Here is a 72089-nt window from a genome sequence, read left to right on the forward strand (position 1 = left end):
GCTAAAGAAAAACCTAGATGATCTATTAAGATCTGCCTTTGTAAGTCAATGTTTTCAAATCTACCTCTTTCACATTACCTTGGTTTCAAGATATACTGGTCATAATACAGCTTAACTCTTCAGAAATATCCTCATAAATAATCCTTGCTCAAGTATTCTCCAGCTAAAATTTTGTATTCAAATAGAAAGTGTGGAAGGCTGCTTTGCAACACACTTTCAATACACATGTAGGAAATCACAGAACACTTTAATGTTCTTACCGTCCTAAAAAGTCATACATTGATGTTTGTTCATTATAAATTCCTATAAAACTATGAGTATTCCTTAATTTTAACTTGGAAATCTAGTTTTTTAGTAACAGCTGAAGGTATGTGAGGAATGACTCATTGCTGTTAGCTATAGAATAAATGACATCTGCAAGCTTTTGATCCTTGCCTTCAGTGTCAACTTTTTCTACCAAGAAAGCAATAAACTACTGGGTATTTAATGATAAATTAAGTCTCATAGCTTAAGGAAAGTATTGCTTCATATAACTGATAGTATTCTCAGAATCAAAGAACTATTTTGGTTGGAAAAGACCTTTAAGATCATCTAGTACAATAGTGAAACTAGCACTGCCAACTCCAGCACTAAAACATGTACTTAAATATCATGTCTACACATCTGTTAAATACCTCCAGGGATGGTGAATCCACCACTTCCATGGGCAGCCTGTACTAGTGCTTCATAACACTTTCCATGAAGAAATGTTTCCTAATATAAAATCTGAACCTTCGCTGGCAAAATCTGAGGCCATTTCTTCTCATCCTGTCACTTGTGACTTTGGAAAAGAGACCAACACCTTTCATGCTGCAACCTCATTTCAGGTAATTGTAGGCAGAGATAAGGTCTTCCCTCAGCCTCCTCTTCTACAAGCTCAACAGCCCTAGTTCCCTCAGTGGCTCCTTGTAAGACTCATACTCTAGACCCTTCAGCAGCTTCATCACTGTTCTCTGTACTCACTCCAGCACCTCAATGTCTTTCTTGTAGTGAGGGGACCAAAACTGAACACAGAACTCAAGTTCCAGCCTCACCAGTTGTTGAGTACTGATAAGGATCATGGCTGAAAACATTGTGGTGAAACTCGTTCAGCCAGAAGACACATTCAGAGCAGGGGGAACTGTGATCTACACATCAAGGACAAGCTAAGGAGCCACAGATCAGGCCAGCTGACGGACAGGAGATGGAGGATGTGCTGGAAGGCACATAGCCCCACCTCCTGATATGCCCAGCTTGGCAAACAAAGGGGAAAAGTTGAGACCCTTTATCATGGCCCAGGGCTTGTTGGTCTTTCTTGTTGAAACTTGTTGATCTTTTGCAATCATCATTTCCCCCTGGATTTCTGCATGACACAAAGGAGCAAGGCAGAGACCCCTCAACGTGGCCCAGGACTTGTCCAGACTTGTCCCTCTTTCACAATCACCACTTTCTCCCCCCAGACTTTCCTCTACTCTGGGAGCTATAAAAAGCTCACCAAAACTAGCAGAGTTTGAGGGAATACCAGTCTCATCTAAGGGCCTGTCCAGTCTCATCAAGGGAATACCAGCTCGGCCTCACCAAGGGAATACCAGCTCGTCCTCACCGGAAGAGCCTACCAGTCTCACCAAAGGAAATAGCAGTTTGACCTCACCAAGAGAATACCAGCACCCTGAGGACCCTGACTCTGAGCCAGACATTGGAGGACATTGCGCTTCTAACCCCAGCACCCTCACCGTGGAGCACCGAGGCCATACATCATCGTACAAGTCCTGTCATCCACACTGTGGGGCCGTAAGAGACTGGATCCCTCACTCTTTTCTTTCTTCCTCTCTCTCTGCTCTTTCCTTCTCTCCTTTTTTCTATACCCCCATTTCTTTGCCTCTCCTTTCGTATATATATGTTACTCTCTTTCTCTCTCCCTTATACCTTAGTGTTCCTTCCTTCTCTACCACTCTCTTTCCCTTTTGAACATATAAGGAAAACACCATCTTTAAGCTCTGCTGTTGTTTTCTAGTTTAATTTCTTATTATAGCTACTGATGGTTGCCAATATATCGCTCGTAGTAGAATTTTTGCTGTTAATGTGTTGATAAGTTCTGTTATACTTTTGCCAAGTCACCATTCACTGTAACCAATATTACAACAAGCACTTTTAGTAAAACTCACAATTGAATTGGACCCCGGAGGTGATTGTCTGTCATTCACTTCATAAAACCACGCAGAATTAACCCAGAGTTAACTCACACCTAGTCTCATCTGTTGAGTCAGGGCGTGTGTCGCGTCTAGAGTTAACTCATTCTTCATCCCATCTGCTGGGATGGGACACCAGTGCCAAGTACAGGGGGATGATCACTTCCCTAGTCCTGCTGGCCACACTATTCCTGATACAAACCAGGATCCTGTTGGCTTTTTTGGCCACCTGGGCACACTGCTGGATTATGTTCAGCCAGCTGTCAATCAACACCCCCAGGTCCTTTTCTGCCAGGCACCTTTCCAACCACTCTTCACCAAGCCTGTAGCATTGCATGGGGTTGTTGTGACCCAAGGGCAGAACCCAGCTCTTGGCCTTGTTGAACCTCAAACGATTGGCCTCAGGCCATTGATCCAGCCTATTTAGATCCTTCTCTAAGAGCCTTTCTACCCACTAACAGGTCAATACTTCAACCCAAGTTGATGTCATCTGTGAACTTACTGAGGGTGCACTCAGTCCCGTTGTCCACATCGTTGATAAAGATATTAAAGAAAACTGGCCTTAGTGCTGAGCCCTGATGAACACCACTTGTGACTGGCCACCAACTGGACTTAAATCCTTCACCACAATCTTTGGGCCTGGCCACAAAGGTATAAAAAAGATATAATCTTCCAATTTGTGGGATAAGTAGGTATTTTTTGTCAAGACAAAACTTATTACTTGTATCTTTCTACCAAGAAAGTACTGAGTTTTGTCTCTCCTTCACTTTCTTTCCAAATGTTTTGGTTCAGGAGTTGCTATGTCATAATGTGTTTAGAAACTGTTCCCTTAAGTATGCTACCTACTTTAATTCTAAGTTATGTTAATTTAAACTTTTTATTTTTCTTCTTTAAAAATACAAATGCTCCCTTCCTCCCAACTTTTTCTAGATTTCTCAAGGAATACAAAGAAAATGCAGAGGAGGTCATGTGAGATTAAATCATATTTCTAGGATTCTGTGTCTTTTTTCCAGCTCTTCTATTGTTAGATATTTATTGATCAAAAGGCTATAAAAATTATCAGACATAAAACATATTCGCAGTACTTACTGCAAATATTTTCTTCTCTGTCTCCAAATCCAGACTTTTTCGCATTTTGTCCAAACTGTCTGAATTTTAAAATTTATGCTTAGTAACAAAAGTGCACACAAAGTCACATCCCCTTTTCCTACCAGATTCAGTTCTCTAACAAAGCACGTTACAATATAAGTATTTTTAAGTCCTTTAATAATTTGACTATTTCAGATATCTTTGAATGTGTGGCTTGACTTTCCCTTCACTGTAGACTTTGAATATATTCACTGTCTCTGAATATATTAACTGTCATTAGGTTTCTACTTGTTTTGCTTGGTGTTAAAAACTTATGTGATTTTTCTGTTTGTTATGAATTTGTTAAAGAGTTCATGTACTCTTATCTCAGAATTACTGTACTTCAGGCAGTACACTCTCGTTCAAGGGAAGAGTGTTTTAATAATTTTGGAATAATTAACTTCCTAGACATTTGCTCACTCAGTTGATAAAAGCATCACATAAATTGTAATACAAACTCTGCCTCTTTTTTAGTTAACTATTTCTTTTCACTTTTAGTTCATTTTTTTTGTAAATCTCCATTTTTCCAAATTCAGTGGTGTTTTCAAGCCTTCATCCCACCCCAGAAAAAAAGTTGAAATATCCAAGGGTCTCTCTGTGGAGCAAGACTGGAGGATACCTTTATGACTTTTGTAGAAGAATGAAGGACCCCTTCCTCAAACAGGACACATCAGTATATTTAGTAGTTTCAATCTAGAAAGAGCTCAGTGACAAAGCTGCTTATTGTTTCTTAAAGATGACTAATACTTTATGAAATTTAAAAAAAAAAAGGAACTTCAGAATGTGAAGAGAGAATTAGAGAGAATTAGAAAAGAGTAACAAATTTTAAGAGAATGCAGCACCAACAGTATGCCACTGTAAAAAGGAGGATAGATGTATCTTCTAGCATACAATGAGGTGAAACTGGATGTAAGGAGAAAATATTTACTTTCTCTCTTCCATATTCACACTCACAGCTTTGTCAGATATGTTATGCAAGTTAAAGCTGACATACTATGTAACAAAGCATGTGTTTTCTAAGATTTTATAATGAGTAAGAAGTTAAAACTAAGGTTTTCTTTTTCCTTTGAATGTTTTTGTGCAGTACTGGCAGTAATATCATTCCTTGCATGCCTCCAGGAAACCCTTCTACATTTACCACAAACAGTATGTGGTAAGCAAAGAGTGTGATGAGTTAGTCTGATTTACTTTTATGTATGCATGTTCACTTATGTGTGTCAATGATTATAATTTTCAGATGGGGAAAAGACTTATTCTTTAGGGAAATATATAAATGTATTTTTTTTTTAATGTGGATCTGGTTATTTGATCTGATGTGTTTTGGAAAAATATCCTATTTTTCCAGCATCGAGGAGCTTGTTCATCGTGTTTTTATAGGACGGTTTGCTGAAATTTCACTGTACATTTACAGATTTGAATTAGTTGTACCTGAAAGGCCAGTGATTTTTGACTACCTTATTTTAAGTATGCTCAAGAACCTTATGCTTTTATTTCTCAAAACAAACAAACAAACAAAACTGATCTGTAGTGGAAATTCTGGCCAGATATTTGAAATGAGTTCCCATAGCCTGACCAACCTTTTTAACTATTTTCTTCCTTTTTCTTTAAAGCATATTGTACTTTACTTTATACTTTACATCATAGCAATTTAGTAATATACAGAGTTCTACAGCAAATTCTTGTCAGAGATCTAATTTTTAACACATTAACTTCTTTCTCACGGTTTTTCCCACATGAGTGCTGCCGAGTATCTAATTTTTCTTTCTGTTTTTGAAATTTTTCATTCTTTGAATTCAAGCTTAAACTGTAGTAGCTTTATCTCTCCACAATACATTTTTTTTAAAAGCTCACTTGTTACAGTCTTCATGTGTTCTGATTTGTGATAAATAGTTTATCACTACTTAAACTGGCAACACCTCTGTCCATAGGGGTTTTTTTCTAATCACTAACATAAATTCTGAGGAAGACAGTTCAATTCAGAGCTCATCGGTTGCCTCATCAGTTATCAGAATCATTAATTAGCTGTCTTTTGGGGCCTATCTGTAAAAAATTTTAGTGTCAAAGCTTCTGTTCAGAAAATAAATCGTAGCTCTAGGTGTGAAGTCAAGCCTTATTTGATGATGACAAATTATCAGCAGAAATTAATTTAGTTTGCACAGTTGTCAAGACAAATTCATGAAATAGGTACCATTATGTTCATGTGACATGATTGTTTTAATGGTTTGGGTATTTGGGGAGTGGGGATGAGAGGAGAGCAAGGTGAAGGGAGAACTGGAGTTTTTTTGTGGTGGTTTGATTTGTGTGACTTTGGGGTTTTGTGGGTTTATTTGGTTTTTATTTGGGCTGTCTACATCAATAGCTTTGTACTGAGATATTTTTTCTACACTGTTTTAAGCAAATTTCTCATTGCCTGACTCAGTATTTGTTACAGATGAACTTTGCATTATGGCATGGTGATCACCAAATAGTGATTGCCGGACGCATAACAAACTTTATATTTTTACCTATCAGTCATGTCTTAGCATAGATGTGCTAAAGTATAGATTATTTGTGTATATTTTTTTTTCTCCATATTGAACTATGCATTCAAATGTTCACTAATCCATATGATCTATTCAAAATGTAATCTCCAAGTCAGTGAACTAATTTTCCTCTGACAAAATGGTTCTTTCCACATCTGTCTTTTTAATCAAGCCCAGGTCATAAGAAAAGGGAAAAGAGGTAAAGAGGGAAAAGAGAAGGATGTTAGGAAGAGTGTGGTTGGTTACCTTGGCTGGAAGCCAGTTGCCCTAAAAGCTGCTCTGTCACTCCCCACTTAAGTAGGACAGGGAGAGAAGAAAATAAAAGGGAAAAAACTCATGGGTCAAGATAAAGGAAACTTAATAAAGCAAAAGCAAAGGCTTTGCATGGAAGTGGAGAACAAAAGATTTATTCTCTACTTCCCACCAGCAGGTGATGTCCAGCACCTTCCTGGGAACCAGAGTTTTAGTACGTTTAGCAGTTGTTCCAGAGGACAAATGTTGTAATAATGAATGCCTCCCTCCCAATTTCTTTTAGCTTTTATTGTTGAGCAGACAATATAAGGTGTGGAATATCCCTTTGATCAGTTTGGGACAGCTGTCCTATGTCCTTTCCCAAGGTCTTGCACATCCCCAGCCTACTGGGTTGGAGAGACAGCTTCGATGCTGTGGGATCATGACTCAGCAGTAGTCAAAACACTGGTGTGTTATCAATGTCTTTTTAACTACAAGTACAAAGCACATCACTATGAGGGCTACTGTGGGAAAAATTAACTCCATCTCAGCTAGATCAAATGCAAAGAGGAATCCCACTTCATGTGGGAGAGAGCAAAGACAGAATTAATGCTTAGTAGACTATAGAAACCTAAAGAAGAATTTGCATGAAGGTATTACTTTTGTATAGATCTTATATTGTTACATTATAATGCAATTATACTTTTTTTTTTTTTTTTTTTTTTTTTTAGAATACCATTGCAACTCCTTTATTTTATTAATTGCCATTAAACACTGAAGAAACTTCAGCCTCAGGTGAAAAACTGTTAATACGAAAGTTCACAGACTCAAACCTTGGAACTTTCTTATGCTATTGTGGCAGATACTGCCACTGCACTAATATTAATTTCAGGTTCTAGACATTTTATTTCTGCCCAGGAACATTAGAAGAGTCCCATATCTCTCAAAGTAGTGTTAAACAAAATTTTTATACAGAAAAAATACTTATGACCTTGAAGGTTGTCCTGAATATGCAAGCTGACAAGGTCCATGATTAAAATTAAGTATGGCAGTCTAGTAGACCTATTCTGATTTTTAATGCAGTTCTTTAAATCTCTTCTTATTCATGCTAAATAAAGAGGGTTCTAGTGTCAAACACTCTGGGTGGTACAGACTGCATATTTTTGTATATAAATATTTTTGCCTTATATTCTGAATGTGAGATTGCAAACTTGAGTTGATAGCAATTACTGCAATGTTTTTACCCTTTATACATTGCTATCTCCAGTATTTTTACTGAGGCTCTGAGGTTGACAGCTTGAGGCAAGGTGAAAACTGACATGCATGTTTTGTTGCTACCATTCAGGGGATCATATGCAAATGGTAAACTGTCTGCAACCAGGTCTGTAACTCCAGGTCTGTAAGCTGGTGTGAAAGTAGTGAATGATGAGGAAAACAGGTACGGGGCAAGAAACTCACCTAGTAGTGAAGATCTCCATGGAAAAAAAATTTTCAGGGTTTCTGAAGAAGACCCATCCCCCCAAACAACAACAAAGACTAAAATGTATTTAGAGAATATCTTGTTGATGGTGGCAGCTTGCTGGAATGTGGCATGATATACGTGCAGCAAGAAGTGTATGAGAAGTAAACTGTTGTGTTATCTGTTGGGGGGGGGGACAAAACACAAATTATAAGTTTTGATTTATGTCAATTTTAACAGTAAATATGATTTTCATTTGCTTGAAAGAGGTCAGTTTCAATATAAATTTGAATACAAAGAGATTGTGTTCACAAGGATTTTAACTGTATTTTGTGGAGAAGGTGTTTGTGGATTGGAATTGATATTTAATTGTTGTATAGGGAACACATTTCCTGAAACAAACCTGAACTTTTTATGTTTGATGTCTCCTTATAATCTCACATTAAAATGCAAATTGTTGTGAGGATCAGACATGTAAATGATTTGGCCTCTGAAACAAACAAACAAAAAAACCCAAACAAAACAACAAACAAAAGCAAAAACGGAAGCAACAACATGAAGTCATGTGAGAGTACGGACTAATTTTGGGTTTGCTAAAAGCTAGAATCTTGAGGTTTGGGAAAGGAAGTGGTAGTTGAATTATTTTATTTTACTTTTTTCTTTTTTTTTTTTTTTCCCTAGGCTTTCTGATTAAAAAGGTGCTTCATCAGGATCAGATAAAAGTTGTGAAATTAGTTAAGATTAAAGTAAAGGATCTTGAGCTATATAGCCTTTAGGCACGAAGGAGACAGATTCAAATACTTGCTATGAATTGAGAAATGACAAGAATGGATCCTGGTATGTGTTTCAGGTAACCTCTCAAGGTCACAAAAGCTCACAGGGGACTGGGGACGGGAGGTCATCACAATATTTGCTCTGCCATCTCTTTTATAAAAGTCACACAGAAGGTATCAAACTTCTTTAAAGCAAACAAATATTAAGAAAACTTTTTCTTTTAGAGAAATATGGGAATTGGGGTGAGGGGATGGTTCACATTTGAAACATTTTTCTTTCTTTCAGTTTAGTCACAATTCACCGTGTTGACACAATTCATTAGATTGTCTGTTCCAACCACAGCTACAACATTCATGAAAAATAAGCTACTTCAAAAAAAAACATTGTCCAACTATATTCAGATTTTAATTAAAAAAATTAAGCAGGTAATCCCTGTGCAGAGGAACTCCATTCCTTTCAGCAATGCAATCAGCCCACAGCCTAATGTTATAGCAGCTTCTGTTTCTCAGTGTAAAATTTCTGTAGGACTCCATTAGATACCAACCTTGCCAAGGGTTTTATTTTTCTAGAGGAAAATGGAGCAAGTCAAATGATAGAAAAGAACAGTCTTAGCTTTCACAAAACAGAAGTGTTCATTTTGATATGGGGTGCAGGTGCCCAGGGTCTGCAGGGCACCTCTGTGAGGAGTGACCAGGGCTGTCCTCTGCCAGACACAGCTGGTTTGAGCTGCTCCAACCCACCCACCTCAGGGCACAGCTGAGCCCTGCAGCCACCGTGGTGGTGCCTTGGGGACAGTCTGTGTGAGGCAGGGAAAGATGTTGTCTGGCAGTGAGGGGAAAATGTGAGAAACAGCCCTGTGAGCCCTGAGGGGAGCCAAGGAAAGGAGGTGCTCCAGGCACCTGAGTGAAGATCCCCTGCAGCCACTGGAGAGACCACAATGGAGCACATGGATGTGCCCTGAGGGACTCCAGCCCATGGGAAGGACCTACACTAGAGCAGGGAAAAAGTATAAGAAATAAGGAGTAGCAGAGAGGAACCCTAATGTGCTGACCACATTCCCCATGCCCTTGGGGGTCTTGGAGGGGAGCAGGTGGAAGCACCAGGAATGAACAAGTGAAGTTGAGCCTGGGAAGAAGAAGTGTGCAGATCTTCCTTTCTCACCAGCCAACTCTACTTTTAATTTGCAACAAATTAAATTTCCCTAGGTCAAGTCTGTTTTGCCTATAGTGGTAATTATTCAGTCATCTTTCTGTTTTTACTTCAACCCACAATCTTATCTTCTCCCAGTGTCCTGTTTGAGGAGGGGGAGTGAGAGAGCAGCTGGGTGGGAGCCAGCCACCCAGTGTTATCCAACCACAGGGGCTGGCTGTTCTCTCAATTTGGGTGGTGGTTTCTCTGAGTATTCCTAGCATAGAAAAAAATAAACTACATTTATAAATAGATTACATAACAGTATGACATTATGATTGTCACTTTTGGCCTCATAAAATATAGAGATTTTTGGCCAAGTCATATAACCCATACTGCCCAATAATATTTACAACTAAAGAGTAGGCAAATGCTGGCAGTTTAAGACCCTGGTAGGAAGAAATCAGCATAAGCAAACATGTTAGCCCTGTAATGTCTGAAGTGTAATCTTTTTGATCTTTTGTAATCTTTCTGATTAACGGAAAACTAGAAAGACATGTCTTCATGAGAAAAATATCGTTGTGTTATAGTCAATAAAAACCATTTCCAAAAAATCCCCATGTAAAATTTGAAGGTAAACAGTGAAAAATTTTAGAAAAAAAAGTTTATGTTTTCAAATGCTAACCTACTTGCATTTAAATTCTCACAAAAATATGGCTTTGGGATAAATATTCAAAAATTAATAACTTCATATCTATGTGGAAATGAAATAAGCATTTCATATTTGGACTCAAATAGAGATAAAGTGAAAACACTTTTGGTTAAACCATTTCTTTCACCTTTTTTTTTGCTACTAGGTGTTCAAGAAGGAATTGAAATAACTGATTGGAAAACAATTTTATTGCATCTAGAACAAAGCTGCTTTTGTTCTGATTAATTCTGCAGGGAAGTTATGCTTCAAAACTTATTGGTAAAGGAAATTAATTCCCAGGTTTGACCTGCCTTTATAAGAATGCAACTCTTGTTTTCTTCTCCCTCCACTGCCCTTCTCATTCACAAAGCCTGGACCCATGTCTCTTTTCTGTTTTTCAGTATCTATTTAAAGAGATGCTACTTCTGTCTTAGTGTTCTTTAGAAGTTGTCTGATAAACCAAAGAGAATAAATGGAGTAAGCTGAGTGATTAGAAAGTGACTCTTCTTGAAGCTACTGCTTTCATGATGGATGTCACTCCATAAAATTGCTGCAATCATACAGAACACTCTTGACAAGGTAGTATGAAATGTTCTTCATGTTAGCAACTGGAGAGGAAGAAAACTCCAAAACCCCAAAGTCATCCAAAACCTACAAAGTTTAAAAAATACTGTGCAAAGAACTCAAAAGGTAAAGTTCAACAGTTTCATATTGACTTAATTTGATTTCCACTTTGACCTACAACATGAGTATAGTATCTCTAAGGACATAGATATTATTGCCTTTGCTTGCATTAGATGCTTTGAAAAATCATGACAAAAGGTCATAGCGGTCGTGGTCTAGATATAAGTAGCTTTCTGGGGAAGAAAAAAAAAAAAAGCAAGCAAATAAACAAACAAAAAGCTATATATTTGTTTAAAAAACAGTAGGAAAAAAAATCTCACATTTTTGTGAGACACTAAAATATTGAAAGAAACCCACTAAAATAAAAGCCTTAAATGCTTTTGCTCCTATCATGTCATGAACAAGGAGACAGGAAAGGCTTATCTATTGCTTTTTGAGACACAGTTTACTAAATCGGGTTATTTTAAAATGTCTTGTCTCTTATGTTATGCTTTTCTCTCTACAAAATGCAAGGTGTATCTGTGGGACAACGGAGTTCTTGCTAGATTCCCAAGGATCATCCAACAGGTCTGCTGGCTTTAAAGGTGTTTTTGCTACATGCCAGAGTTTATATCTGATTGCAGCTACCTTGGAGCTGTGGAAGTTTTTTGAGGAAAGAACTGACAAGGTGATTACATTTTGTATTTCTACAAGTTATGGGCCCTCAGTCTATTTTTTCCTGTCTTTTTTTTTCCACAGTACAAGTGATATATGAAATCATGAAGGTTTTTTCTGTGTGTTTCTGGCAGGGGAAATAGGGAGGGGTAAAAGAATATTAAAATATGCCCAAATAAGTTAAAAAAAGAACATAGAAAATTTTGATTGTCTAGACATTATGTCTGTAACCTTTCTTTACAGTGCATTTAACTACTCGTTCTAATATCTAGATATGCTAATAAACACAGATAGGGTTTGTATTCCCCTTCTCACAAAGTGACCGTGGGAAAAATCTGACTAGATTAAGACTTCCTAGGCTTGCAAAATGATACCTGAGAGAGTAGGTATTAAAAATCGTGAACTCATAGGATGAATAAGGAACAAACACTTTTTCTTCCCATGCAAGAAATGATAAAAAAGAAGCTAGCAACAGACATTGAGTTACTTTGCTATCTGTGTCGCAAAGATGAGCAGCTCAGAGACAGAGTACAGTGGGTGTAGACTGAAAAAAAGTTGGGTGGTCAAATTTGTAGAAGTCAAACAGGTCAACTAAACAGGAGTTGAGAAACATCTCTGATGTTTCTCTAAGCTTGCCCAGTTCTCCTTAAACCCTTGAGGCACCTGCTGTTAGTCTCTGTCTCTGTCCTAAAGACAAAGAGCCGTTACCTGACTCAGTTTGTCTGTTCATGCATCTGTAGCAAGAAACTGCTCCATGGTCCTGTAGTTTTGTCATTATTCCTAGGGAATGTTTATCCCTGCTTTTCTAGCTGCACAAGAACTTCAGTTTTACCTTTTATGTCTTTAAGCTTATTTTACGTATGTACGTAGGCCTCTTGTATAGCAGACCAAGACTTTCAGATGTGACACTAAAGCATCATGAAAGTTAAAAATACACAGAATATTAGAACAATAGAATGTCTGGAGGTTTTTGTTTGTTTGAAGATTTCAAGATTTTTCACTGGTCATTGGAAATATTCAGAAAGACTATTGTAGTCCTCAACATCAGCTGGGTACCTCCCAGGTTTTGGATTTGATTGGTATATCTGTACTCTTATGAAAACTAATGGTATAAATATCTGATGAAAAATGTCTACCTACAGTAGGTGATGTGAATTGCCCTTTAGAGAGCTCTGTACAGAGCCCCTACCAGTGTCTTAAAAGTATTAATAATCTGTTTTTTCTAAATGGGAGCTCAGGGTTGAGAGCTTCCTTTCCCCATGTTTGTGAGGGATCTTACAACTACCTATAAGACTGTTGCAGGGTGCAAGCTGGTGCCTTGTCTTTAGATTGATGCTGAAAATCAGATACAGAGCATGCCATTGGACTGTCCTGTTAGACTGTCCTGATTACCACAAAGGCAACAAGACTGTTGGAGCACAGACTGCATGAGGCCCATGCTCTTAGAGATCACAGCTACTTCAGAAAAAGCAATAACATCAGTAAGAGCAATGGGGTATTGCTCTTGAAAGACCATGATCATTATCCAGTGCAGACAAGTAGTCAGCAGGATGCCAATGATAAAAGGGCTCACAGTAGTGTTATGATAAAGACTTGTGGATGTCGTAGGGGTGGTCATACAAGTGCTAGCTGTGCTGCTAAGACTGTGGCTATTGTTCACAGGATACATAACAAAACACACACAAACAAGGCCATTAATTAGTACAGCTAAGGAAGATTTTTGGGGGGTGCAACATTAAGCAAATGGGTTTAGCATTCAAAGATCATGACTGGTTTTGAGGTGTAGCAGTTAGGATGGTGGTGATAAAAGGGCTTATATATTATATAAATTATACAGACTATATATCATTGTGCTGATTTGAAAATGATTTTCCTTCATGCAGTTATAAACCTCTCCTATTTGTAGCTAGCACAGTCATTATTTAGACTTTGAGAACAACAGATAACACCCTGGGACACAGTTAATGTTTTTTAATTGCTCTGGTCTGAGAGCCAAGGATGTTTCTGAGCTCTTTGCCCACAGGTGTGAGGCACTGGGAAAGGGGGCACAGATGGGGCAGAGCTTGACTAACATCCAGACTGATCAATAAGAATATTCCATGCTATTAGTGTCTCGTTTCATATTTAAGGTGATTCAGATTTTCTGGCAATGTTAGTTCTTTTTTTTGCTTCTGTGGAGCCAGGATGGGGACCTCTTGGTGTGAGTTCTGTTCAGGAGTTTCTTAATTTGGCCTTTTGCCATCCTGCTTTTCTTGCAGAGGCCTCTGGGATGTTCTACCCTTTTTCTCTCTTCTCTCTCTGGGATCGGCTGTTTGGGACTAGGGTGCTGCTGCCTGGGACTGGCTGCTCAATGCATATGTAGTTCGTGAGGAATTGCATTGAGTATATTTTATTTTATGTTTTATTTCCATTTTATATATATTATTAGTAGTAGCAGTATACTAGTGCTATTTTGTTATTATATTAAACTGTGTTTATCTCAATCCAAATTTCTACTTTCTCCTTTGATTCTCTTTCCTGTTTGGGGATGGGAGGTGGGGCGGAAATGAGTAAGCAGCTATCATGGTTATATTGCTAGCTCAGGTTAAACCACGACAATCATATAAACTACAAATTATATAAATTATATATTAATATATAAAATTATGTATCTCTGTATAGATGAAGAAAATATGTATTTATCCATATTTGTATACTTATTTATGTATATTTGTGTGTTCATATCTATTATATAAATGTATGTATTTTTATATCTGAGCACTTCCTGATACAAAGGAAGGGGCAGCCAACTGCAGGGCTGCCTGAGAACACATGGGTATGACAGTGTCAAGAAATGTCTGTCAGCCAAAGGAACATAGAGCAGTATGATATTTAACAAAATGGCAGCTCCCTGCCATAAAATGGTGGAGCCCTTTCATAACATGGCAGCCAAAACTAAATGGTGGCCCCTGTGAATGTTGGGAGGGGGTGAGAGTTTTGCCAGAAGCCAAGGAGCAGGGCACCTGTCAGTTCTTTCCTGGTAGATCAGTGGTAGCTGTACAACTGGTGCTTCCTGGGTAAGGGTGTGAAAGAGGTGGCAGTCCACCTGGAAGAGCTGCTACAGCTAAATCTTGCTGAGGGACAGAACTCAGATGGTTGAAGTTATAACAAATACCATCAAAAGCTGTCATCTGAATACCCTTGGGTGATCTGGCTTCTGTTAAAATACTTGGTTTTTATATTAATTGATATGTCACATCATTTTGTAACTGCCTGCTTTGCAGTTATTGGAGGGTGGTGGGCTAATGTTGCCATGACAGATGTACTCTGTATCTTGTTTGAACCTTAAAGCTAATAGTTCAATAGTCTTAATACATTACAGAGGGAATATCAACAAAGGTTTTTGCCACCTAAGGCATGTTTTATGAACACATATGTCATTATGTAGATGAGGAGAATTCACTTCTAGTGATCAGTAGAAGGACATTTACCATCTTGAACTTTGATTTTAACCACGCAGGCAAGCATTGCTTAGTGGTTTCAGTAACTGCTGCCCTGAAGCAGGAATAATGTGAGAAAGATAAAAAGAACAAAAGAACTTACATATTTCCTTCAGTAAGAATGTCTCGGCTCTTACCTTTTTCACCAGAAAGAGAACAAAAGAGGAATACTTCCATGTTCTTTGGAAATAAGAAATACATGAGGATGTAAGAAGAGGTAAAGAAGATACAAAAAGATCACAATTTAAAAGACTGCAGAACAGCAAAGGAGTAAGCCAAAAATGCCCTTCTGTAAACAGTATTTCAGTATGTCCAGACACTGATTTATATATCTATATATCTATATATCTATATATCTATATATCTATATATCTATATATCTATATATCTATATATCTATATATCTATATATCTATATATCTATATATCTATAGTTTGATTAAAATTATATTTTCTTCCTTTGTAAAATGTAAATGCATTCACCACCTGTTTGTCTGTCTTGCAGATACTTAGTGGGTTTGCCTGCTGCAGTAGATTTAGATTCTTGAGGATTAGGACCAAAATGTTGTCAAGACAAGATTTACTTCTGAATTTGATTGTACCACAGAAATGTGTAGCTTTCTAATAATATCCTGGTGCTACATTTTGTACAGGAAAAGAGGGGCTGAGGTTTTATTTCAGTTTAACTCTGCCAGAATTTTTGCATCTGAAATGTTAAAAGTAATCTGGGTTGTAAGTTGGGTCTACTGTTACTAAGGTTTACAACATGGAGAAAGACTGGGGTGTGTGTGTTTGAATAAGGATGACAAGTTTAAGTACTTGAAATAAAAGGTTGTTATTCAAGGTGCAATAAGGTAGCCTTTACCTCCATTTATTTTAACATTAAAGCCATTGAGTATGGTATTGAATCTCTAATATGCATAGCAGCAATGTTCTACGTCCATCATTGTATCATGCAAAATACAGATGATAGGATATTAAGAGCACTTTAAAGCTTGTTACATGTACTGTTCAAAACATCTTAGGGGACTTAGGAAAGCCAAGTGGTGAACAAGGGCTCTAATGAGAAATCTGTTGTCTTGTCACAATACCTGACTTGCAAATCCATATGTCTGCATGTCAAGACCTTTATGGAAGTGAAAGAAGAGAGCTCAAGATTGAGTCTCTTTTATTTCACTAGGTCATTTACACAAAGATACTTCTCTATAACATGCAGATTTTCTGTCAGGATGTTACTTCCAAGGGTCTTAAATATTCTCTCTTACTGCTAGGAATTCATTTAAAAGTTGAAATTTTTTTGAATGAATTACCACTTCCAGTTTGGCAGCTGATTTCCTGGGATTATTGATTTTTATGAGCAACTTCTACACTAAGGTTCTTACACAGCTTGTGTGGGCTTTGTTGCTGTTGTTTTTGTTTTTTGTTGTTTTTGTTTGTTTGTTTGTTTTGCTTGGATTTTTTAGGGTTTTTTTGTTTCGTTTTGGTTTTTTTTGTTTGTGGTTTATTTGTTTGTTTGTTTTTGGTAGTGATGTTAATGCTTAGCTTTGTGCTTTGTCTCCTGAAGACTTGGTCAGTATCTGAGGTGCTATTAACAGCCAGACAACCCTGAGGTTTTTTCTTCTGTTTAACAAAGTGTTTACAATCTATTGTCAGGAAAAAAAAAATAGTAAATAATAAAAAGATGGTTTCATAGAAGCCCAAGAAAACTCTGGCAATGTACTGACCATTAGATAAGGTCAAATAGGAGGTCAAATAGGTACTAAGGGGAAACTTTAATATTATGTTTTAACTTCTGTCAGAAAACATCCTTACAAACAGAAAAAAAAATGCAGGAAAACTAAAGGGACATGGAGCTAGTCTAGAAGAAGCGAAATCTTAGAAAAACTCTTAGTGCCCTGTGGAAGAGGGTGCAGTCCTCATATGTATTCACACCAAAACCCAACTTCCTGTTAATAATTTATTATTGATGAGACTCTATCTTCCCGCTGTGCAGCTATTCCTTCTCTTAGTACATAGTGTTATGCTCCTACAGTCCTTCATAAACTTTGTAGGGGAATATAAGTTTTCAGATACAGCCTTGTGATCAGCACTTCCCATTAATAGCCTAAACAGCTTCATGCAGCTTGTGAGGGTATTTTGGATTACCTTCTGAGGCAACTAGTTCTCTGTATATGTACTATTAGGAGGAATCTTTGTGCTTAAAATGAGGCTTTGGTAGTTGTCTCCACAGGCTGAAACCAAAATGCTACCAATAACTGAGATGTTAATAATGTGATTAATATTATGAGGCTGCCGATGTCCTTTATGGAATTTTGCTGGTAATCATGACTTAAAACACAGCAAGAAAAGTCAAAGAGAGAGAGAGAAAGATATGCAATCTTAAAAAGCAGAATTAGAAGTCCCAATATATTACGATAGTTATCTTTTTTTTTTTATTTTAAGCCAATACATTAATAATTATCAGGATGTTTTTCATTGTTAAGGAAAAATAGGATTAGAACAATATATCTTCTTTCACAGGTATAGAAAAATATCTGCAATGTAGAAAAATAAGTTCAGTTTCTAATGGCATCAAAGGAAACAATGCTGAATTTAGATACCAGTGCTCTTGTGCTCCAGAACAGCTTAAACATGTTTTCTCTGTGGATGTCATGAAATTATACTGACATGTTGTGAAAGCATACTAATGTAAAGCAAGACAAATAGTGGTAAGTGTAGCTGATGATAAAATACATACAAAAATCCTGCATTTTATCCTAATAGACATATTTCTTTGTAAAGCAGATGCATTCTGTGCTCATGCAAACAGTGGTCTGTGACTGAATAAACCCCTAAGGGTGGAAGGTGACTCACTGAATAAACACCTATGATGAAAGAAGGCTCAGAGGAGATAGGCAAAGACATTGTACCCACGAAGCTCAGAGAATAATGTAGGGTATGACTGATCACAGCTGATGCAAAGAAGCTGACTTTATCTTACTACAAAGGGATCAGAGGGTGGCCTTTGTACAAGAAAAATGGTTATTAATAGTTGAGTTGATCTGCCTTTGGTCTACATGTTTCTCCCTGAGTTCAGTAAAGGAGTATGAATATCTTCCTGAGTTAGCCCGACGAGCATGGGATGGGAGCAAATATGTGGCTCAGCCCAACAAACTAGACAACTAGCAAATTAAGTCTGAAGACTGCAACAGGCTTGAGCTGGTTTCAATGGCCATATTCTTCCTGGAGACTGGAGACATCCAGTGTCATGACAGTGAGCATATTATTGGGAATCACACTGGTATTGTGTACTGGAATTGTTATATTTTACTATGAGTAACTTTACAGTATTATTGTGTTTTCACTCTTTTTTTACCTTTCTACTGAATCAGAAGTCCCATTTAACATCAAATATTTTCAAATAAGTACATTTGATATTAAATATTACACACTCCATGCATGGAATATCTCAAATAACTTTGTCAGAGAGAATTGAACTTTGACATAGTGTGATGAAGGAGTGAAAATACAAGATTTTCTCTCACTTTTACTACCATGTTAAAAACACTTGCATTAATTGCAATCAAATATTTAAATGCATCTTGGTCCAAGCACACAACATGAGAGTGTAGTGCTGCTCAGCCTTAGCCCCCTTTCCTGATAGGAATACCTCTGAAACAACCATATTGGCAAGCAGTTGGTTTGTCTAGTTTACATAACATTTCTCAGGTATGTGTGTGTGCATGTGGCTCTTTGATTTTTCTGAAAGATGAAGTAAGGGTGAGGGACCTGTGAGAGAGAGGAAGATGCATCCAGTACAAAATAGCAAGAGTAATACATATTTTTTACTTGTTTTAAAAAATTATCTTTTAAAATGTCTTTGGCTCATCTTATATTTAGTTATTTCTTGAAGCAAGACAACTGCCTGAGCTTTTAGTAATAAAAGAATAATGATTTATGGCTGTCATTTTTTATTGAAGCAAACCCATATGTTTCCTGTAGTAATGTTGTAAGAGGGACAACTGACAAAGTACTATTTTACAAGACCTGTCTCATGTTCTTACCTGCAGTATGGTTTATGTGAATTAAGTCACATCCTTGCCTTTGAGTTATTGATATGCCTAACATTTTGAAATTTATTACATGATTTGCATTCAAGTTTTACAACTCAAGATCACTTTAAAAATGAAGAATTATAGTCTATACTTGAAAGTTGTAGGGTTTTTTTCTGCATGTATACTTATAAACAATGTTTTACACAACAATGCTGAGCAAAATGCTTTTGGACCTTCCTGTTGCTACAGGGTCCACTGTAAGAATATTCCCACCTGAAGATACTGAATTTGTCTAGTAGTCTTATGTCAATAGCACTTTTATGAGCAACTGCACACAAACATATGCATTTTCAATGCCTATTGTCACGGAGAAGTACCCTGAGGTTAATTTAAGGGACAACAGGGTCCAAAACAACTTTTATTAAACCGGTGAGAAACAGGGTTTTAGCACTCCAAAAGTGACTTAAATAAAGGTTCGGATATCAGTTGAGGAAAATTATTTAGGGGCAGCAACCAATACAACAGGCGGTCCACAGTGTGCATGCACGTGGCTTCACTCAAAACAATGCCGGGGTTGGCCCTGAGTCCCGGAGAAGTACACACTTGCCCAAATGCGGTGCGGGATTATTTTTAAAGAGATACACGTACTCGTAGTGAGTACGGAAAGTGTACACTCGCGATTCCGCGAGAGTAAATTTATAATACACTCACAATCTTGCGAGGGTTAATTTACTTACATGTGCAAATGTGCACGGAATATTACACGTGCTTACGTGGAAGCACGGGAGGAAAATACACTCGCGATTGTGCGAGGAAATAATTTGAAGTACATGTGCAAATGTGCACAGAAAGTATACGTGCTTGTATTAAGCACGGAAGGTACGCCTGCTTATATGAAGCACAGAAAGTACGTGTGCAAATGTGCACGGAAAGTTATGCGTGCATATGTGCATGGAAGGAAAATACACCCGCGATTCTGTGAGGATTAATTTTACACGCGCTCATATGGAGCACGGAGAGTTACACGTGCGTAAGTGCACGGAAAGTATAAATATACTCACAATTCTGTGAGAAGTTTTACTCACAGCTGTGGCTGCAAGGCAAGCGCAGTCTCTATCCCGGGGAGGGGGGCTCTCGGCGACAGCATCTTGCTCGTGCTCCGAGAGACCCGTGACAATGGGCGGAGTCTCGACGAGAATCCCGTTTTTGTAATTTGATCAGACCTGACTGTAGGCATTGTTAAAGCTCCTCTGCACCCCCCACACTGGCTGTGGGTGCCCCCGAAGCCTCCCAAAAACATCCCCCACCCTGGGCGTGGGCACCCAGCGGCTCTAATGGCCCTGGCCAGGGTGCTCTGGGGCCAAACAAAAGAAGCTGTTAGCCTCAAGTAGCCGGGAGAGAGGGAGATGTGCCCACTCCTCCATACTGAAGGAGGGAGGGGGAGAGAGGGGGCAGAGAGGGGGAGAGAGGGGGGGTTGCATTCTGCCACATCTATCAAAAGGAAAATAACTGTGTGTGCATTTATGTATCTCATATACATATTTTTCATCCATGTGAATATGTATTCCTGAAAATTCATATAGAGCTCCATCTTATGATTTCTACATTTCTGTGGTCTCACCTAAAAGAAAAGAAATATGATATAGCTAAGAGAAATGATTCAATTAGTACTAGAAAATTTACTACGAATGCCTTGTAAAATATTTCATGTTAGCTGTATGAGATTTTCCTTGTTGAAGGAGTAATGGGAGGTGGTCATACAGGGATGATGGGAAGAAATTGTACAGTTTTATCTGTTACATGTTGTTCCTATATAATAAGTGGAATTATGCTCAATTTAGAAGAGCTGTGGTTTTAAGTGTTTCTAGTCTGAATGAAGTTCCTTTATATAGATCTTCCTATAAAAAGAGCTGGACTTGCTATTTTATTGCATAGTCGTTCATTTTGAAGTTTATCTAGTTTTCACAAAATAGGCAATAGTAGTAAAAACAAGCAAATAACACTCCCTGCCATTTCTTGTTAGAAAATTAAGCAGCTGTAATTCTGAACATGAAGTAGGAATAATGTGACTGTTTTGCAGATGTTTCATGATCCTAATCACATTAACTGTGTCAGTTCTTTTTCCCTAGTATGAGCTGATGGTAATGGATGGCTTTATAAAATTTTCAGGGACAGGTATGAAAAGGTGATTTTGGGCAGGAAAAATATTTTCTGTCATCTTAGTAATGTCAAAAGCAAGACATGAGTAGCAGAGAAGTTGAGGATAATGTGTAACTATTTTACTGGTCCATAGAATCTTGGTTTCTGTGGCATTTGAAGGATGCTAGAAACTACAGGGGTTTAATGACCTTATGGAACTTTCCATGGCCATTAAATCAGAGAAATCACATGGGGAGGGAATGACTTCAGTGCTGATGATGGAAATTTTTATAGGCACCTTGCTGTTTCCCATGATGGGGGAATATGGTATAAACTAATGACAGGCAAAAGGTCAAATGCTTCAGGGTGCATAGTCACCCAACTGATAAGATATTGATCTGAAGATTACCCAAGCTTTTTTGGAATGTTTTTGGGTTTACAAAATTGTTTCACTATCATAAACACTACCTTTCTTTTTGGCACCTCCCCCCCCCTTTTTTTTTTTTTTTTGGAGGGAGGTTGTTATTTGAAGATATGCCCATTATTTACCTATCAAAAGTATAGTATTTAGTGCTGTTGGAGGATTTTCAATTTAAATTTCATCATGAGTTCAGAAATACAAAATTTAGTAGAAATAACAAATTATTTTTTCACCATGATTATGTTTTTCTGGAATTTTTCTTAGCATTCTGCTCGTGCACTCCAGGATAATAGAAGTTTTAATACCTGCAAACTATGTTCACTGTTCTTAGAACATCTGAAATCACTGAAGTTTAAACAGAGAGTTTGTTTCCTTTGAATTTCATACTTAGCCTGCATGAGGTGAATTATCTGATGTAAAATCGAGACAAGCTGACAGTATTTCACCAGAATCAATTTCTAGCTTGAATAATTGAATAGGTTATAGTATATCCTTGCTTAATGGCCTGATCTTTGGAACTATTTTGTCCATGCATAAATCCACTGTAATAAATAAAGCCCATGCAGTCAATGTATGAAATCTTGGATTCACTGAGGAAAAAAATTGCTTAACTTTAATAAGATCTGAATTTCATCCAGAAGGATAATTTGCAAGACCTTAGTGTACTTATATTTAATGAACTTATGGCATAGAAACATTGGATTTGCTGTAGTTCTTCTATACCAAGGTGAGCGTATTGTTTCCTTGTTGAAAAATATATTTTAAAACTCTTCCTATAAGGTGGTGTGGTTTTTGCATATATGCATTATTTATACTTAAGTTATAGAACTTAAAAAAAAGTGGAGTATTTGTGGCCACAATTATTACAAATAATATTTGTAAATGATACCCTTCTTTTAAGTTGAGAGACATCTACAGTGAGAAATCAGGATTACTGGAGAAATGTTTAGCAGTCTAGCATTAATACCTTGGAAGAGTTACCATTCAAGAGTGGATAAAATCACAAAAGTAGACATGTAAGCAAGCTAAAAACTATGCTTCTTTTGTTTGTTTCTTTGGGGAACAGCCCCCAGCCGTAGCATATGCTTCATTTGTCTTAAAAATAAATCTTGTTTTCATTAAGCAACTGTGTATGTTCCAGAAGGTCATGGTGATGGGGAAGATGAAGGAAGCTGAAAGTGGATAAATGTGAAACTCCAGAGGAAAGAAAATTACCGTTTCAAATAATTAATGCTATTGAAAAACAACACCCAGAACCTCTTCTCTAGTGACAAGAGTGGAATAATAGGCATTAATTTTAGAAACTCTAACAGGATTTTGAAACTCTAATACACATCAACCCCCAAAATGTCCAACACAATGAAGCTATTAAGTTGTATTTCCCAGAGAAAATTACACTTTGGATCTCATGGAGATGTGATTATTATGAGGTTTTCTACTTCTGGCTGTGAAGGTTTGCTTGTCTTTGCATCAGGTAGATACTACCAATAGTTTTATTTATACTATTCAGAAAAATTCTGTTTCATTTAAAAGAGAGAACTTACCTGGTTTAAGATCAGATCTTTAAGAAATTCAGACCACTACTTTCGTGTATGAGAAGAGTCTTAAAATGTTTATTTTACAAGAAAGAACTATCCCATGCACCACTGACTGAAAAGGAGTATCCATGCTTTTCACTGACTGAAAAGCAGTTTTGCAGACAAGGAGATGGAATTCCAGGTTGAAAATGAGCCAGAACTGTGTGCCCTTGCTGCAAAGAAGGCAAATGCTATCTTGGGCTGCATTAGGAGGAGTGTTGCCAGCAGGTGAAGGGAGGTGATTCTTCCCCTCTACTCAACACTGGTAAGATCACACCTGGAGTGCTGTGTCCAGTTTTGGGATCCCCAGTACAAGGCAGACATGGACATACTGAAAATAAGCCAGTGACGGGCCACTGAGATGATTAAGGGACTGGAGCGCATCTCACTTATGAAGGAGAGCTGGGAGGTTGTGGAGTCTGCATCCTTAGATGTATTCAGAAGGCATCTGGACATGGTCTTGGGCAACTCTAGGCACTAGGTGACCCTGTTGAGCAGGGTTCTGAGGCCAGAGGACTTCCAGACATCTTTGCCAACCTCAACCATTCTATGCCTATACAATGTCTTACCAGAAAGAAAATGGACATCGCTGTAGGTTTTATGCTGAACTGTCTAACAGCCTTTAAGAAGTGGGTAATGGAGTGGTGTGTAATAATGGACATGCAGCCTTATTTAAGTTCATTTATTTCTGCTGTACTTTTGGTGTTAGTACCATGGTAGCATTTAGAAAAGAGAATAGTAAAAGCAGAGAAATTTTGAAAAAAAAAACAAACCAACATTTAAATACTCAAATACAGAAAAATTTTATTATTTTTTTTTTTTTATTACATCATATGAGACAAGATAGACATCTATTGAGTTTTACTCATCATTCATGGAAATTAAAGTGACCCCTGAAGATAAAATGAAATATTTAAACTTTAGGAAAACTATATTCAAACTCTAGTTGTGAAGTAAGTGATGAATTCTGACAGAAGAACCGAAGACATTAGGATTACTCTACAGATTCTCAAAGGAGTAGCAGCTTGCTTCCATATGCAGCGTTTGTATGCTGAAGTGTTTCTGTATGTTATTTTATTGGTCACTTTTAATTCTCTGCCTCTTCCCTCTTCACAGAACTTGGTTCACCCAAGTAAGGGGTCAGAATATTAGACTAGCACAGAGCAAAACTGAGCTGGCAGATATTGCCAAGTTATCTAGAAATTGCCTATTTGAGTGCTATTTCTGTATGACTCTTCTTAGCACATTTAAAATACTCTATTCCTAAGATGACATTTATAAGAGTATTAGAAATGTATCCTTTAGCATTTAAAAAGACAGTCACTTAAATAGGCCTCCAACTTATTCTGCAATTAAAAAAAAAATCTATATATTTAATAAACAGTGTCAAAGACCTACCTGTTTGACTTGCAGTTAATGATTTATGGCATCACTCCAGAAAGAATATATATGTAAAATTTGTTCTGTTAGCAGTTTAAAATTGAAATTGCCAGAAAATTGATTTTGTATACCTGGAATGTGTTCATTTTTATCCTTTCTGTGCTTGTTTCATTTAACACTGCCATTTGATTTGTTCAGATAAGCTCATCTTTGTTTTTTGTTACCAGTTGAGCAGAAATAGCCATTGTCTTTGGTAGGAACAGATATTCTAGATAAGACTGCAGCATTGAATGAATTGATAACAGTTCAGTACACTGATAAAATAAAATCAAAATAGAATATCTGTTTTTAATAAATGCATTTATGCAGTTTCATGGGTTCTCTTGGCTACTCTATTTCATAGTGTGCTTTCATACTTGCTGTTAGACAGTTAGACTTGAAAGTATGTAGAGAATTATTTACATGCTTTCTGCTTAAAGCAAATTTAACCTGAGGGACTTCTCTGCATTCATTTACATTCAACCTATATTATATGGCATTGTGCATGCTAATTTTAACTGTGGATATGTGAGAGAAGTGACTTGCCTATATATAAAAATTTGCAGCCTCTCACTGTCAATATATTTATGTCATATGGGCCAACATCTCTCCTTGGATACCCTTGCAGAGGTATCAGTGTGTGCACGCAAAGGAATAATTGGGTCCTGCCTATCAGTTCTGGTGTCAATTTTTACTATGAGCGGTACAGGGTTGTTATGGCAGGATCCCCAATTTACTTTCTAACTCATGCATGATTAGCAGTGGTAGACTGCATGTCAAGTGTGCTGAAAGTGCAGACATTATTTGTATTGATCATGTTTTAGACAGAAGGAATCTAATTTGATTTTCAGATCCCAGTTTGACTTTTCAAGGCTGATGGCTGAGACAGGAGGAAGAGGGAATGTTTGGTTTGTTAGCTTAGAAAATAAACTTAAAAGAGGAAGGGATAGACATCACACTTCTTTATAGGATTTTTTTTTTTTTTTTTTTTAATAACATGATAATAAGACTCTGTTTTCAAATGAATTTGCAGATGGGTTTAACTTTGCCTATAAAATGCCTGATCTGAATCTCATTATGTAATAAAACCTAATAATCCTTTGGGTCTGATTCTGTCCTTAGTAATTGTGAAACTCTGTATGGGCTCTTGGATGGCTTTGCTTTTTTCTATGAGCTGCTTAGTTTCATGAATTACAACAGCAGCATATTACAGCAGGTCCTACTGTGCTAAATACCATACAGACACAAAACAAGGGACAATGCCCTTCCTGAGACCTTACAATTTAAATAGATTAAAAGATCAATAGGAGAACACAGATAAGTGTCTTGCTCAAGGTTACTCATCAGACCAATAGCAGAAGCAGAATTAAACTGATCCCTGTGTCCCGATCTAGCACCCTGTTGATTGCACCATGGTGCCTCTGGAAGTTAATTTGAAGTAATATTTTCAACTTATGCATACAAATTGCTTTAAAACCTAATTGTGATAGTCTAAAAGGCAGCTTGGTGAGAATAAAACTCCCTTGACAAGAGAAATGCACGGCACATAGTCACACCTATGGCAAGGCTTACTTTTTTACCATCATTCATCATCCTCTGACAAGAGAATGGTTTGAGTACAATACACAGCCTTTACAGTCAACCCTTCACAGCAGAAGAGGAGGAAAGAAGCTCTTTCTATTCCCAAGGTGCCTGTTTAGTTATGAAACTGTAGTCCGGGAAGTTTTCTTGCTGCTTGAGTAACACAGTTTCACTGGGTCACCACAAAAAGCCCAATTCCAGATGCTGCTGTGGTCCTATACCTATGGGGAGCTGTGCAAGTCTTCTCAGGAGGAAAGACCAAATCACCAAGACAGGGGAAGTCCTATTAAGAAGTTATCTTGTAGAATGTATTTCAGAAATGTTGAATCTGATTGGTCATGATTGTTCGGATGACCTCTTGGTCGGGAACATTTCAAATTAAATTTAGGCCTTACTCAAGTAAGTCTCAGCACAGGCAATGTTCTAATCTCATACAGCACTGAACATATGTTATTCTAAGATTTGAGTAATATTTGAGTAATAAACAAAGCAGATCCGAAACCCTACATTTTATCTTTGTGGAACCTTTTTTTGTTTCACTCTTTGGAAACGTTACAAGAACACATAGTAAACAAGAAAACATTGCATGAATCCTGCAGAGTGTGGTTTGCTACTGTTTGACTGTGCATTGTAAGGTGTATTCAGATTTCCTCTGCTTCTGTAAGCCATACAAATTATTTTAATCTATGAAGAATCAATACAGAAAATTATAATGACTTATTTCAAGCATTCTTATCAAGAACATGCTATCTTTCTACCTTTCTGTCTCAAGAGGAGTTTGAAGTTTAGATTTGGATTTTGAAAATTTTAGCCATTGTCTGTGAGTGATAGCTTCATTTTGTTTGTTGGTTTGTTTTTTGTTTTTTGTTTTTGTTTTTTTTTTTTTTTAAAAAAAAACAACACGAACACCTCAGTAATTTTGCATATGTGTTTGCACTGCATGCAGTATATATCTTTTGGCAATTATTCTAGTTAATTGTTTCATCACTTTTCCCTGAGGGTAAGGATTGCGTACCACAACCTTGCAACAAACTGTGAGGAAAACAAGAATTACTTTTATCTTGTCTGAGCACAGAATGAGACAAGACACAAGACACATGTTGCATTCTCTTTAGCTATGTTGTTACTGCAAAATTGATTTTGAAAGACACAGTGAGTGGAAGAGAGGGTGATGAAGTAAGACAGCAAAACCAAAGGAAATACCCTAAAAGAAAAACACGTTATTTGAAAAGATTCAGTATTGAATGCCCAATACTGTATAAATAACTTGAATGGAATATGCAAGCTATTTAATGATGAAAATTTTTATCATATCTGAGGTGTTCCATAGAGAGGCTTTCCATTATCTGATTTTTTCCTGAGAAAATACTGATAATTTATGCTTCGAAGAGTTATAACTGGAAAATCAAATAGAAGGAACACCTTTAACCATTTGAACAACAGAAATAAACATTGATCAAATCAAGACAAATAGACATTTTAAAATTATTAAATACTGTGTGCAACATTCAGACCAAGAACTATTCTCATAAGTTATTCAATACATTTTTGGTTAAGAAATGGCTCACTGTATTCTAGCTACTCTCAGTGGTTAGGAGCCTTCCTCTGTAAAATGGTGTACACATCTGCCAAAATGTAGATCTGGATTAGAAATTCTGATATTCTAATAATGTGTGGTCTACAAAGAGTGGTGTAATTGAATTACTTCCACAATTACGAAATTATCTTAAATCAAGTTCATAAGAAAACTTGCATTAATAGTTCATTTAGCTTCGTAAGCTAATATTTAGTGGGCACCAAAGGGCTGATCTTTATGCTACAGCAGTTTTATGAGACCTGTTAAAAACAGAGGCTTGACATTTGCGTGATGCCATTGTGTTGTATGGCATACTATGCAAAGGCACGTTATTTATGAGAAAGGGCTGCAATTGCAAATTCTCCCTATTTACATTGTCTGTTTAACTGTATACCTTGCAGTTGCCCTGTTTGTTAAAAATTACCCTCTCTGTTAACTTAGTCTGACTTTTAGGAGCAGGGAAACAACAAAAAGTTCAATAATGTCTTAAACCTTATCATAGTGGAGACAACTTTACTGAAACTTGTAGTGGGCGTTATGTTAAATCTGACAAGGGCATGATCTCTTGTATTGTTGTTTTTATTGTTACCTACTTTTTATGCACTTTTTTTTTTTTTTTTTTTTTTTTTTTTTTTCCCTGTTGGCCTTTCCCGCAATGGATAGAATTTGGTTAAATGATGGGAGTTGGACACATCCCGGTTTGCTTGCTTTCTTAACCTGAAAGCTTTACACACTTTTTTTTTTTTTTTTTTTTTTTTTTTAACATAACTGTGGACAGTCTTTGTGCTCTCTAGCCTCTCAAAAGAATAAAAAAAAAAATTCAGCTTGGCATTTGGGGTCTTTCTGAATTTAAATGCAGCTGTCTCTTTTCTCTCACTGTTTCAATATTGGTTTACCCTGTTTCTCTGACCATGTACTTATTTCTTCTGGCTGTTTCAAATCCATTTCTTCTATTATTTAGTATCAGCATATATTACAATTCAATGATCCCTATCCATAAAAATTTGCCTAAAAAAATTACATCAACAAAATACATATATTTTCATTTCCCTATTATTCTTTCTGAGTTCTTGTTTGGTTTGGTTTGGTTTGGTTTTTCTCCTTTGGTTCTTCTGGATTCCCATATATTCTTCAAGCAATATATTGTAAAAATAGCTTTTCATAAAATAAACATTCTAGAATGCTTTACAGCTTATAAATGCTGAAGTGCACTATGTGAAAGATGGTACTTCTTCTCCAGGAATTTTGATTGGAATACTCATAGTTTTCTACTTCAGAAACCTTGAATCATTGCATGCAATTATTTTCAGCATTAAAATCATCTTCAAACTAGCTGCTTCTCTTTACAAGTATTAGACCATTTTGTAGAAGAGTTGAAGGTCTCTTGGCAAGTTTTCAGTCCAACCTTGCTAGTTTGCTTTGAACTATACCTCTGGTGAGGGATAAAGGAGGGAGGAGCACTAGATGTAAAACTGTAGAAACCAGTGACGTGGAAATGGTAGCCAGTCTCTTGCCATATTCGAGTGATTCATCAGTGTGTTTAAGGTTAAACCTAAGTCTGTGGTTCTGCTTTTGTTTTACTTGCACCTTTCAGACATAATTTTAAACAAGCAACCGCTATTGTACCCAGTGTGGAAGGTATAGTTATGGATGATTACTGTGTTGTTTTTATCCTCATTAAGGTGTCAGTCATAATTTGTTCACTGGCTGCTAACAGGAAATGTCCTGCTAGAGGAGGTTAATGAAGCTTTTATGTTAATGGACATGATTAATGGGAGACAAATTTTAGAAACGCTAATATGATATCGTGCCCAGAATTAGTTTCCATGGCCTCATATAGCCCTGTAACATTATAGTTCTAAGATGCAGTGGGAGGAAAGGGGTGTTTAGATCCAGCAATGAATGCCAGTATGAAACTATCAGAGGTAAAATACAGTCCCACTACCTGCTGAGTGAAAGACCAGAAAAATAAGACATCTTTTTTCCTGTATTTATTCTCTGTAGAGTTATCTGAAAGTCTATAATCTGTGATTCACAGGGGGCTTGTGAACAACCAAAACATACAACTCTGTACAATTATATGGAGAAAAAAATCTAGGAGAAAAGTTCTGTGTCTTTATTCTTATAGGTATATTCTTATAGGTAGGTTAAAAACTTCTGGAAATAACCCCCATACTAAAAGCCAAACACATTTGAAATATTTTTTTCCTAGTTGATATTAGACCAGCCTGAAAAAATCTGCTTAAATTGATACTCAGTTAATCTCATTTGCTTATCTTTGTTTGAAAAAGTATTCATATTCATGATTGCAACATGAATATTGACCGTTACTGAAAATTTGATTGAACGTGTTTATTTATATTGTGAAATTATAGTTACAATGTCTTTATATAACTTTTAAAAGTGTTTTAGTACAGAGCTTTGTGTTTGTGGCAATCTTCTGTTTAAAATTCAAAAATCTGATCCTGAAGTTGGGAAGTAATACTTGTGCACATCTGCAAAAAGATACAGGTTATGAAACAACTCTTTTGGAGAAAGTAAGACACTTTGTTAGAATATCTTGAACCAAATAGGCATGTTTCAAAGATTTTAGTAAGTTAAATTAAATTCGAAGTCTTTGAAGAGAGGGGATACAAACTGCAGCAAAAATATCTTAATGCAATAATGTGGGGAAATGCCTTATGGAAAATTATGAAGTTATATATCAAAATACCCTGAAATAGATTTAGCACTTAGTTTATAAATGCTTGTGAAACCTCATTATATTTTTCCTTATTGTCTTGGCTTTCCCATAATTTTTAAGAGGCATCTAAGGTACAGATTTTTTAGGTGTAAAGCTACTTCTTGTTTATTTTCCTCAGCAAAAGTAGTGAGGATATTTTTTCCACTTGTGTTGACCACTGTGGTGATAACTCTGTTACTGAAATGCACTAATAGGCCCACAGTGTTAACAGGTTTTTTTTGTTTTTGTTTGTTTGTTTGTTTGTTTCATAATAGAGGAAAAAAAAACAAAAAACAAAACAGACCAAAAATACCCTGAACACTCAGGAAGTTTATTAACAGTATTTTTGGTTTCTTCTCTCAGAGAACAGACCAGAGTAATAAAGAGCTGCTGTCTTTTTTATGAGTATGTAAGGCAATTCCACTAGTCAGGAAAGATTAGTATGGTAAGTTTCAAAGAGTGAGACTGTCCAATTACTTTAGCTGTATATATCTTTCTCATGGCATGTGGTGCTGCATACATTTCTGTGGAACTTGGTCTCCATTTTAAAAGAGGATATTATCACTATCTGAACAGATCAATTGGTCTTAAATATATTCACCTAATGATATTAGTGGTACAATTCAGGCAGTGGATATTCAAGGCATGATGGATGAAAGACGATGATGCATGTTTTGGAAGTGAAAGGTTGCCTGTTGTTGAAAAACAGATATTATTCCATTTTTGAATGTTGATGAAGCTATCAGGTTTTCACAAGATTTTAAGTGCTCCTCTTCCCCTGCCCTGAGAAAACAAAATACTACAAAATGTAGGGAAAGGTTTATAAGTGCCAAAAAATCCCACATCCATATTAATCAGATATTGCAACACATAAATCTTTCAAGAAGGCAAAATTAGAGTTTAGATTTGTGAAATTGCTGCCATGTGTAAAGCTACTCATACCAGAAAGTAACTGAAGAATTTGATGTGCTTGTTTATTAAATAAAACTATTGCAATTCTTCTCCATGTTTGTAAGTGCTCTGAAATGTCTCCTTGAACTGTGGAAAAGAGAAATTCTACTGATTGATTAGAAAGAACAAAATGATAACGCTGTTTGAACATAGCACATAGTCTTTTATTTGTACATAAAATAGTTTTATCTGTTCTAATTCAGTTTGGTTTTCCAAAATGAAGCCTGTCCCTACAGAGATAAATCCTGTTTTGCCAGAAGAGGGCAGTGTTTCTTTACAATTGTGAATGGAAACTCTGCATGTTATTCTAAAGATCAGTCCCTAGAGAGTATTTTGAGCCAATGAATTTAAATGTAATAAATGCCCTCTGAATATGCTACTTAGTAAAAATAACAGGCAATGAAAAAGTAGACATTATGGTTAATTAATTGTTGTGAGCACTGAATTGTACTGACCCAAGGAACAACATGCAACCTTTAACATATTACATAGATGATTGATTTTTGTATAATGCTCAAAGATTATGAAACAGTATCTTAGGGTGAAAATGGTAAAATAGTCAAAATTAAGCCTAATACTTTGTGGAATGTATTAAGCATATTAGTATCAATGAAACAGCTTTGCAGGAGTTCAATATATGAATGAGCACTCACCTGAAGCACTCACACTTCAGGATTTGTCCATGCTGCTGTAGTGTCACCCTTTATAGAGCAGGCAAACTAAAAGAAAAAAATACAATCACAGTTCATCAAATAATAAGGAAATTAAGTACACCTTTTACTTTAAATGCTCTAAGTCACAGCTGACTACAAGTGAAATATTTGTCCTTGTTTCATCTGGGATAGATTTAATTTTCTTCCTAGTGGCTGGTATAGTGCTGCATTTTGGATTTAGAATAAGAATAATGTTGATTGTACACTGATATTTTAGCTGTTGCAAAGCAGTCAAGGACTTTTCATCTTCTAACACCATGCCAGGTGCACAAGAAGTTTGGAGGGAACACAACCAGGACTGCTGACCCAAACTGACCAAAAGGATATCCCGCACCATATGTCTCATGCTCAGTATAAAAGCTGGAGGAAGAAGAATGAATGGGGAGATGTTTGGAGTGATGGCGTTTGTCTTCCCAAGTAACCATGACACACGATGGAGCCCTGGAGATGGCTGAACACCTGTCTGCCCAGGAGAAGTGATGAATGAATGCCTTGTTTTGCTTTGTTTGTGTGTGTGGCTTTTGCTTTACTTATTAAACTGTCTTTATCTCAACCCACAAGTTTTCTGACTTTTACTTTTCAGAATCTCTCCCCATCCCACCAATATGGGAATGTGCAAGGAGCTCTGTAGTGCTTGGTTACTGGCTGGGGTTAAACCATTACAGAACTTGTTTTATTGACTTTTTAAGATAGACATGTTTGCTAAGTCTGAGCCTATATGATTGACATATTTCTAAATCCAAAATGTTTTTCTCTATTTCTGCCTGAAATAATATAAGATGGGGACAGGTTTCTCCCTTTCCCCCTCCTTCCTACCAAAATCCTGTCCTAAAGTTCTTCCTTCCCTGTATTAATACTTTGTCCCTGTTCTCTGAGCATTTTAATTCAACAGGGGATAGATGAACCTGACAGCTTCTCTTCAGGGAGTACTGAGTTACTCCACATCCAAGATGAGGTTTCTTCCTATGCACATAGGGAGCAAAGTTTCTCTGGTGTTTAATGTAAGTTATTGGGTAAACAAATATTGAAATTTGATCAGGGTAAATAGTGGAAGTGATGTATTCTCTTATTTCCATGAATACTCATAATATTGTTGCCAGCCTCATTAGTCTCTTGTCTGAAGTAAATCTTATTCAAAGGAGAGTCCTAGAGTCCTAGGAAGAAAATGGCTGTTCAGAGACAAAGAACAAGTTTAATTAAGTAACTAATTAATGAAGAACAAAGAAAATTAACTAATCATAGGAAAAGTGTATTTAGAAGATTGTTTGTTTGTTTGTTTGTTTTTCTTGCTTCCATTTTATAAGTCTATTTCTTTTCCTTCTGTGCCTGTTTCTCCAAATAATTTTGATTTAATTTGGTGCTTGGGCATAGTGGTTCCTCAGTCCCAACACATGTTCATGGAAAAGCAGTAGTACAGGAAGTGATGGCCAAGAGTCTGTCAGTCTGCTCCAACTGCAGGAAAAAATCATGCCATAGTCTTCAACTTTTCCTTCCTTACCTGTTCACAGACATACCAGGTATAACTCACTTGAAACAGGAGACAGTCCATTAAGCCTGTTCATGTGAGCTACCAGAAAAGTCCTCACATTTAGTAGGACATGAATTTTATGTAGCAATAATGTGAATGCATTGGGAAGCAATGAGCTGAAGTGAGAAACTCCATATCTTATTGACAAATGCTTGAACAAGCCTTTTGTAAATCTTGGCATGGTTGTCAGGGTTGTGGCAGCAGCCTGTCAAAAGCAGTAATGAGAGAGATTGGCCTTGATGTTCTTTAAATGGTTGAATATCTTCAGTTTTAGATGTTCAAAGGTGTAAAATGACTCTTCATAGTAAGACTACACAGAAAAATCTTTTTCATAAAACCTATGTATCCTAAAATAAATTTTCTGAGAGACCTAGATTGCTCCAAGTTTTTTTGATTGATACTTATCCTGCAAATGTCAACATTCTTAGTTACCATAGTGCTCATGAAAGAAGTCAGGAAATAAGATAATGCTTTCAGATAGAGGGAAACTTTAAAAAATATAATTAATCATCTTTTTGAATAAAATTCTAAAGCACTGACATTTGATATGTCCCAATGTTAAGGATATATGAGATCAAGTACAAGATGAGATATGTTGTTCTTGCGGGTGATCAGTTCTGAATACTTTTGGAAATAAAAATAAAGTGTTCTTTTTCTTAGTCATAAGGTCTTTGGTGATGGTAATTTACTTCTTTGATTTCACTTACTTTATGCTTGCTGTTTTTTTATAGTTTCTGTTCATATTACTTGGTTTATTTGCACTTGGTTTCTTTTATTTTTTATACCAAGTGCCAACTAAAATGGAAAAGTACTGTTTTAGCAGTCTTCTGCATTTGTTGTTTTGAAATGAAGCTAGAAAATTATTACTGATTTTTTTCTGCATAAATTCCTTAAGAAAACTCCTTGGGTTTTTTTAGGACTGATACACAAGCTGGTCTTAACTTTGCTTCTGTATATAAGCCTAACTTGAAGAATTTCAGAATTTTTGTGTTTGCAAGTAAAACTGTAAAATAATCAGTCCACAGTGGCAAAAAGAGTGAAATAAGCCTAAAATTTTGAAGGTGACTGAATACTGAGGAATTAAAAATGTGTTATCAACTAGTTAACACATTTGACATTTGTCCTTGCACAAGATAAATTCGGATTTTAAACACTGGTTGAATGCCAAAACATCAAGGATACATCTACCAAGTTTAAGAGTAGAATTAAAAGATTAAGAATTCTACCTTTTCTATTCACCTCTTATGCACAAAATGATCATTAAATGAACATAGAAGAAACTGCTATGGAGAGACTTGAAGTAAAGACTGAGGCAAAAAATACATTATTTATACAAATATGTATATAGAACTAGATAAACCCTGTCGTCAATAGACAGCAACTGGAAAAATATGTTCCTTTTGTGTTCTATTGTGATGTTGTGCAGTTGCTGTATGGCCACCTGATACTCACAATCCTGAAAACCTTTATGTCTGAAAACCATGATGAAGGGCAAACAAAAATGCATTTCTAAATATTTCTGCTTGAGGTGAGAAGAGAGATAAATCTGATGTGTTTCACTTGATTGCATTACTCAAAAAAATCACACTTCTCATGAAAAATCACACTTCTCATGTAAAAATCACAAAGCAATTTGAAAATATTTAATGAAGTAACCAGCAGGCACTCCTTGTAAAGTAGAAAATGCTGCTTAATTACAGACAATAAAGGTAAATTGTTAACCAAAACACAACAGAAATGTTAACGCTTCTTTACTGTGGGTGAAACATTAAAAATCTTCCCAGTACTCAGATAAGTATTTGTAGGTGTGTGGGTTTTTTTGGTTTTGGTTTGTTTCTTTTTTTTGCCTATGACATAAGGTATGCTTATATATCACAGCATTGACTTCAGGTTTCTCAAGTACATGAGAAAAGTCTTGAATTCCCTGTAGTTTTAACAGCAAATTAAAAGTACGTCACCTCAATCCTACAAGTCACTGAAGCTGGGTATTTTAGTGAGCCATAGGTTGCCCTCAGTTGCCAATTTTTATTGCACTTTTTGAAAGCAATCTCTGGCAGGATATTATGTCCATGAAAACATAATTAGCCTCATTGAGAATAAGATTTCAGAGAGATTTGTGTGTCATGATTTCAAGAGAAAGAGGTCATATCTTACCAGGAATGGGGTGGAGGGGTGGTGGTTTATTTTTTTCACAGAGAAGATATGTCTATTATAGATAAATACATTGCTCTGTTCTTCTTGAACCATTTACAAAATACCATATTTTTATTTTTAAATTCTTGACTTCTTGCAAATTAAGAAATTCAAAATTAATTAAAATAATTACAAAGCTATGCCTTTTCTTTTGACTACAACATTTTGTGAAGATTTTTAGACAAGTTTGAAAGCTTGGATGTTGTGCACTTTTGACCACTTTAACTTCTTTTTTATCTGTCTTCTAATTTCACTATTTTAGAGCAACTTGCTCAAAAAGAAAGGATGTGTAAAAATTAATGTTTCTTCCTTGTCCTATAGTTAAGTTGGAAATGTTACATGGTCCTCAAGTCCTTGTTGTAACTGAAGCCCAAAAGTGCTGTAGTGATACTAAACTATCTTAACAAAAAATACAAGGTGGAAGGTCAGACATTTACTTCTTTCTTTAAAAGTTTATATCATTTCAATTAAATTAATTGTATTTTTTAAAATTCAGATACACTTGTATCCATGGTCTTTTTACTTTCCATAGTTTAAAGGAAATAACTAGTACACTGACAAGTAGAACTTGAAATAAATTATTTAATTTGGCTCAGATATTAATTTTTAAAATATTAATAAAATAGCTACTTGGATGACTAAAGATTTCCTAATGTTCTTAGAATTCTGGAGTTGATTTTAATATGGGGGACATTTTAAACAAGTTTTTCATTCTCTTGTCAAGATTTATATAATTGTTTTTGTGGGGTTTTGTTTTTGCTTTTGTTTGTTTGTTTGTTTTATCTGTTTTTTTTTTTCTCCATAGTTTCTGCTGACAGCCTCATCCGGACATTAAATGTGAAGCAGACACATGCAACTGAAGCTGTAGTAGACAGAAAGTAATTTGTAGAAATTTAGATGACAGAGATCAGTGTGAATATGCCATTTGCAAAACATTTATTTTCTCATTGACCTTTGTCCAGGAATATTAGGGATTCTGTTTGACATACCAAAGGCTAGGTCTGCAACAAAATGACAGATACAGAATGAGAATGATTGGGGGGGGGGGGGGGGAACAAACAAACAAACGTAAAAGGTGGTGTCTTTTACTACTTTAAAATAGCTTTTTTGTGATTCTTGCTAATTATTTCCAAACTAAGTATTGTTTTGTCATTGTTATTGTATACAATTAATTGTTATGGAGGTGAAGTTGACTGTGAAAAATAAGAAAGTCTGCAGGAAAAGGTGGTCCCAAGTGTATATATATTCAACATTAATTTGAAAAGGATGGATACAATCATAATGACTTTAGCTCATTCATCCATTTAACGGAATAAATTAAATGTTCAGGTGATCTGCTGTGAGTTCCAAAATGAAATCTGGATCCACATAAGTCAGTTCTAATTTGTTACAAACTGGGTCTAGCCTTATAAAAACCATTGCAGAACTACTGTTCTTCCACTTCTAAAAAATGTGCATAACTTATGAAGGATTCATTAATTAAAACTTTCAAACAGACTTCAAGGTGTTGAATTCTATACACATCGTCTTGAAGAGTATGTAGCTGAAGAAACTGAAATGCAAAAGACTGGAATATATGACCGATGTTGTTGGCTGTAGATTCTATTATCCTTTGCTTGATGACAAATAAAATAATCTTTTATGCTATCAGTATTGTATGTCAAACTGCAAACAACATGAAACATCCATCTTTTAACTGCAGCTGTTTACATCTGGATTTATTTATCTACAATATTTCAGGGTATTTGACAATTAAAATGGAAAGAATATAATCACACAGTATCACAGTATGTTTGGGATTGGAAGGGACATCAGAAGATTATCTAGTCCAATCCCCCTGCCGGAGCAGGAACACCTAGATGAGGTCACACAGGAACATGTCCAGGTGGGTTTTGAATGTCTCCAGGGAAGGAGACTCCACAACCCCCCTGGGCAGCCTGTTCCAGTGTTCTGTCACCCTCACTGAGAAGAAGTTTCTTCTCAAATTTAAGTGGCTGATGCATGACTGCAGAGAGTAACCAATCGTAGCCTGTGCTTGTCATGTGACCACTAAGTAAAGAGTATATATGTGTTGTTGATATGTACATAGGGGGACATTGATATTCAATGTGTTGTTAAAATGTTCATTAAAGGGCATTGAAGTTAAACTCATATTGAGCCTGACTCTCTGTTCTCGCCGGTCCACCCGTCGCACTCAAAGAGACTTCTCAAATTTAAGTGGAACCTCTTGTGTTCCAGCTTGATCCCATTATCGCTTGTCCTATCATTGTTTGCCACTGAGAAGAGCCTGGCTCCATCCTCACGGCACTCACCTTTTATATATTTATAGACATTAATAAGGTCCCCCCTTAGCCTCCTCTTCTCCAGACTAAAGAGACCTATCTCCCTCAGCTTTTCTTCATAAGGGAGATGCTCTATTCCATTAATCGTCTTTGTTGCCCTACGCTGGACTCTCTCCAGCAGTTCTCTGTCTTTCTTGAACTGAGGGGCCCAGAACTGGACACAATACTCCAGATCGCTACGGAAATGGCAACATCCTTACTTCTCCTTTTGACTCTAGGGTATTAAACCCTGAAGCCTGCTGCCATGAACCTGCTGCTTGAAGTAAAATCTCAATTGGGACATTTCTAAAGTCAACTGTGACCATCCTAGACTGTTTCCTCTCTGCTGTATTGTATTTCCAGAACATATCTGGTAAGTTGAAGTCCCCCACAAAAACAAGGGCTAGTGATTGTGAGACTTCTCCCAGCTGCTTATAGAATGTTTTGTCTGCCTCTTTGTCCTGGTTGGGTGGTCTGTAAGTCTTGCACCATGATACCTACCTTGGCTTTTCTCTTGATCATTACTCATAAATGCTCAACCCTGTCATCACCATAGTCAATCAAAACACTTCCTAACATACAGGGCTACCCTGCTGCCTCTCTTTCCTTGCCTGTCTTGCCTGTCCCTTCTGAAGAGCTGGCATCCATCCAATGCAGCACTCCACCAGTCATCCCACCACATTTCCATTATTGCAGCTATACCATAGTTTTCCAGATGCATAATGGCTTCCAAGTCTTCCTGTTTGTTGCCCATGTTGCATGCATTGGTGTATATGTGTGGAGAGTTTTTGGAAGAAAGAGGACATGGGCTGTGTGCTGTGAACAAGCCAGAGCTTGATGTGGCTGAGGTGTAGGCCAGGACCTGCACGGAGGATTGTCTGGAGACACCAAAGACAGAACAGAAATCGCTTAAGTAAACAGAAGCTGGTCTATCCTCAACCCAGGCTGCAGGAGGGGCGCTGTCGTCACTGCACGTGAACAGTTCGTGGACAGTGCCCTGCAGCCAATCACCATGGGTGCTGATGCATGACTGCAGAGAGTAACCAATCATAGCCTGTGCTTGTCGTGTGACCACTAAGTAAAGAGTATATATGTGTTGTTGATATGTACATAGGGGGACATTGATATTCAATGTGTTGTTAAAATGTTCATTAAAGGGCATTGATGTTAAACTCATATTGAGCCCGACTCTCTGTCCTCGCCGGTCCACCCATCGCACTCAAAGAGACTTATCATGCAAATTCTTCATTGTCCACACATATGCACTTCAGTTGGACTGTTGATCATGCCACATTTTTGGGGGGAGGAGAAATCCTAATTCCTATGTGACTGTTCTCCAGTGTTTCTGTAGTTTCTAATGCATTGCCAACACTGACAGCTTTGCTGCCCATTGGTGCCCAAATAACATTCAGATTTTTCAGATATGCTTAAAATACTTTTTTTTCATCTTGTACACTGTATTGTTTTTACATTTAGTCCATTTTTCCATTAGCTTTCATTTGGTGGCTATGCATGAGAGAGTTTTTATATTTCAAGGACAAAATATCAAATTATATTCCAAGACACTTTAGAGAAATTATTTACTAAAATAAGTAGTTAGTTTGTTTTATGTTTGATTGTTTGTTTGTTTGTTGGTTTTTTGGTTTTTTGTTTGTTTGTTTGGTTGGGTTTTTTTTTTTTTTGTAATAAGCAGAATAACAACCTGAGCAACTTAGAGATTTATTTAAAGTTGGTCCTTGTTTCATCAAATTTTATATTTTTTAAAAACTATTTTAAAATTCATTGTTGTAACTCCTAAGATCTTCCATTTTGCAAATCTTGTTTATAACAAAGCCTCAGAACTGCTCAGTGTCCTCAAGAGCCATTGTGGCATGACCAGTAATTAAATCCATAGTACTCTCTTGCTCACAATAGGCATTTCTGACATCTTACTGATATTTGAATACTGTTTATTATTCCAAATGCTGATAGTTCTGCTATGAAAGAGGGAAATACCTGCTTTACAAAACTATTCTAAGTGAAATATCAGTGTTTAAACAATTTTTTAAACCAATTTAAACCATTTTTTTCCACCTTATTGTGGTGATTTTCCTGTCCTTAATCATTTCAATTTTCTTTTCAAAATAAAATAAAATAATAAGATAAATTTGGTTTGTAACCACTCCTAACTTTAATTATTACCTTTCTGATCTCTTTGGTGCACATTCACTGTGTCTATATGTACCTTTCCTTCTTTGGCATTCTGTCTAATGCTGATAGCTATTTTTCTTGTAAGAATAACAGTGAATTTCAAATAATTATAAGATTCTGATTTAGTATTAGAGAAAATTTGAAAAATTATTTTTGTTTGTTAAACTGTGGAATAAATACTTTGCTCTTGAAATGCAGGGGAATTTTAATGAAAAACCTGTATAATCATTCTCTAATCTAAAGAATCATAGTGGGGTTTTTTTTGCAAAGGACCTTCTGGTCTTAACTTTTTATTTTAAGCATGAAAAAGGTAATATTTTTATATAATAATATAAGCATCCATCATGCTTTCCATGAAGACAAATGCTATTGGAATATAAGCATATAAAACATGTTATCAGAGAAAAAAAATTACAAAATATCCACAGGGTATGAAAATGCATAAAATATGTCCATCAAAAATAATATCTACCTCTTCTGGGTGCCTGAGATTCTGTTTACTAAGACCTACAATGGTAACATTTTTTGTTCAGTAGCAGTAAAAAAACCTTTGACAGTGTACTGTAGTGATTGTCTTTCTGTCTCTCATGTATCTTTTCTTCACAATAATATTGTTTCTTTTTCTGAAAAAGTAAAAGAACAACCCTGTATTCCATTGAATATATAGTGAAATAATGAAAGGAGAATGCGTTGTGTATAGGTCTTACTCAAAGCTATTGAAGCTGATGGATACCATTCATTTGATTTCAGGATCTTCTGATGTAAGTATATATTTTATTAAGGGAAAATGCACAAAGGAGATTCAGCTTTAACAATCAGTAAATGGACTGAATTTGAATGGCAAAATATACTTGGAGTGAAGCTGTGTTTTTTTCTCTTTTGTTTTCCCCAGGAATGATCTGTAACCTGTGCTGGGGTTTAGAACTTGCACCATGTAATTACCCTTGCCATAGACAGGAATTCTGTTAGATTAATTTAAGGGAGACCAGATTAATCTTAATTTGTAGGTTTTGGGGGTTTTTTTTGTTTTTTTTTTTTTTTTGTTTTTGTTTTTGTTTTTGTTGTTGTTGTTGTTGTTGTTGTTGTTGAGGTTTTTTTTTTTTGTTTTTAATTATTAAGTCTTAAGGCTTCCTACTCTAGAAACGTATCATCTCCTCTGGCTAGTTCTTTACACTGATTACCACTCAGAACTGGGTCTTGGCGAAAACTGTTAATGGTATCAGTGTTACTATGTTACTAATTCAGAACAGGAGGGTCATCTGGCTGAGATGCTGAGGTTCCTTTGACTTTTTGTATCCACGATATAGTGCATTGTATCCTGCTATCTGAAACAAATTTAAAATTCCCAGAAAATACCCTTCAGTCATACCAACTGAACTGATTCAAGATAACTTCCTTTCGGTTCCTGAGTTTCATATGTGAATGCACAATTATCTTCAATTGCATGAGATAATTAAAATTATATATACAGTTTGTAGTGTTTAATTTGATGTTGGCCTATTCTTGTAATCTAAGTGTCATTGTGATACTTTCAGATATTTATTATTTTGAATACATAGAAATATAGTGATTATTTGTACAGAAAACGGTTTATACTCTGGAAGCACATTCTCATGTTTCTTTCTGGGAAAAACAAACAAACAAACAAACAAACAAACAAAAACTAGGATATTCTTTCTACATAATTACAGTGGTCATCACCAACCTTTCAATGCAGGGTATCAATAGTTTAATATGAAGTGCAGAGATTACTGTTAATGATTTCCAGGAAAGCTGATAAGGAATTAATAGTTCTTAGCATAATTTTCTTTTTCATGGGAACTCTTCACAGAGAAGAATCAATTTCAGCTAATTTCCTATCTCAAAAATGGTAAAAGAAGTTCCAAAACTATCATTACCCAAATGAATTTTTTTTCTTTAATGACTAAGAAAAGTAATTATATATGAGAATGAATTGGGGAAAAAAAAAAAAAAAATCTGAAGTGTTCTATGTGAAAATATCAGTGTTGTTGTGGTTCTTTTGTTTGTTTTTGTTGTTTTTTTTTTTTTAATAACTGCTTCTGGGGGCTTGGGGGGGGGGGTTTGTATCTTTTACTGAAAGACTAATGTATATTAAATAATTATGTATACCTGTAGACTGCAGGAAAACAATGAAATGTGTGTTTCAGACTTATGTAATAAATAAATTTCTCAATATATGTGGTGTTTGTGCTTACTCAAACTGTAATGCTTGAGCATAATCTTTAGTGGATTTCTGCATAGGCACACACTTGCTGCCTATGGATATTATTATCCTTCAATGCATTTTGCACTGCTGAAGTGGAAGCTTCGCACTGTACTTTTCTTCAGACTGGAACACTGACACTTGAAAAGATCAGAAATGCCTTTAAGCATTCACTCAAAAATGTGGATAAGCATTAATATCTTGGAAAATTCCTGAATTCTACAGAAAGTGAAATGGGAAACTCTTTCATACTTTTTTTTTTTTATTATTTTTTTTTTTTTTAGCATCAGTTGGATGATGGTGTAGAAACAGCATATTCAAGAAATACTCATAATCAATTTTATTGGCATTCTGTACTTAGGGTCTGTATTTTCAGAAGATGAATCTGTAAATCACCTTTGTCTAAATCTGCAAGTATTTAGTATTAGGAATGTTAGGAGTAGGCAAACACAGTAATGAATAGCCTCTGCCCAATATCATTGCAACATAGGGAAAAACAACAGCAACAACAACAACAAAACAAAACATTGAGTAATGGACATACTGTGAGCAATGCAATGGCAATAACTTTATTTGTTGTCTGATGTCCTGTCTATGATGCAAGGCTTATCTGAGGGTTTAGCTAAGTTGAAAACAAAGGATGTGTGGGTATATAAGAAAGGAATGCAGGTATATAAGAACATAAACCACAAATTAAAGATGAGAGGACATAGTCTTGTCTCCTCTGGCCAATGCAGAAACATAAGAGCTAGACTTGAGAGAGCCTCTAAGGCCACAGAATGCCATGTACAGGAAAATCATTTGGTCTTTTTGAACATTACATTATTATGTTCTGTTAGCATCAATTTTATTATTTTCATTTTTTTCCTGACACGGATATAGAGTTTCTTGTTTGGTAGCTGGATCCTTGCAAGAATAGCTCAGCATACTGCATGCTGAGTGAAGGTGTTGTCAACATAGAAAGAAATGGTGAAAAAAGTAATTTGGCATAGAACAAAGAAAATACAAATAATTTTTTTTTTTTTTTTAAATAATAATAATAATTGGTAGATCACTAGGTTTACCGCTTCAGTTTCTGAAACCTGAATGTCTAAGTGTTGGGTCTTCTTTCCCCTCAGCTAAGACAGTAGTGGTTGTAACTGCATGTATTTATGGGTATATATGTGTGTATAAACTCATGTACATTTGTGTTCTATAAACTTTGAGCTACGCTTGTCAAGGCATAAACAGTGATTGACATTATACTTCCAAGTATATACAAATTACTCTTAAACTGAGAAAGAAGATAAATGGCCCAAAACTTATGTAAATCAAACAGCCTTATTGACTGCGATGACATTATGCCAGCTTAAGTCATGATAGGATCAGTATTTAAGTTTCAAAAGTGCATCTGAAAAAAATAATTATTTTTTAAATATTGGACAAAAACCTCTGTAATCAAGTTGGTTTCAAGGGAAGATATTGTGCTTCTGGAAGAAAACTAGAATCAGATTGGTTTTATGGTAGTAACTAAAGCCTCTTTGATAAGTAATACAGACATCCTGGGCATGTGTTTTACTTGTAGTGAAGTTGCTTGAACATCAACTTCTTACAAGCTACAAAGAAAGCTGCTGTGGCATTGGCCTTTGGGATTCAGGAACCCATGAGTCAGACAGAGGCTTCTGGACCCTGCTTTCTTCTCTTTCCTCTACCCTTTACAGACAATGCCATGGCAAACAAAAAGAACATTTTCTGCAACATGCAAGTGAAGGAATAGTGCTGCAGGTAAAGCTTCACTGCTCAGTCTTAAAGTGCATATCACATTCTTGAGGACACTCAAATGAGGAAATATAGAACCAGATGAGCAAGGTCAAAAAATGCTTGCTCTGAAAAATTTAAAAGGTGCAACTGATGAGATGTTTTGAATATATCATCCCATTTATGAAGAGAGAATTTGTCTAGTTGAGAAATTGTGTGAAACCTTTTTTTCTGTGGGATGGACAATAACAGTAGAATTTTAATAGTGAACGTCCTAAGTGTTGTGTTTAAACAAATGTCAATGAGAGAAAAAAATATTATTTTCTATCATGTGTCTATCAGTGAACCATCATTTTGATACTTTCTATTATGAACAGTCATTTAAATACCGGGGTCCTAAGTGTTCTTGGTCCGGCAGGGGGATTGGACTAGGTGATCTTTTGAGGTCCCTTCCAATCCCTAACATTCTGTGGTTCTGTGATTAATTTTGAGTATTTGAATGAGTTAGAGGGTGTGCTGTGGCCACTCAGGTTATCAAAAGAATGGATGCAAGAAGTCAGGGCTAAACATTCCTACCCAACTCTACGTCATCTCTAGTTACATCAGTCCCATGCTCTATAAATTTTCTTTTTTTCACTTCTCTGTACCAAAATGAACTTAAATGAAACCTGTGAATCCTTTGAGTAACTGATAAATACTCTATATGTTTTAACTTCAGTTATATCAGCAAAACAATTGGCTTAGCACATTTTTCCCCTTATTCCTCTTCTAACCCTGTTAAGGACTCCAATATTACTTAGAAATGAAATTTATTAAAATGTTGTGGAGGAAAACATAGAAGAATGTGCTGGTTTTGTCTAGGATAGAGTTAAGTTTCTTCATGGTAGCTAGTATGGGGTTATGTTTTGGATTTGTGCCGATAATATAGGGATGTTTTTTGTTGTTGCCGAGCCATGCTCACACAGAGTCAAGACCTTTTCTGCTTCTCACACCACTCCATCAGTGAGCAGGCTGGGGATGCACAAGAAGTTGGGAGGGGAGACAGTTGCAACAGCTAACCAAAGGGATATTCCATACCAGATGGCATCATACTCAGCAATAAACTGGGGAAAAAGAGAGAAGGAGTTATGTTCAGAATGATAGAATTTGTCTTTCCAATTAACTGTTACATGTGATAGAGCCCCGCTTTCCTGGAAATCGCTGAACATCTGCCTGCCATTGGGAAGTGAATTCCTTGTTTTACTTTGCTTGGGTGTGTCGCTTTTGCTTTACCTATTAAACTGTCTCTATCCACAACTTTGACTTTTCCAGTTCTCTCCCTCTCTCCCCTATCCCATCAGGAGAGAGTCAGTAAGCAGATATAAGGTGCTTAGTTTCCTGCTGGGGTTAAACCATGACTAATACATTGCATATGTACATTGCACATTGCATGGTGGTTGGTTTTGTTTTGTTTTTGTTTTTGTTTTTGTTTTTGTTTTGTTTTGTTTTGTTTTGTTTTTTAAAAATTTTTGTGTGTGTGTTTTTAATTGAAATTATACAAAGGAATTAATATATTTCAAAAATTTTATAATTACACATTATGACATTATGTTTATTCTGTTCCAATATACATTCACTACATTCTCCTAGGTGCTTTAAATGTAACATCTCATTATCCATTGATCTCTATCTGGAATGTGTCCCTATAACCATGACACTGCCTTTTCCTAGTAATTACACTGTCACAAGCTGTTATCTTCCACTCTTTTTCAATAACTCTTTGCAGGAGGAGGCTCGTCAGAAGAGCAACAAGCAGGTGACTGATACAGAACACATTGCAATCATAGCTGAAAGTTAAGAGTGGCATTGGACAGTCCTAATAAAATCATTAATTAGGTTATGAGTGCAGTTCCCTACTAAGTAATATAGTGTAAATTGAAACTGAAATTGAAAACCTGAAAATTCATTTTAGTTTCTTAATGATTCCAAGAAGTGAATATGATTCCATAAGGTAGCTCTATAGTGAGTCATCATCCAGTGGCTGTAGGATACTCCCATACAGGTCTACACCACTGACGGGACATGGCTTGCTGAGGGCACAGAATTTGGCCCCAGGCTTAGTTCTCAAGGGTGTGCACTCCAGCAAATGCAGATTCTGCCTCTTTCTCCTAGTGTTTATGCTCTCTTTGCCATTGTCGTTTGGTTAGACCCAGCTTTTCTTCTTTGTCAGCTCCTTGTCTCAGTACCTCCTAATCACACTTTCTGGTTACACCTCTGTTTAACTCTTCTTCTGTTTCATATTCTGTTTCTGCTCTTGATGACATCAGCTCAGTCACATCTGCTTGTTTCTCTTCCATACTTCAGTGTAATTGTACTCTCTGCTCGCCCCTTCTTACCCAAGTCTTTTTGTCAAGCCCATTGTAGTCCACTCAACACAGTCCAACCTCTTATCTACATGTCTGACAGCTCTACCATCGTCTTCAATAGTCTCTGTCTCCCTATGCTGTTTTACTCTCTCCTGATTTCTAGTGTTTGGTCTTAGCTTCTGTTTTTTCAGCAGCCTCTGGTAATCTCATATAGATCCTTCATCTCAGTCTAATCTCTGCAATAGCCCTCTTCATCATCCTTCACAGATATCTGTGGTGCTAGCTTTTTGTCTCTGTATTTGAGTTGCTTCTTCCATGCATGTCTAGTGGTTTATTTCTAGTGGTTGAGTTTAAACAACTGTAGTGGGTTAACCCAGGCTGGATGCCAGATGCCCACAAAAGCTGCCGTATTAGTCCTGCTCCTCAGCAGAGGAGATAAAATGTAATGAAAGGCTTATGAGTTGAGTTAAGGACAGGGAGATGACTCACCCATTACTGTCATGGGGAAAAGACACTTGACTTGAATAAAATTAATTTAGTTTATTACTAATCAAATCAGAGTAGGATAATCAGAAATCAACACTAAATCTTGAAACACCTTCCTTCCACCTCTGCCTTCTTCCTGGGCTTAACTTTACTCAGGAATTCTCTGTCTCCCCGCCTCTAGCAGTGCAGGGGGACAGGGAATGGGAGTTGAAGTCAGTTCATCACACATCTCTGCTGCTCCTTCCTCGTGATTGAGAGGACTCCTCATATTCTTCTCCTGCTCCAATGTGGGATTCTTCCCACAGTAGACAGTCCTCCATGAACTTCTCCAACGTGAGTTCTTCCCATGAGCTGAAGTTCTTAATGAACTGTTCCAGCATGGATCTCTTCTGCAGAGTGGAGTCCTTCAGCTTCAACATGGGTCCCCCACAGGGTCACAAGTCCTACCAGCAAACCTGATCCAGTGTGGGCTTCCCACAGTGTCACAGCCTCCTTTAGGCGCATTGACCTGCTCTGGCATGGGGTCTTTCATGGGCTGCAGGTGGATATCTGTTTCACTATGGACCTCCATGGGCTGCAGAGGGACAATCAGCCTCACTGTGGCCTGCACCATGGGCTGCACAGGAATGTCTGCTCTGGCACCTGGAGCACCTTCTGCCCCTTCTTCTTCATTGACCCTGATGTCTGCACACTTGTTTCCTTCACATATTTTTACTCATTTCACTTGACTGCTGCTGTTGCACAGAACTTTGTGGGAGTTTTTGTTTGGCTGGTTGGTTGTGTAAGGTTTTTTATTGCCTTCGTAAATATGTTATCCCAGAGGCACTACCACCATCACTGAGGGGCTTGGCCTTTGCCAGTGACAGATCCTTCTTGGAGACAGCTGGCACTGGCTCTATTGGACATGGGGGAGGCTTCTAGCAGCTTCTTATAGAAGCCACCCCTGTATCACCCTGCTGCCAAAACTTTGCCATGCAAATCCATTACAACTGAACACTAAATGTTGTTCCTCTCAGTTTCAGCAGGTGTATATCCAGTGCAGGCACTTTGAATGAATAATTATCGGTGAAATTTTGCACTGTCTACATCTACAAATGTGAATTAGATTTTTTTTTTATTTTAGAAATAATAAACATTTACAGTAAAATAATTTCAAACTCAGATGAATATTTATCATATGCAACTGTTAATATTTTAAGTTTGACACCATTATTAACAACTGTAACCAAGATATTCTAATAAATGTTAGTTAAGATTCATGGGTAGTTGTCTATTTATATTACGTTCTGCTTAGCCTCTTGGCTTTAGTGTGATTACAGGACACTAACAAGACTAAAACAGAGACAACTTTAGGGCTTATGGGTGGGGAGTTCTGAGAACAATGGCCAATCAGAATATAACAAATGGTATAATCAGTGTTTATAATAATAATGTAATATAATACTTATATAAATTCATGTATTCTGGCTGATAATAGCCTTCAGGTACAGTGCGTGGATTTGCATTCTGAACAGTTCCAGAGAAATTGTCTTATTGGCTGAGACAGTTCTATATGCATATAATGAAGAAGAATGCATTTTCTTGTAGACAAAATTGATTTATAAGGCAGAAGAATTTTTAAAATATGGGTATCTAAAAATAGTACATTTGACCTACAGCCAACATTCCTACTAATATATTTTGACTTAGTACAAACCTTGTTACTGAAGATTAGCTTCTGTCAGAATGAAGACTTGGAAGTCTTCTGAATGAAGACTTCCTGCTTATAAGGAACTTTGTAGAAACAAAACTTATTATAGAGGAGTGGGAGGTCTGGGAATAATTTGTGGATTGAAAACCAAAACAACATGAATAGTTAATTTAAATTTTCTATACATAATATGGAAGAGAAGACTGTTTTTTGTTTTTGTATTGTTTGGTTGTTTGTGTTTTTGTTTTTTTGTTTTTGGTTTTTTTTTGTTTTTTTTTTTTTGTTTGTTTGTGGTTTTTTTGTTTTTTGTTTTTTTTTTTTTTTTAAAATTTTGTTCACCTGGTGTTAGTGCTCCTCTTTGAAGTTCAGCTTCAGATCTCTGTTTTAGTTCACCTGAGATTTATCATTGAGAGGCTATTAGACCCGTGGAGGAAATGGAGAGCAACACTATCCCAGAAAGGATCTGATGAGCAAAGAGTTCAAGGGAAAGAATTATATACCTGACTTTTCCCAAATCACAGACATTTTCAGGCAGACCTAGACCAGAAAGTGGTAATTTCATCCAACAATCATGTTGTAACCTCATGTTCAAAATCACTATAGCTTGGGCAAAGAACACAGGATTTATTCTATTGTTTTTTATTTTCCTGTATTATCTATGTTTAAAAATATCTGCTCTTGTTCACTTGAACATTTTCTTACCCAAAAGAGAGATTTATTTTTCCTCTTACTAATTATTTTGTGTATTCTAAGAGAATTATGAAACTTTTAACTGCGTGAGTTGGAATTATTTTAATATTCTCCAGAGTGCCTTGTAAAGCACAATAATTTTAATGTATTTTTGGCTGTTTATTTACTAACTTTCAGTGAATCCTATAAGCTATGAGATGCTCCGAAAACTAGGAAAAGAGATAATTTAATTTAGGTTTAGCGATCATGTAATATGTAACACACTCTTGAATTAATTCAGTTAGAATGGTCTTCCCAGAACTCTTTGAAGAAATGCTGAAAGTAAGAACATAAAAACTTTCCATTATAAAAAAGGCTTTGGAAAGCATCAGTTAAGTGGTGAAGATAACTCTATGGTAACCAAAATTATTTAAAAAAATTATATGGAAAATAGAACAGCAATCTAGAAAAAAATGGTTGTTTAAGAGTTTATTTTCTTATGTTTTCATCCTCCTTCATATCTCTATATTCTTACTAGAATTTGAGAAATAACAATAGAAAACAGAAAAACAGTAATTACTAATAGATTTATTTTTTAATAAGCTTAAGTTGTCATACCATGGAAAGTACAATTTTTTAATCAAGATTTTATCTGACAGTGTAACGATTTCTGAACACATTTGCTTCAGAAAAATATTGTACAATCATTCAACCAATACACATCCTAATGGACACCAGGGGTTTCTTTGCTTGTAATTCACATATGATCCCTGCTTTTATCTGCATCAAGATATAGAGTACAGATTAATGGAGTGTGCTCCTCTTATATCTTGTAAGTATTCTAATTTTAAAATTATAGTAAAATAGTGTATGTGGATAAAATAAATGCTTTTTATTCTTGACCAATATGAAGTACAGGATCTTAAAAAATAAAACTTCAATTATTCTGTGAGTAACTTATTATTTTTTTTAAAAAATGATGGTGTATTTGATTAAATTCCAACCTAAATAGTTTTGATTAGACTAATGAAAAATAATTATGATCATTTCCAATCACATTAGGAATATCAGTTCAGCAGTTTGTTTCCTATACATTTATGATCTGCCTGTAGGTGGCAACAGATTTTTTTTGTAAGGTGACATGCTACAAACATAAATTATACTGGGGTAGTGATAAATTATGAGATAATTATGGAAAGTAAATAACTGAGTGACTAGACATAATGCTATTGATCTACAGAAACTCATTATACTTCTGCCAGTATCCCTGTAGTGAATATATCAATATATCCTCTCTCTTGTTGTAGACTTGGCATTAAAAAATCCTGATTGTGACATTTGTAACACCAAAGAAATAGGCCATAAGAAAACAAAATAAGATTCATGCTCTTTGTGAGACAAAATTGAAATGGAAAAGTTACTATTATATGACTGTAACTGATTATCTTCTGCTTTCAGTTAATCAGTTGTCCGGATGCAACAAGCCTTAAGTGCTTTAATAGCTTTGATTCCCTGGTACACTAATTGATATTTTTTATTGAGAATTTGTAGTAATATTTTTTCTAATACAAACAGGAATATTATTTTATGCTATAAATTATTACTAATTACATACCAGATAATTTAATTTTACTTACTTTAATTCTAAAAATAGAACATAAAATATTTGAAGGGCTTGAAAAATTCTTCACATATTCCAGAATAACAAGCTTATCCTTAAGTAGTCAAAACCCTGGCTTATCAAAACACTCAACTGAGATAAGGATATCTCTGATAAACCTGCATATGAATATGCACATCTCATTTTCTTGGTATTACCGAGTAATGCTGCTATAGTCATCCATCTTCCTTATATTTCAAATTCTTATCAAATCTTCATTAAAAAAAAAAATTAAAACAAACCAGACCCATTTCCACAAAAATGAAAGTATAGATCAAATATGATAGGACACATATATGCCAAACAATTTTACTAAGTTTGGGGAAAATCATGAATGTCAGGATATACATAAGGGTATGTTTGCTTTTTTTCCTTGTTTAACTTGATAAAAAATACTTGAGATTTATTTTATCTGTTGATGAATTTACCCCTCCTCAACAAGCACGACAATTAATGAATAGGACTCTGAGTTATCCACTAAGCTTGTAAAAGAACAGAGAAATGTGTTGGAAAGTGATCTGGGGAAAATGTCACTTAGCTGAGTGTCTTAACCAAAGATTTTCAAGAAAGTGACATTTACTTTCCACTTTCTTTGACATTGTGACTTTTCATTTTGAGAGACAACTAAGTAACTTTTTGTGAGAGGCCAATGGGCAAGTAATACACCATACTAGAGAGAATCAAATTCAGAAATTAATAGCTTAATGGTTAAGAGCAATCATTATCTGTCAAAAGTCAGGAGATAAAATAGCCTGTTGTCTCTCACTTAAAAGACCATAAAATTTGTATATAGGCATTTTCACCTAATGGCTACAGGACTGAGAATTCCCATATTGGATTCATTTTCATTTCAATCACTGAGACGTGATGCATGACTTCGCTTGGATTAGAAGTGTAATGGGACAAAGCCAAAGGTTCAGCCTTTGATTTTATGGGGGTTACTCAAGTAAAGCTCTTTCATGTTTTAAGGTAGAAACTAATTTCTGAATGTATTAGTGCAGCTCACATATACAAATAGGATTTACATGCATATGCATATGTAAAAATTTATACATGAAAACAGTAGGGCTACACACAGGAGCATAACAATAATTTATGAGTATGAGGAAACAGAGATTTTATTTGCTTTAAAGAGGTATCTAGTAAAATCCTAAAGCTAGTCACTATGGGCAGACCTGCAATTCACCAAAACTGAGGCCATCAGCAACACTGGTGGCACCTCTGCCATAATATATTTAAGAAAAGGTGAAAAATGGTGTGCAGCAGCTGTGAGAGAGAAGTGAGAATATGTGAGAGAAACAACTACACAGACAACAAGGTCAGTGAAGAAGGAGGAGGATGTACTCCAGGTGATGAAGGTTGTTCTCCTATACCCCATGAAAGACCACAGTGGAGATGTTCACCCTACAGGCCATGGAGGACTTCACACTGGAGCAGGTGGACATGCCCTGCAGGAAGCTGCTTTCTGTGGAGATCTTGCATTGGAGCAAGAGATTGCACTGAAGTAGACTTCTGGCAGGATCAGTGGCCTGTGGAGAAGAGCCCACACAGGAGTAGGTTTTCTGGCAGGAACTGTCACCTGTGGGGAACCCACGCAGTAGCAATCCATTCCTGAAGGACTGCACCCTGTAAAAACTGCTGAAACAGTTAATGAAGGATTGTCTGCCATGGCAAGGATCCAGCCTTGGAGCAGGTGAAGAGCAGGAGGAGGAAGGAGCAGCAGAGATGGAGATGACATGTTATGAACTGACCACAACCTCTGTTCCCCAACTGCTTGCAACACTCACAAGGAGGAGGTAGAGAAGATATGAGTGAAGTTGAGCACCCACTACACCATGTTACACATTCTGTGGACCCCTTTTTCATTAGTTCTATACTGTATTAGCCTGGCTTTTGTAGGTAGGTGTTTTGTGCTTCATGGTGTAAGAAGAGTTTGTAGTTATAATGCTAACTGAGACATATATTTTTACATTATAGGGTGAGAAAGAGCTCCATTTATCTCAGATCCATGTGATGGGGAGACTTCCAGCATTCAGTCAACTGCCTAGGCAGCCCATGATAATGTTCAAAACTCTGTTTTTCTTTTTCAGTTCCAAGTAATGATGAAATGAAAGAAATTACTTGTTCTTATCATGATACTGCTTCTTTCTGTTTGCTGATGTCTAGCCATGTCATATGAGTTTCAAATTGCAACACTAATGTGTTAGTTTTAGCCTTATATCTCTTTGTACAATTTATAAATAAAACTAAAAAAATAATCACACTGTAATATAACTTGGCACTGTGCCCTGAGCATTATTTCAATTTCCTTATCAAGTAGAGTAGAATAGAATAGAATAGAATAGAATAGAATAGAATAGAATAGAATAGAATAGAATAGAATATTTCATAGTAGGCTAATACTTATCTCTCTCTGCTCTATCTTAAACTACAGGATATTCAGCATTTCTTAACTGTCTCTCTTTTTAGATATCTTCAAGAATTATAAGTATTGGAAATGAAATTCAGAGAAATTAATGACATTTCAGGGAACACTTAGCCATGTAGACAGGACTGGTTGCTGTATGTCTTTCTTTGTAATAACTCTTTGTGATATCTTGGCAAACTCAGATTGTGTCTCACAAAAAAAAAAAAAAAACAAACAAACAAAAAACAAAAAACAAAAAACAAAACACAAACAAACAAAAAAAATATTAGGCAAAATCTTTGACAGATTACAGTCTAGTCCATCTTGGCTTAGAATGTGAATATCTTTTTATTGTAGAACATGAATTTCAATGTATGTTTCCACATATATATAAGAAATTGAAAACCTGAAGTCCTATTTCAGTCAGTTGGAACTAGATTACCAAAAGGCAGTGTGAGTTGGATCTTAACTAGATTACCAAAAGTCAGTGTGAGTTGGATCTTATTGATGCTTCTAAACATCTTAAGGGCAGGTGTCAAGAAGATGGGGCCAGACTCTTTTTAGTGGTGCTCAATGACAGGATAAGAGGCAATGGGCACAAACTGAAACACAGGAGTTTCCTTCCGAATATGAGGAGAAACTTCTTTACTTTGAGGATGACAGAGCACTGGAACAGGCTGCCCAAGAAGGTTGTGGAATCTTCTTCTTCAGACACATTCAAAATCCACCTGGATTCATTCTGTCCAATCTGCTGTAGATGAACCTGCATCAGCAGGGAGTTTGGACCAGGTGATTTCCAGATGTCCCTTCCAATCCCAACTATTCTGTGATTCTGTGATTCTGTGATTCTATGATTCAGATTGAGGTTTACTGTATTGTTTTGATTAGTACTTTTCTCAAAGTGTTGAAGAGAACATAGTTCAAACTGCCATAAATGAGAAGGACAACTAGCCTGTAGTGATGTGAATCTACAAATAGGGATTATAACTAGCAACGACATTGTGAATCTTGTCCCTCTTATGATGGTACGTTGTATTAGTCTCTGTGTTGTTTAGAGCTTTTGCTTGCTTGCTTGCTTTTGTTTATTTTACCCATGTGTTTCCCAAATAACATGTAAAGCTAGCCTTTGCTGTTTGTCATTGTCTTGGCAAAAACAGAGCTCACAAGGAAATAATAATCTAGTTGTTGATTCTCAGTTTCTTCTGCCAGAGTAGAAATCACACTGATATATTCAGGGAAGGAATCTGGCAGTATACCCTCTTTTTGTGCTATATTTGTAACTCTACACTGATAATTGGGAAGTCTTCTGTTAAATAGTAGCCTTTGAGGACAAATTTTATTGTAATGCCAAAAAAAAAAAAAAAGTGAGCAGATGGGAGAAGATAGGGTGACACAAACAGAAACAGAAAAATAATAAAAAAACAAACAAACAAAACAAAAACAAACAAACAAAAAAAACCCCAACAAAACCAAAACTAACCCATATTTCTAAGTTATCTGCTGTGAACACTTGCCACAAATTTGATAGGTGTTTTTCTTTTTTTAAATCCTTGACATGTTCAGATACAATTGACTAGAGTGCTGCTCATGGCAATCAAGTATGGTAAAAAGATAGGCAGTATTTAGAATTATAGAGTATATTTAGTTTTCAGGCAAAGGTTGATCAGTAGTGGCTTTATTCAGAGCAGGACTTGCAGGCAGCACCTTCAGAATGTATGAGGAGGTTGAATACTTTCTCATTCCAGTCATATTTACTGCTCTGTGATTTGATTTGTTAAGCATACAACATATTCTATTATCATGGGCAATACAAATGAAGTTTTTTTCTAAGTAGATAGTGGTAAATACTTCTTGGTCTTAATATAATGATGATTACATCTTAAGTGATGGTTTTGAAATAATCTTCTCAATAAAAAGCTCTAATGTCATTACTTCTTTAAATCTCAAATTTTAAGTTATTACTATGAAGTCTGAATCTTAATTTCTTGTAGAAGCAGACAGACATTTTCATTCTTACAGTGGTTTTTAAAATGCAGTTAATTATCAGCAGAAATGTCAAACAATTCCTTTGCTTTGTTCTCATATGCCTTCATGTTTTGTATCCTTTTGGAAAGCTTGTGTCTAGTACATACATTCAAAGTATTAAGTACAAGAGATATAGATTGATCTGTCATTCAGAACCAACTTTCCAGAAGCTTACAAAGTAAAATCAAGTCACATCCATCTAGCTCCTGACACATTAGACACTCTTGCTTTGATAAGCTAGCCCGTCACAGTTTTGTTATCACTAGGAGTAGCAGGTTCGCTTCCTTCCTCCTTTTACAGAAAAAGACAAAATCTCACAAATAGTTCAGAAAAATAAAGTTATGTCCACCTATCGTCATCAAAAACAGGGTCCTGTATGGCAGTAAGCAGAGCCTTGTTTCCCACAGAGGTCTGCATTCCTAGTAGTGTATATTATAAGGTGTATTACTAAGTGAACAAGGCTAAAGGTGAATAGGAAAGTGTAACTTAAATTCAGAGGTTTGTTAATGACAAAATTGTTGATTATCCATGTCTGATTTAGAAGATGGTAAGGAGATTCAGCAATAGTTCTCTGATATGATGACATAAAATAAGGACTAAACAGTAATACAGTGCATTTCATGGTTTGTTATATGTTAAATCAGATTAATTATAAAGAAAATCAAAAGAAAAGATGATGACAAAACAGTCATGGGCTGATGACTTGTGTTCAAGCAGAATGTTTTAGCTTTCTGCCCAAAATATGTGTGTATCTCCCGAAAAATGTTGACTTCTGAATTATTAGTATCTTAATATTTCAGTTTTTGTTGTTTCCATTTGGATATCCCAGACTGCTATTTTAGAAAAAAGATCTATTTTTTCAGCTCTAAAAGCAGCTGACTGACTGACTAACTGACTTTAAGAGGTAGAAAACCTATATAGCAGCTGGAACAGGGAACTGAGGAAATGTTGGACAAAAATTGCCGATAGCCAAAAAGACATTTCAGGAGAATAAGCAGTATGTGTCACCTAGTACAATAATATTTTTTGGAGCTACCTGAATTCAATCATCAAATTTAGCAAATTACTTAGTAATTGCCATTTGATCTAGGGTTTTTTGGTTTGTTTCTTAATGACTGTTATTTATTTGACTGGATTTCAGTTCAGGATCAGCATCATACAATGTATTTCTGTCCACTGTCCATACCAGAAAATGGGTACTAGAGTATGGATGGTCCCCTAATTGGAATTTTCTGCAAAAATAGTCAGAAGACTATTCCAGGATCCAGAAATTGATACAGCCACTATTTGTGCTACATCCGTTAAGCCAGTTTTGTAGATAAGGAGAGCTTTAACTCTCCAGAGCTTCAGAGTAATAGTTATCACAAATATACCTAACTAGGAACAGCATCGGGAAAATAAACATGAAAAAAAAAAAAAAAGAATTATGTGTTGAAATTATGTTTCTGGAGTTTCTGAGCAGAAAATATCCTTTAATGAAACAAGAAAACCAAATGCCTGATTGGAAGTAACTTGAAAACACTGTGGAATGTGGTAGATTAACTTGTTTGAAAATTCTTCTCTAGGGTGTGAAGGATTTAGAAATAGTGCTGCAGGGGCAATAGAGCACTTTCAGTGCCTAAAATAGGAGTTCAACCTTTGTGAGTTAACTGTTAGAAATTAAAATCTTTAGGCATAGTGAGGTATGAAAGTATTAAAAATGCCAAAATGTCATCCTTTAATAAAGTAAAAGTTGCACTTGTATTGCAGTCTTCTTTGTAGAAAAAGAGTTTATATTACACTGTAAATGAGAATGATTAAAATTAAGTATTTAAAGATGACCATAATCATATGGAAGTAAGCTGAACGTCAATGAGAATTGCTTCTGATTTTTTCCTTGTTTCTTAGGAACAGGCCTGTATTGTCGTCTTCATCTCTAGTTTAATTAGGTATGGTTCCATCCAAATTGATATTTGTTTGAACTGTGTCTATGTAATCGAAGTAATAATAACTAGCAGAAAATATGTGATGCTTTTTAATATCAGTTTTCTATTAAAAATTAAATTTTCATAATAAGAAAGTTGGTGATAAAAGGGCATAAGAGATATTTGAGCTAAAAGATTATTTAAGATTAAAAACCTCAAAGTGCCTGCATATATAAGCCTTTGATATGGGCAAATACAGAAATTTATTGAAGGATTTTTATTTCAAGAAGCCAAACGAAATTTACAGGGGAAAAAAGTTAGAAGTAAGACTGTGTGCATGTAGAAGAAGTTGCTTGATGAATAAATATGTTCGCTAAATCAAAGTGTGTATTTAAAATATTCATTAAAATTAAAAGCTTCTGGAGAGGAATCCTGAATCACAAAAGCAAAAGAAGGAAGAAGGAAAACAACTCCACAAAACCAAAAGACAATGGGGAGTTTCAAGGAAAATGTATAAAACTAAAACATTCCCTTGACGGTATTGACTTTTTTCCTCTTGAAGTGTTTCAGCTTAATCTTTTTCCTCAGAGTAAATGATGCAACAGTAGAGTGTTTTTTAGGTGTGTATGATGAAACTTCTCTGATCATTGACATCATAATCTGCACATACTAATGGATGCTTTCTTCTAGGATGTCAGGAAACTTTTAATGGAAAAGAGCTATAATTACGTTTTCTATTTCTAGGCTTCATTACTTTTTATGAAGCAAAGCAAAGTACACTTACTGGAGGAGAAGGACAAAAAATAAGTCTTAAACAGTTACATGTAAGCAATAACTATGGAAATAAAACAAAACATTTTCAGTATGTACAATGGCTTTGTTTTAACTTTGATTTTAACTTATGTGCTAGTTCAAAACATGTACATTTCCTTGTACATATATTTTTGGTAGCATTCACAAAGTATGTTTTCACACTTTTGAAATACACACGTTATCTGATATTTATTGTGAAAACAGTTCTAATTCTCAGGAACAACATCACGCAGCTATCTGGCCAGGAATTTCAGTTTTCTAGGTCAGCTGCTAAACTCATCGGAATCCTAAGGAGACTTTAAACTCAGGGTTCTCCCAAGACTATTGATAGTGATAGCTCTATGCTCAAAAACCTATAACAGAGCCTTTTTGGTAAGGCAGTCTATGAAAGCAATGCCTGCATTCTAGCAGAAAGACTGTACCAGCAACATTTTGTTAGAATATGTGAAGGTAAGCTTTTAACAATTCTTTTTTTGAAAGTATTTTACATGTTTTAGCTTTTTAATAAATTGATTAAATTTAATGGAACAACTCATGTCCATGTTTTTAGTACTGAATTAAGTATGATAAATTTGTGTCACTTTGAAAATTATCCTTCAGTTGTGTACCAAATCATGTTCAAGAAAGTATAGTGCTGAGTTTATATGAAGCCAAGTCAGTAGTGTAAGAAAAAAAAATATAACACCAACATGAGGTATTTTTGGCAAGAAAATGAGTTAATGTCTTGCTTAAGATCTCAAAAACCAAATAAACCTAAAGAGATGCAAGACAGGGCATGGATGTATGTGCACATCTCTTTTTTCTCCGTGTATTGAAGGATATAGTTAAGGCTTGATCTGGAACACAAACAAATTCAAGCACTGAACTTCAAATATAAACTACTTTTCAGGGGTGCTTTAGAGGGTGATGTTTTAATGAAAGTTTTTGCAATGTACAAGTAGGTAAACACAGTTTAGAAGTCCTTCAAACTAATTCAAATAACTTAGTTTCTTTAGGAAAAGCAGATTTTCTTGCAGAGAAAATAATACTTTTGATTGCAAAAAAGTCTTCAAGAGGTTGCATATTTCACCAAAAAATTTAACAGAATTTTGGCTTTGTTAAAAAGTCTCTCTCTGGTCTGTTACTTCAACTTCAGCTTTCATCTGCATCTCTAACCTTTCCAAGCCAAGAGTATTTTCCAGTTCTTTGCTGCCCAGCTTTGAACACAGCCTTTATAATTGTATGATGTTTTAAGATGTTTTAAAAATGTAGGGTTGACAATAAGAATGATATTCCTTTGGATTAAGTAAGTTCTGATCTTCCAACCACAATTATTTTATGATTCTATACAAAGAGAATTTTCTAACTGCACTGTTACATACATATGATGGGGTAATACTTCTTTTATGATTTCTTCTGCTTTGTAAGAGAAAAACTCTTGTATGGGACTAATTTCTCAAAAATGTTATCATTCTTCATAAAGGTGAGCTGTTGGTATTACACTAATTAAAATAATAGAATTATAGTTCAATATCTTAATTCCTTTATCTTATTGTGCTATTGCTGAACCTGTCAACAAGGGTACTAGTTAGCCTCACTTCTTTTGATTTATTATATGGTTACAGTCGTTCTGGTAGATGGTGCAATGCCACATGAATAACAAAAAAAAATTATACAGGAAAATAATAATGACACACTTTGAAGGTTTTTTAAGCCTCTCTGGGGATATTCACCTTGTAAATTAGAAACTTTTTCTTCATGCAACCTACAACTCTTGAGAATATCTAAATGAATTCCTATGCTGAAATACTGGTCTCTTGAAATTACAATGATTATTTAAGTCATATATTACCATGTATTTGAATATTTTTCAGCAGCTAGAATTCTTGTCCAGATAATTTTTACTCTACTTGGAACAATTATTCTGCTGCATACTCAGTTTTTTTTTTTTTTTTTCCTTCTAGTGGTCCAATATTTTTCATTAGAATTTTTATTTTTGTCCAAATATAATTGCCAAAGGGAAAATTACCTGAGAGTAAAGTTTCTGACATCATCAAATGTAGCTGAATCTTAAACTTAGATGAACAATGATTTTATAAGTCCACATCTTAAATTTTTCAACACCTTTTGGACCTGAAATGGAAAATAATATTCAGTGGTAGCTTAGTAGTTGCTGAGCAAAATTGGTTGATTATACTACGATTCATTTATGACATGAATGTCACCTACAGGAAAGCAGTATAGTTGATCCTGTTGGCTAGTTGTTTCTCCTTTGTCAGAAAGATTTTCTTAGAGATATAGTGTTAATCCAAGCTGGGAGACCATTAGACTATAAAATTCCTGTGAAAGATAGGGCACCTCAACACCTTTCCAGTTCTGTTCCTGCGGTGCAATTCAGCACACCAGTTTGCTGGAACACTGGTTTTGATTATTTGGGCAGTTTTGTGTTTGGGTTTTTATTGTTGTTGGGTTTTGTTTGTGTCTTTAATAAAAATATTTATTCTATTCAAACAGCAAGCTGAATTTTGGTTGGAGGCATGTTGTCCAGAAATGCCATACTTTGAAGGTTTTAAGAGAAAAATAAAATCTACATTTGTTGAATATCTTAAATATTTTCTTAATCAAATTGCCTTTGTTCTTAATCTGTGTTTTTTCTTCTATTGGTAGTCCCTTTCATATATAACAAAATTGCTGTGTCTAAGTACCTTTTAACATGAAGTAGAAATCTTTCTGCTTTATCACCTTTACAAAAGCATCTCAGGATGTGATCTGTAGATCATTTCATTTGTGTTTGCATGTGCTTTAAGGCATCTCTCCGTTGCAGACTGACTGCAATTGGTTTTTACTCTCCTTGGAAAATATGAGACTGTCTCTACAAGTAAAAGGAGGTCACTTTCTGTTTCAACCGATCTTTGCTGTTTCTTTTTGTGTTGCAGGAAGTACGAAGGCTTTCTAGTAGAATGTATGTGTGTTATCTAGAGCTGCACCTGAGTGTATAAATACCATAATTTCAGAGATGACAAAGTAAGTAATTCCAGCAGTGTTCTCTCTGTGCAGAGGTTATTCCTTCACATCTATTGCTTCCTCAAATAAAAGCAGGCTGTAAAACACAATCGATGTGGAAAGTGCTCATACAGTCCTACCTCAGGCAGTCATCATCTTGGTCATCACGTAGATCCCTGAAATGCATGGAGATGGATAACATCTCACATAAAGGCAAGCAGTCATGTTATGTCTTCTTGGGCTTTGTATTTCTTGCATTAAAAATGTGGTCTTCAGCAGTAATACTGTATTCAGTTCTACAGAAATTAAGCCATTTTCTGTACTATAAAGAATCATGTTGAAATTATGTGAAATGGAGGGGGTGGACCCAAAGCGTATGGAGAAAAAGACAGAACAGCCACAAAGCTGTTATAGGTTGTCTAATCTATTGCATTGGGCAGTGCAGGGAAAGAATATAGAGAAACTCTGCATGTCCCCCAGTAAATCTGTTGCTACCTTTAGACTGATATGGGTTCCAGAGTAATTAAATATCTGGAGGCAGGGTTGATCTTGTTCTTCTATTTTTTTTTTTTAACATCTCCCACAATAAAAGCCTGACAATTGCATTTAAGCACCTATGTGTTTAGATGAAACTAATGTACCATGACAGAATTTCAATGCCCAACATTAATTTACTTCCATGGTTACAAACAAAGCCCCAAATAAAGATTTCTTTTACAAATACTGTAATTGCTTATTTTAAATGAGTGTTTTAAATACTTAGTAGATATGACTTTTGTTTTGTTTTATTTTTTTGCTCTTCAAACTAGCTAGAAACAATAGAAAAGAGAAAGAGCAAGACGAAGACAGAAAAGTATAGAAATACCTGAGATGAAAGGAGAATGTTGCTTTGAAACAGACATTTATATGTTGTGAGGAACTACTGATCTATCTGTCTAGTTTCCACTGACTGAAAGATGAGGGAATAATGTTTGTTTGTTTGTTTGTTTTTAATTAAAGATAGAAAATAATAATAAGAATAATAAAGCTTTTATGAATTAGATGCAAAAGTTCTATGTTAATTCTTGTAGACTTAAATCTCCCTGAGTTTGTCTCCAGGTATTTAACTCCCAAAAAACAGGAATCAGATTCTTACCTTTTCCTAGCTTTTAGTATTTTGTTTTTGTTCTTTTGTTTGTTTCGTTGTTTTGCTTATATGTTTATATATGAGTTGCACAAAGGCTTTTTTGAGGGTTGCTGGAGTTTGAGTAGGTTTTTTTAAAAGAACACCACCTTCCACATAAACTTCTGTTCAGGTACTCAGAAAACATCAGTTCATGTCATGGCCTTGAGTTTTCCTGTGTCACCTTGAACGTATCACATATGCTACCATATGCCATAGTGTCTTTTGAAATATTTTAAGTACTAACCTGTCTTGCGAGAAGTATTTCATGTTAGATGTATGAAGGCTGTGTGACTTACATAATATGCTGAGAAAGTTCACAAAGAGCAAGATGAAAGGTGGGTAGAAAAGGACTGGAATAATGCTTCCAACAAGAAAGAATGACTCAGGATTTGACCAGAACACCACTGTAACTTTAGGAGTGAACCAAGATCTTTGCTGGCTGCTAAACACAAAAAATTTAGTCCTTGCAGATCATATTTTAGAAAAATAGAAACGCCTATTCCAATCACTTTAGAAGTTTGGATGCTGCAGCATGTGCTCTGTTAGACTACTGTACTTTTCTGCTTCATCTGAGAGCTCTGCTTCCTCTCCAAGTACTGTAAGACAGCTGGAGTCATGTGGGGGCTTAGAAAACTTGAGCTGTTTCAAGCTTTTTGCTAGTCTGCCTTCATAGCTCTGGGCAAATAATGTAACTCTCCTGAAATTTTCTTTTTCCTGCAAGGATGGTGGTGATTAACTAGGGAAGTCAGGCTCCAAAAGGTAAGGCTTTTAAACTTCTGTCTCTGGGCAAACATTGCATGTGATCCTGGACAGATAACTTGTTCTTGATTTACGTTGACCATTTCCCACTATTTGTCTTCATAAGCTGTTGCAATTATATAGCAAATTTTGGACCTTTCTTGCTGTATGTTTTATTGTTGTTTCAGAACTTTTTTCAATATAAATGTTTCTGTGTGCACTGTATTTCCAGAGCTGTCACTCAATAGGAATAGACTATACATAAAAAGAAGGCAAATTAAATATATAAGAATTTGAGTTCCGGAACAACAGAACCTCAAGGTATAATGTGAAAAATAAAAATATGTTAGGACATGAAAAGACTTAATAGTTCAAAAAATGCTTGAACACAAACATAAAATGGACTTTTATCTACAGTATTTAGATCACACACATTGTCAGAGTAAATGACGAGTATACTTTTCAAAAGTTGTCATAGCATATTTAAAATCAATATTGCTATTAACACAGTAAGTGCTTGATTTTTTTTCAGTATTTTTTTCTGGAGGTCTCTTTAAACATTCAGACAAACATTACTTTTTAAATTTTAATGTATTGTTGACTACAGAGCTATACTGGGCTTCTAGAATAAAAGTGACATAAGTTATTGTCTATTTGGAATATATATGAAGTATTCATTATGATGAAAGTTTCATTAAAATAATCTTTATCATGTCTCAGAAAATATATTTTTGACAGCCTTCACTGTACTTTCTGGGAAAATGCTAGTAAAGCAGAGAATCATTAAAGCTAATGAAAAATAAACTTTAAATCATTATATTTGATTGTTGATTTATTTACACAAACACCAATAGGAGCTACTTTTCATATTCTTCATGTATACTAAAAGGGAAAATATTTGATTTTTAAAAAAGTCAGATGACCATTTTTTTTAAAATATGAAAATGATCAAGAATATTATATTTTTTATCTGGAATAATATTTTGCCTTCTTTGTAAGAAGGCAAAATTTTTCCTGTCTCTGGAATTATTCTGAAAATTTTTGCTCTCCACCGCACTTAAACCTCCTGATTGCTGTTTTTTGTTTTTTTTTTAAATGTCTTATAATATTTCAGAAATATTCTATTCAAATCTGATAACTGGATTAAATTTTGAGTTTAAATTCTAAATCAAACCTAACTTTTCAATTTTCAAACCTGTAATTATGATGGTAAACTTTTCACCAAATAGCCTAACATTTGCATTTTTATGGAAAAAATGTGAAAAGAAAGACATTCTTCTGAAATGACAAATTTGTGAAAAACTCCCTTTGAGAGTTGAGAGAAGGTGCCATGTTTGTTTTAAAGGAAATCAGTGTCAGCAGAATAGTTTAATCTTCATTCCTAATTAGGCACATATAGTCTTAACGAAATATTCCTTTTACTGCAACATCTGTGACTTGTATGCCTAGCCACTCCACTGGCTAGCATATCTATCAACTAACATTTTCATCTCATACCCAAAGTATTACAGTTGTAACTTCAAGGAGTGTTTGAAATGACAAATTTAATTAATGGTTAATCTCAAATAAAGAGTATATTTCTACACATCAATGATACTGCCTCTTCTTTGAAATTTTGAGCAAGGAAACAAAGACCCCTAAAAAATGTGGTACAGTCATTGGATCACAAAATGGTTTTGAAATTGTTTAGGCAGGTGCTGCGAGGACACACTGTTGACCACAGCAGTCATTATGAGCCCCCTAAGCCTAATTCTTCTACAGAACACAGTAAAAAGCTGAGACTGGGGCAATTGGGTGGCAGGAGTTATTTTTTTTAGGCTGAAACAGCTGATCCCCACTTGATCCAACATTAAAAAAGTAGGCACCCACCTACACTATGAAATGATGAGAAGAAGTGCTTATTCTACTGCACTTACAGAGTTAGAGTAGGAAAACAGTAATCAGGAACTCAATGTGTATTTTAGCATCTTGTGAATGTTAAAAAAGATGTTTCACTCTTAGAGGAGTATTTCTATCTAGAGTATAGTGGAACAAAGTTCTTGATGATGAACTAATGTCTTATTAATGTTGTACTTCATAAAAGCTTCCAGAAATATTAACCTATTCTGTTAATTAGTGCTCTATTCTGGTCCTATTTTCCTGTCTTAATATGAGTCATACTGTTTGTCAACTTCATTCTTTTTACGTGTAAATTTATTTTAAAATTGGATAGACAGGGATAGTCTGTGAAAAATACTGTGAAAAGGTTTCACTACTTGAACTGTCACTTTGATGGTTTGCATTTTTAACTGTTGTAAAAGGTAGCAAAACAATCCACATTTTAGGATACCATTGTCTGGCAAATGTAGAGCATACTGTTAAAGCTATTAGCATAGCTGATACCTAACAAACAAACAAACAACAACAAAACACACACACACACACACAAATCCAAACCAACCAACCAACCAAAACACACACACACACACATACACACACATAAAAAAAAACTCAAAAAAAAAAGAAAAAAAAGTCTGAAGTAAATACAAAGTCAGATGTCATGAAAGGCGTTGCTGTGGTTTAACCTGAGCTAGCAATACAGCCACGGTAGCCACTTGACTCACTCACTCCTCCCCACCTCCCTACTTCCCTACCTCCAAGTAGGGAAGAGAATCAAAAAGTAAGGGAGAAACTGGGATTGAGATAAACACAGATTAATAAAATAACAAAATACTAATATACTACTAGTAAATATGTGTATGTATATATATATATATATATACGAAATAGAAAGAGAATCTAAAATTAAAGATACTCAATGCAGTTCCTCATAAACTCCGTCCACACCAAGCAGCCAGTCCCAGGAAGCAGCACCATGGTCCCAATAGCTGATTTGGAAGAGAGAAAAAAGTCAGAAAGGCTCATAGACCTCTGCAAAATGGCAGGATGGCAAAAGGCTGAACTAACAAAAGTCCCAAACAAAACTTCCCTGGACAGGTCTATGAGGGTGAAGAGAAGAGCCAGGGAGAGAGAAAACAGAGGATCCCAACTCTACTTAAATATGAAGCATGATGATAGTGGCATGGAATACTCTTATTGATCAATCTTGATGTCAGTGAAGCTCTGCTCCATCTATGTCTCCCTTCCTTCATGCCTCACACTTGTGGGTAGAGCACTCAGGATGTCCTTGGCTCCCAGACTTCAGTAATTAAAACCATGAACTCTGTCCCATGGTGTTACCTTCTTATTCTCAAACCAAGTCCAAATAATGACTATGCTAACTACAAAAAAGAAAGATTTCTAACTGCCTTAAGAAAATTATCTCATTTTCAGTTAAACCACCACAGGTGTGTTAGTATATAAACTATATGGATAACAATTGGAGTGGTGTCTTTTATCTTAATTATATAGTTTCACATACATTTTAATGCTGTTACTGCTAGAGCTTTATTTGCCTCATAATTTAGGTATAATAATTTAACCCATATACCTATTCCATAAGTAGAAGAGTTTTCTTTTCACAAAAGACAGATTATAAGCAAAAAGCACTTTGAACTGTCCTTTGTTGATACTTCTCTGCTTAGGATATTTTAAAGACAGCCCCATTTGAGCCACCTGGCAATAGCAGTGCTGGATGAAGAATTACATCAGTAATACTGTTCAAAGAGAACTTAGACATCATTAGAAATTTAATAGTGTCAGAGTCTCAGTAATAATATGTGAGGAACACCATGAAATATCTGCAGTAAATGGGAAAATGGAACAGTTAAATGCCTCACAAATCGAGAAAGTATATGCTATATTTCATTAGGCCTGGAAAGGACTAGTTTAGCTAAAATATTTTTGGGATACTGGTGTATTGAGAAATATTTTCCTAAAAACTTTTGGGTTTGAAATTACTTTCAATTTTTTGAAAATTACCTGAAAAGCTATGAGAACCTTGGGAACAGCTGAACATCAGCTGAAACTAATCAAACAGGTTGCACTTTATAAAAAAGACAAACTCCTTATTTTTTTTTTGGTCACTAACAGTAGTTTTCTTTGAAATATAAAACAGCCTAAATTGAGCTTCTTAAGAAAATTTTTCCATCAAAATTACTTTTATTTGAACGAGGATCATAGAAAATGTGATTTTTTATAAGACAAGGTAAGATTTTACCACTTTTTGATTTTTCCACTTACAAAACCAAAACTAAGTATTTGATCTGTATTGAGTTCTATATACCATTTATAGTTAGTAAACCGACAAAATATTGTGTTCTGAGCCAGTTTAACATGACTGATTCTGAAGATAGCCTTCAGATTCTTTTATCTGTTATGTCCCACATACTACGTCAAATTCAGTCTTTAACTCGACTGCCTTCTATAGCATGGTCTCAGATTCAACTGTTGAATGTATTTTTAAAACAACATGAGAATGGGAAATAGTTGATGTTGAAATTTTCTGAAATTTGGAATTTGTTTTTTTCCTTTCCTCTAAAGTGTTACATCTAATATCCTTCTAGACAACAAAATTTAGTGTACACACCTTATTAGTAAATTAGTCAAATTTACTGCTGCTGTCTATAAAAAGAAGTAATGTCTGTCTTCTGATTTTTTTTTCAAGACATTCTTTGCAAGTATTCATTGTACATTCGAAAGTACTATAGCTGAATTTAACAGTGAGTAGTGACTTGCACATCTCAAGATTTTTGGAGCATATGATCAAAAATGCTGTTTTTCTAGTTATGAAGTAGTGAATATGTTTCACTGCCAAGATAATCTCCTAATGAGATCAGAATAGAAGGATCCATACATCTGACTGAAACTTCCTTTAAATTTTGGTGGCTGACCTAAAGCTATGCTTTATAATCAATATTTTTTACTGAGTGGGTAGTTTTGAAAACCCCAGAGCAGACAGGCAAAAGTTATTCTTTCATCACTGCCATCTGACAGCTGTGTTTCGCACCTGGTGTGAACGAATCAATTAGCACCAACCTTGTTTTCAAAAGACTGCTCAACACCAGGATCTTGTCATTCTCTTTGGAGAAGATGCTATTGAGGCTTCTAGGACTTCATTTCTCTACACAAATGATTTTTTTTTTTAATTTGTTTTTTAAAGGCTTAAGACTTTTTTTTTTTTTTTTTTTTTTTTTTTTTTCCCTTCCCCCACTCAGGACTCAAATATAGCTTATTTTCAAAACCTCAGTATACTGGAAAACAGTGCAACTCTCTTCCCTCCCAATCCTCAACCTTTTGATAGACACCTAAACCCTTTATGAGCTTTAGAAAACACAAATAACTGGGTCATTTTTTTTTTTCCTCTCTTCCTGAAACGTTGCTTTTTAGACAGATCCTATTAGATCATTCCAGAACTTTTAATACCAGCTGGATTTATTTTTTTTTTTCTTTCATGTATGCCTACTTTTCTCTCTAGAGCCTTCAAACCCTTTTTGTAGTAACATGGGAAAGGAAGCTGTAGTGTTTCCAAATTATGCTTCTACCATATGCTTGAGAATCTCATTATGTGAGTGAAATTCAAGTTCCTGATCTCTTTACGGTTGCTCTTAATAGTTTCTTAATAAAATGAGATTAAAATTAAAAATTTTGTATTCTTAATATGGAGCAGTATTAGTATTTTAAAAGTTCATGGTCTGTCGCTGTTGAGACGGACAAATGACATGGACCAAATTCTTTCAAGATGAAAGTAATAGATGCCATTTATTGCTACAAGTGCATTTTTATACAATTCTACCAGTTCATGTGTCTTTTCACTATTGGTTACAAGTTACAGCGCTAACATCTCTTTGGTTAATTTTTCTGTCACCCATGTTATTCTTCTATCCCCTTCTCTCTCACGGGTACATCTCTCCTCTCTCCGGATACTCCTTTACTCCCATCCTTCTCAATGGTAAATCTTAATATCTCAAGGCTGATCTCTACTCTCATATTTTCTGTCAAGGATTCCACAGACCCGCTGCAGTTTCCCACGATTGTCCATACAATTTAACATAGGAAAACATTTTGTTCCATGCATATAACATATCAATTTATTCTTTCTGTTTCTGGAAAGTAAACACTTCTTAAATGACCCCCTCACACACTCTCATTATCTCATCTGAATAGACAAGAAATAAATCTCCATTGTAAATGCTATAAAGATACTGTAATTGGGGAAATAGAACGACATATAGAAAGATACATTCTGATAGTCTTCATAAAGCACACACTAGCAGTAGTAATATTTCAGGAGGCAGTATAAATTCAAGGAAGTGTGTATTTTCAGCATTATTTCAAATGAACAGTGATGCTGAGTGTTGAAGAAGTGAACAACTCACATATTTTAGCATTAGGAAAGACTATATTTTTATACTTTTACTTCTACCCACATTTAAAAAAAAAAATATTTATGGGAAGAAATCTTTAGTTAATCTTTAGTTTTCTATTTAACACAAGAGAGTTCCCTGTAGAATATTCCCTGTAGAATACTCCCTGAAGAAATACCTGGATTCCCTGTAAGTATTTGATGAAGGGAGTCATTTGACATAGAGGTCATACGTAGAAATAAAGAGAAAAAAAGCCATATCTTTCCCAGATATGTGAAGAAATAATATCTTCCTATTATTAGCAAAAAAAAAGACAGGTACTATTACCAGTTCTGACTAACACAATTTATTTTTTAAGGTTATCCACTCCATTAGAAGTTGGTGACTATCCCTCTAATTAAATATATGGATTGTTTTATAGTACCTAGGAAACACAGCCAAACTATATCAATAAGATATTTCCAATTTAAGTCCCCAGTCCATTATACACCTGTACAGACATCATTTTGTATTCATATCTGACATTTCAGAGACTACATATTTGTAAAGATAAGCATAGGAGGAAAAGTTTGTTGAATCAAGGTCTAATTTCAGATAAGAAATTTGCCACATCTGTGGTTTATATTTGTATCACAAAAATTGGCATGTAGTTCATTTTACTAATAGCAACAAATCATCAAGTGGTTGATAAAAGTCTGGTAAACTGTAGGAAAAAAAAATATGTTTCCCAGCAATCTATTATAAGTGGTGGTTTTAGATAATTAATTGGGCTTGACTTCTTTGTAATGTAAGTGTCCCTTAGTATTAGGTTCCATTAAAGGCAATACTAAATAAATATTCATGGCAGCATCTACTCATTGAAGTAGGGTCACTTGGACAGAGTTTTGTATTAAAAATACATTTAATTTACTTGTAGTTGCTCACCCAGTAGGTGTGATAATTGATACTTTGACCAGTAACCTTTGTCAAGATTTATGGGGAGAGGTCCTGAAAAATCTGTCGGTCAAAATGTCAATTAGCTTGCCTAATGGATTATACCTGTGAGTGCTGCAGCCCTATCTTTAAGTAAATGGATGGCCTATCTCAACAAGAGGCCACTTCCATGAATAGTTTATTGAATGTTCTAATTGAAGTAAATTACCAAATTATACTGTACATATAGAGTAATGCATTTGAGGTTCCCAGAAAGCAGTCAATGGGGTATAATAGTGGATTATATATAGTAAAATGTATTTGTTCATGTTCTTAACCAAAGGAAAAAAAAAAAAGCTATTATAAAAACAGATGCCGAGATGATTATATGCTTCCCAGAAACTGAGACTAGGGATTTGCCTATAGTGCAAGAACCCCAAGCCAATGATTAACAAGCTAACTCAGGTACTAGACGATGTTTTGATATAAAATGGCCGTGAAATGGATTTGGTGTTTCCTATCTTAGATGGCGGTCCAAATAGATGCTTAAAGCGATGGGAAAAAGTCACCCAGCCCTTGGGCTTTAAAACACAAAGAGAACAACTATTCCAGAGAGCATATCCTGGCAAGCTGATGTTGAAAAGGTCATTTTTCAGTTTCAAATGTGTCACTAATTTGCTCTTGCAGCTGTAGCAAAAGGGTCACATCATAATTATTCTATTCATAGAAGCACAGTATGCTATTGTTTTCTTTGGAGATTATTTTCATCTTTAAATCTCTCAGTGGAGCTTAGACAAACCAAGAATGGATAGGAGTAAAACAGAAAGGCTGGCATACAGTCCTCCTGAGCAAGATAATTATTATCAGTTAGCTTATTTCTCCTTCCTTTTCTTAGTAGAGAAGGGGGTAAAGATACAGTAATGAAAACTACTGGACCTAGTGGTACTGGGGTATTGCAGGGGTATTCCTGACATGTCTGAAACAGAGGTAAATAGTTCTTCCTGTAAATTTCTAATTAGTAAGGATTGTTTGTTCCAGAAATATAAAACCTCACTCCAAATCTTACCAGTTTGTATAAAAGAGCTATACTGAAAGGTATGTTATAGCCCCATTGTAAATGACAGCAAGATCATTACATAGCAGGAGGTAAGAGGGGCAATAACACATGCCAGATTCAAAGAGGAAGGGTAAGACTGCAGAAGATCAGTTTAAGGGGTTATTCTGCTGCAGCTTAAGCTGATCACCAGGAGGGATGCAAGACACCAGCATGCTGAACCAGCTGGCAAGCTCAGTCTCAGATCAGTTATGAAACTGGTAAGATTGAATGAATTGTCACCGAAGCATTTTGTCAAAGGTTCTCACTTGAAGGACTGGACAAGGTAGTCTGAGACAGAAGACAAATTTCTGCTTCGTTAAGCTTGGTAAGGACATTGAAAAACAGGATTTCTGGAAAGATAGAATAATCTCTAGCCAAAATAGGCCAACTTAGATTTTAAGCTCCTTAAATCCTAAAAACTTAGGTTTTCTCTGCCAAGATGTGAGAGAAAAGCATTTTTCTTCTTTACGAGAAAATTATTTGAAGGAACTTAGCATGCTTATAAATTATTTTGAAGTTGTTTTTAACTCAAAATAATATTTCCTGATTATTATAGCAAAACTACTACATGCTATGTTTATTGTATTTTAAACAGCATTGACATGAGACAATTCTTCCTGAAAGGAGGAGCAATGTAGCTAAAGTTTAATCAGATAAATAAATTTGTTGTGGTGAGTTGACCATGGCTGG

The sequence above is a fragment of the Nesoenas mayeri genome (assembly GCF_963082525.1).
Source record: "Nesoenas mayeri genome assembly, chromosome: 1".
Lineage (NCBI taxonomy): Eukaryota > Metazoa > Chordata > Aves > Columbiformes > Columbidae > Nesoenas > Nesoenas mayeri.